The 72,089-nt window shown below is 37.4% G+C and overlaps 2 protein-coding genes across 4 annotated transcripts; one reads left to right on the forward strand and one right to left on the reverse strand.

The window, feature by feature from the left end:
- Positions 1 to 16,763: 16,763 nt before the first annotated feature.
- Positions 16,764 to 30,520, reverse strand: LYRM7 (LYR motif containing 7). 3 transcript variants are annotated; one of them, XM_026703950.2, is made up of 5 exons: positions 30,411 to 30,519; positions 26,546 to 26,618; positions 22,866 to 22,936; positions 18,451 to 18,532; positions 16,764 to 16,863 (listed from the first exon to the last, which is right to left on the reverse strand). In XM_026703950.2, exons 1-5 carry the CDS (start codon positions 30,423 to 30,425, stop codon positions 16,793 to 16,795), a joined length of 312 nt encoding a protein of 103 aa, XP_026559735.2. In that variant the 5' UTR covers positions 30,426 to 30,519; the 3' UTR covers positions 16,764 to 16,792. The 3 variants fall into 3 exon arrangements, with proteins under 3 accessions (XP_026559735.2, XP_026559736.1, XP_087783008.1); XM_026703951.2 differs by lacking the exon at positions 30,411 to 30,519 and adding an exon at positions 29,405 to 29,466; XM_087926882.1 differs by lacking the exon at positions 18,451 to 18,532 and having other exon boundaries at positions 30,411 to 30,520.
- Positions 30,521 to 31,349: 829 nt separating this feature from the next.
- Positions 31,350 to 35,116, forward strand: HINT1 (histidine triad nucleotide binding protein 1). The gene is made up of 3 exons (XM_026703948.2): positions 31,350 to 31,518; positions 32,855 to 32,959; positions 34,806 to 35,116. The coding sequence occupies exons 1-3, from the start codon at positions 31,408 to 31,410 to the stop codon at positions 34,968 to 34,970; spliced, it is 381 nt and encodes a 126-aa protein (XP_026559733.1). The 5' UTR covers positions 31,350 to 31,407; the 3' UTR covers positions 34,971 to 35,116.
- Positions 35,117 to 72,089: the final 36,973 nt, after the last annotated feature.

Below are 72,089 nucleotides of genomic sequence, written 5' to 3' on the forward strand. Positions count from 1 at the left end.
GTATTAAGAAATTCCAGTTGCAGTTAATTGGTTCTCGTGATTTATGAAGTGTAGAAGTGGGAAGAAAAAAGGGAGGAGAGAAGGTGGATTCAGTGAAACGCGTGAAAGTAATTTCACTTTGGGAAATTGCCTTTGACATACCAGATCTGTTTCTAAATAAATCAATTGAAGAGAAAATGTCTTGGAGTGATTGATATCATGGATACTTTCTGGATGCCTTATATAGAGCTTTTTCTGGATTGCATAAATGATGGAAATATATTGGAGTTTCGCGGCATTTTTCCAACTTGCTCATATTTCATACAACTTTATAACATTAATTTTTATATTCAATCCCTTCTGTTTTTTCATGATGATAAAAATAAAACTATAGAATTTTTTATTGGCATGACAAAAGCTAAAGTGTGCACATGCCTATAGTTTGCTAATTGAGGCATCTTGCTGAAATCAACTAGAATGGAAGAATGGACTTCAGCCGTGATTCAAATAATCACATAGTCTTGCACTTCAACTTCACACATTGTAGTAAAGTTGGGCTGCACATTGTTCCTTCAGTTAATAAATGCAGATAGAACCAGTCGTAGCATTAGACACAGGAAGATATCTACTTTATGTCCTATGTGCTAGTGAAGCACCAGACATCTTGGCTGTTCCTCTTGAATCCCCAGCTATTCCCTTTTGTTGGAGAGCAATGGGGTAAATGTCAGTTTTATGTTTGCAATTTCAGTTGTTCTTAAGTCTCTGGGGTCAATAAAAGATTCAATTGCCAATGTAGCTGATGTTTATAAGCAGATAGAAAGAAATATAAAGTCGTCACTGTAGAGTCATAGACTTTGAGCAGGCAAAAATTGGACAAATTGTAGTATGGCAGCTGACTAAACTGGAAAATGAACAGAAATTCATTTAAGAAGAAAAATATTCCTCTTCCCTCTTGTACTTGTGATAACTTGTCCCTTTAGAGTAGAGCTCAGGTTGCCTTCTCTAGCAGTATTTCAGTTCTCTGTTCTCCTGATGTCTCCTGATACTTTGATGAACTTGCTTTTTGATTCATTCCGTTTACTTCCTGCTTAACTCACACCTAGCAGTCAAGTGATGTAAAGGGTATCTCTCTCCTATTGAATGTAAAGCCTGTCATACCTAAAATTTAAGATAGTTATCTTCATATTGCAAAACGTTTAGACCCATAAGATGCTGTATTTTCACTGAAGAGCTTGTGCACACATTGTGTTCTGCCCCAGCTCCCCAAACGCTGTTGACTCTCCATCTGAGGGCCCAGGCTCTGGCTCTCTCTCTCTCTCTCTCTCTCTCTCTCTAACAGCTCTATTCCCTCTTTCCCCTTGGAGCTCTCAGGTTGCCTTAATGCTGACCCTAACTCCTATGCCTCCTCCTCATCTGATTCGGCTGTTGGAAGGGCTAACAGCCAACAGGCCACAACACATTGATGGTTTTGTAAGGAGAGAAGAGATGGTTTTTCATAATTTCTGAAGCACAATAACACCAGGAAGTCAGTGTTCCATCATACTTGCTCAATGACCCTTGAGTTTTCCCATTTTCCTCGATGCAAATTGCAAAGTAGGGAGGTTCGGTGAGGAACTGAAGTATAATTTTGGAATAAGTGTGGATTGCTTTTAGCTATCATGTGTAACTCATCAACATGTTGAAATAGATTTTTTTCTTCTTCACTGCAACAAAAGCAATTGAATGAAATGGAACTGGCAGATTGTTTTGTTTGCATGAAATTTTTCCAGATGAATTTAATTCCACAAAATATAGAAAGTTCTTATATACTGAGTTTGCAAAAAGAAAGAAAGAAAAGAAAGCAGCAACAAACATGTTGATTTGCTAAAATAACACAGTAATTAAGTACATATGACCTACACTGCATAAATGTACTCATACTTCTGTGTTTTCCTCCATGATCTAAACAACAACATAATAGGCCTGGAGGAAGTGATTTAAACTGAAAAATGTGGGGAGTAAAGATGTGGGGAGCAATTCCAACTCCACTTTACTCCATAGTTCTACTCAAATTAAAGACTACTGCACTTGTATATACTATTTTTTTTAAAAAAAAAAACAACTATTGGAATAGCAGCAGCCTGTGATGTCTCTTTTACCCATTTAGGCTGTCTTTTACCAAAATTGTCAGTGCAAATTCTGCTGTTTGATAGCTCTCTGCCATGTGCACATAAATTGGTTTCTGTGGCAGTCTATCATTTCATTCATCTAACAAAAAAGCATTCTGAATCACTGATTATATTCTACCAGTTTTGATCTCTTTAATTTTCTCTTTTTGCAATCCTTTTTTTAATAAGGCTGTAGATATTCAATATAGTCAGTTGGAACAGCCAACTCTTTGCCTAAATGTATTAATATATTAGAGACCAAAGGAAGTAGGTAAGAATTATCCAAATAATGCTTTCCAACATACTGTATTACTTTTATAAAATTAGGATGCTTGATAGGATACTGATCTAGAATTGCCAAAATATCAACATGCTAAAGTAATTTATACTCACATTCTGCCAATGTAATACTCTTAATGTCCATCCTACCATGGTGGCCAAGGCTCAAGGATGAAATTAAATAGCCAGGGTGAAAGTGGGCAACCCTAACAAGTGCCACATTGTAATTCAAGAGTCAGAAATTACACAGTTTGTTATAATTCTGGCACAGAGTTGCAAGTAATAAATCTCAATCGATTGAATAAAGTCCCATGAAAAGCCATATCTAATCATCACTTGCTCTAGGAATTTGATCCAAGTCAGATCAAAAGAGTTTCTTCATATAAAAATTCTTGTACTACAGAATCTATTCTATGCGTGGCTGTATAGAATATTTTAGTTAATAACTGTAAATTGTCTGATGCTTAATGACTTTTAATAAACCCCAACCGGGAAGAATAAATTATGTCTAATAAGATCTCCTGCAAGTATCTAAGCAGTATGGTAGTTAAGATTCTAGTATTCATATTAATTGATGAAATAAATCTATAACTAGCACAAAAGTTTGGATCTTTATCTGGTTTTAAAATCAGTCTTATAAGTGCCTCATAAAATGATGGCAATTTACCACTCTTAAAAGACTCATTATATGCCTCCAAAAGTATAAAACCCACCAAACCTGCAAATGTCTTATACTGTTCTATTGAAAAACCATCTGGGCTATGAGTGTTACCATTTCGTAACAATTGTGTAGAGTCCAATATTTCCTGAAAAGACAGAGGAGCTTTTAGTAAGCCAATGTAATTCTTTTGCACTCCTAAAATAATAAAGGGCACTTCTTCATGGGTCTTTGTACCATTTCAAAAGGAATCCACATTTGCATGATTTCACACAGTCTCTGTCAGCTGATCCAATTTATTTCTGGCGAGTACCTCAAATTGCATAAAAGGCAACCTGTTTATTTGTGATGCTGAAGTTCTGCAGAATTTATAGATAGACAATTTTCCATTTGTGGTGATCATCACCTCATACCTCCCAGGCATCAATAGTCTTTCTCTCTTCTTTTAAAAGTCAGGTGTCCTGCCTGCAGGATCTCTAAACTGTTTATCTTTTTTCAAACACCATAGCAATATGCAACTAAGATTTACAGGTATAAGAAAAATGCCTTATACAAAATGATAAAGCAAACACATTCACATGTAAACTGAAACCATAGGTACTGCAGTATTAGGAACTTATTTTATTATCCTATAATTTGAATCTTACTATGCAGGGATCCAAGTTAATCAGCAAGACATTTCTGAAATTTCTTATGAGCTAGCTGAAAATAAGTCTGATTAATTCAGTAGTATTATCAGCACGTTTGTAGTGTTCCAAGGACATCAAGAACAAAAATGATTATAGGCTAGATTTAATTGGAGAATCTGGGGAGAAATTTCCAGTTTGATTTCCAAGCATACCTGTTTATATATTAAGAAATTAAAGACGTGGGATTTTCATAAAGAAAGTGATAGTGTGGATTCTCACCTTTCCAAATATAATTAACATATAATTCATATAACAATGAATACAAGAGAAATCAGGCTAGGAATGGTTGTGATTCAAATATATCTAGGGAAACAGTATACAATGTCAGATTTCAACAAAGTTATCACAGTCATTTTATTTTAGGCTCCACTACCTGATCTGAATCCTGGGTCACTTGCAGCCAGAACCTTTGGATGGCGTTCTCATCCCTCTTACAGGGAAAAAAACCCATCACAGACATGTTAGTGCTTATTTTCTTATTATAGAATTGTGAGGAACATATCTGTACAATCAAAGCTTTTAGAAGAGAGATTAAGTCTGATCACACAAAGGATACTGACTCAAGGACTGTGACTTGCTGCTTCTGTTTGCAAGCAGTAAAAATCAGTCAGCTGCTTAAAAATCTTTAAAAAAGGAAGCTTCCTTCACATATCTCTATTTTTGAAGGTACACCCTCACAGCTTTGACCCTATTCTTTCCTTTTTGGTTGAAAGAACCTAACTCCTTACCATACACTTATTCTGCCATAGAATGAATAGAAAAATGGGTTGAGATTACTCTCAATATTACTATTCGATTTTTATCAAACATTTTAAAATATATCTCAAGGCAGCAAATATACTTCCTACTTATGCCTCCTATCTCCCCACAGCAATAACCCTGTGAGGTGGGTTGTGCTGTGAGAGAGAGAGTGACTGTCCCAAAGTCATCCAGCTGACTTTCATGGGTAGAGTAGGCCTAGAACTCACAGATTCCTCCTTTCTAGTTGATCATGTCCACTACAGTACACCAATCTGGCTCTCTGATTAGACAGGCTAGACAGTTAGTGTCAGTTTATAAACACAACATGTTCTGTGTGGTAGGGCTCAGTATTTTAACTCCAACCTCATATTTGGATATCATAGAACAGAGGTCTCCAAACTTGGCAACTTTAAGACTTGTGGACTTCAACTCCCAGAATTCTCCATCCAGCATAGTTGGCTGGAGAATTCTGGGAATTGAAGTCCACAAGTCTTAAAGTTGCCAGGTTTGGGGACCCCATCATAGAAATACAAGGAAAAAGCATTTAGAAGGAAAATCAGATTCAGTAGACAGATCTTGCCATCACCTCCCTTTCAATTAATGTTTTTCCCCTTTATTTTCAAAGTCCACATGGACACATGTAAGAAGTAATCAGTGGCAGAAAGACTGACAGACCTTCACCGACACAAATGATCTTAAATTCATGTCAGCAAAAGGAAATTGTATCTTTCCTTCATCATGTTTAGTTTGGGCATAAAAATGAAAAGGAAAAAGTTTCAGAGCACAGACAATGTTTCTCCAGAAAGTAATTTCCAGATATGTTAGGAGTAATGATTAAATCTTCGAGTAATACCCAACACATGAGGATGGTGCCAACTGGGGAAAAGCTGAACTATAGGAACTTTGAAAAGGATAGCCTCTTTATGTTGTGCCTTATCCTTCAGTACAATTTGTCATTATGTAAAAATATTTTCTCTGCCACATATAACCGTACAAAGCCACTTTAACAGTATGCTCATATGTTTTAGTAATATGCATGCATTCAGAATTGCTTTAGGAAAAATAAATCCACTTCTAGAAACATAGAGGTTAAATCATTTCTGCCAATTGCTGACCAAGCATTGTTGGTTTCAAGGACTCAAAACTAATCAGCTAATTGGATACGTGTCTGAAGTTTTCCAGCATTTGTCTCTTAGTACTGAAGGATATATTTTCCTTACCATTATAATAAAGAGTATAGATTAATTATGGCCCACCTCCAGCAATATCCTTTGCTGTTCAGAAAAATATATCTTTGATGTCTAGCTTTAATATAAATTGGCTCTTCCGGTATACTATACAGTCCAGTACTTAATCTGGGAGCAAGCTATCTGTAATCTTCTCAATATTTTAAAATTTCTATTCCCATTCTACTGAATGATGTCAGCTATTTTTGATTAGTTGGACTTGGAGTACAGCAGGATTTGAAAAGACATACCTATTTTATCCAACTGATACTGTATTTTAAGGTAGAGAAAGACTAGAGCTATTGTGTCTTTGAAAACAGGCGGCTATGATAGTTTTGGACCAAAAATGGATAACATTTTAGTCAGGGGCTAATGCAAGTAAAGCAGTATTGGTGACTTAGATCCTCCAAACTACATACAATCGTTCCCTGATTGCAAAAAGGCTACTGATCAACTCATATAATACTATATTACCTTTCTGGGTAACTCAGCAAGCAAAAATAGAAGTGGAAGAGGGAGAAAAGGTCTCACACACCTAGTAGTACAGATATAAGGGGCCAATTAGGTGACCAGTCCTTAATTTTATACCCTGCTAACCCTCACCAATTTTTTGTTGGTTTCTATATTTTATTTGTTTATTTAAGTTTTATGCCACCCATCTCCCCTATAAGTTGTCTCTGGTAGAGTCTAACAGTTAGTATACAAAAGAGCTACCTCTTGCCAGATGTTGTATATCATTCAGTCTATAAGGGAAAAGAAAGTGATACAATGTGCACATCTTTCTGGCAATTTGAAAGCATATTTATTAGATTAAGATAAGAAAACAGTTGGATATAGCAAGTATATACATTTCCTTTTAGCACTTTATTGTTCTCCTTTCCAAAATAACTTCCAATTTTTTGCTTTTAGAACTTTTCCCCAGTGTTCTTCCCAGAATTCTTCCAAGTAAATAAAAATATACTTATGTCTGCCTGCATGCACTCCATGCTTGATATTTTCTCACAGATTTTCAATAATATTCATGTTGGAGTATTGAGCAGCTATTCCAGAACATTTGTCTTTCTTTCCTTTTATGCCTGATCAAAAATATGTTTTTAGAATGTCATCTTGCTGAAATAGTCTACCTCTTTTCAGCTTCAGTTTCTTCATATCTTAACTAATAGGATGTGTTGATAATTAATGAAATCCATTCTTCCTTCCTCCTACATACAATATTTCTTGTACCATTTGCTGCCACACAAACCCAAACTCTAATGGATTCCTTCTGTACTTAACAGATGGCAAGTTTTCTTCTTTTTCAAATCCTTCACCTTCCCACCCACCCCACCCCACCCCCAAATATATATTTTAAAAGTGGTGGCCAAATTGTTCAGTTTTTGTTTCATCAGTACAAAGTGCTGTTCCAAAGTGTTTTGTGGGTTTTGTTTTGCATATTTTAAGCCATTTTTGTGATGAGACTAGACGTAATGTTTTTTGACAATTTTCTCTTGAAGATTGTTGATTTGTAAACTACACTGTACTATGAAATTGTGGACAGTCACACCAGTGTGAGTTTATTAAATTTACCACTTGATCAGTTGTAATATTGTTATTTCTATATTGCAGAGAATTTTCTTGGTCCTTGTGGTATTGCCTCAACAGTTCTATTTCTTAATAGTGTTTTTCACAGTTGAAACTTCTAGTGGAAGTGTTTAAAGATTTTTTTTTTAGCCTTCCTGTGTTTTGTAAGTGTGAATTATCTTCACTTATGAATGCTCGGGGACAAGGTGGCTCAGTGGCTATGATGCAGAGCTTGTCGACCAGAAAGGTCGGCAGTTTGGCGGTTCAAATCCCTAGCACTACCTAAGGAAGTGAGCTCCTGTTACTTGTCCCAGCTTCTGCCAACCTAGCAGTTTGAAAGCATGTAAAAATGCAAGTAGAAAAATAGGGACCACTTTGGTGGGAAGGTAACAGTGTTCCGTGCAGCTTCGGCATTTAGTCATGCAGGCCATATGACCACGGAGACGTCTTTGGACACCGCAGGCTCTTCAGCTTTGTAAAGGAGATGAGCATCGCCCCCTAAAGCCAGAAATGACTGGCATGTATGTGCGAGGGAAACCCTTACCTTTACCTTTATGAATGCTCAGGCAGCTGTTGGGAGGAACAGCACATGATTATTGAGTGTAGAGAGAAGGATCACTATCAGAAATGTTAGAAAGGTCAGCAAATGTGTTCACTTGTGGAAAAGTCTTCCTCTTGCTGGTTGTTAGCCAAACTTTTGAGGCCTTACAATTTGATAGTAAAAAAAATAAAGTAATAACGAATGGATATGAAGAATATCCAAACTTCAGTATTCCCCATATTCACAGTTTTATTATTTTAGTATACATGAATAAGTATGAACTCAAATTTGCACAAAGATATCTTGTTTAACTTTGTACTACATAGAAGAGTCAGTCAGTCTCTCTGTATTACTTGAAATACATACAGTAGTTTGACTGATTTCTGTATAATTTAATTTATAATACTCTCATTTAATTCAGGATCACAATGACATTTCATTAAAAAAAACCTCTTTTTTGATAATATATCTTTTGTATACATTTCCATTCTTCTGTCTTCCTATGTTCTCTTTCTATTGTTACCTCACAACCTTAAATTCTGAACATAGTAACATAGCAAGATCTCTTAAACAGGTTGCCTAGAAATCAGATACTATAATCTTTAATTTTTCCCTTCATTTCTTCCTTGGTTTATGGCTACAGGTGTACATTTAGATACATGGGAAATAAAGCAATGGTCAAGTAAAATTTGCTTAAAAGCCTTTGGCACTTTTAAATAAAATCAACCCTAAGCTTTAAAATTTTTACTGATATTCCCAGTTTGAATAAAAGAAATATTTTCAATCTTATGGATTCATCTGACTCATTTTATAACAAATTGGGCATTTTACCTTGCTTTCAACCAGCTCTCAAAATTCCTGAAAATTTAATAATTGGCTCTCTCAGAAGCTGGTATGAGCTGCTTTAGCATACCACTGTCCAAGGTGGAATTTGTACCAGGAGGCCCGATGTAGTTATTTAATTAATTACTTTTTAAACAGTTCCTCATGGATATAATGTGCATATATGTATCTAATTTTATTGAAAACTTTAAACAGAAGAATAAGACTAATACAAACTAAAATAGAGAAACATAAAAAGGAGAGATGAAAGAAAAAACTAAAAGTGCCAAAAGAAAAAGAATAGCAATAAAATACAAAAGAAAGGAAAAAGTTATAAATTGGCTTCCAATACAAGTACAATTATAAATTGACCTCTCTCTCCAAAGTTATATCATGTCTCTCTTCTTTCTATTATATATCCTATCTAATAATCAAAATCATGAATCACAAGGTCATTTTTATTCTATTTTATTAAAAATCCATACTGGGTTTCCAATCATCGATAAATATAGGTCATTTAAATCAGGGGTCTTCAACCTAAGCAACTTGAAGACTTGTGGACTTTAACTTTGCTGGCTGAGGAATTCTGGGAGTTGAAGTCCACAAGTCTTAAAGTTGCCAAGGTTGGAGTCACCTAATTTAAACTATGGCCATTTAAGCAACATTATAGTGGAGAGCTATGGAGAACTTTATTAGGTATCCACACACACCAAACATCAAATTGAAGAAACTGCTTTTTTAGGAACTATTATTTCCCAGAAGCTTGTTTTGTTCTTTTCAGCTTCATCCATTTCAGTCCACCCTAAGAGCAAGCCAACTATTCTTTCAAACCTGATTCACTGAGAATCAAAAGGTGGATGCATTCCCTAGATACAGGGAGCAATTATAACCTCTTCCATTTCCTTTAGTTGTTTTTCTCTGTGAGCTGGTTTTTCATGTCTCCATATCAGCCAACTTGGCTGGAATTCAGCTTCACCTCATACAAACCTTGGGAAAAGTGAGGAAAGGTCAGATGGCATGACAGATTATACAAACCTGAGTTATGTAGTTTACATCCTGAAGGCCTGATAGAAAGTCCTCTGTCAAAAGAAAAAACATACTTATTCAAAAAACAAAAATTTGCCTTGCCCAAGTTGACTTGTTACCTTCTAACTGAAGACTGATGAGTGAGATTAGCATATATTGACTAAATATTTGTTCTTCTTTATAGAACGATCTCTATCACATCTTATGAAACCCAGAGGCCAGTCTCATTCACAAAAGGAAAACATCTGGAGTTGGTCAGCGTGCAGGAAGTAAATACTTAAACATATTTATCTCTCTGAATGTTCTTAGTATTCTGTCAAACTAGACATTGAATACTTTTGTATCAGAAGAGTAAACTTGTTCTCTGAACTGATGGCTTCTTAAATATCATACAGCTCAACCACAAGAAGATTGCATGAATGGGCTTGAGAGGGTCTTCAGCATTTGTAGAAAACCTCTGGGGAGGGGGAATTCTCCATTTACCAATATTAGAAAAAAAATGTTTACTCATGAGAATTAGGTGGAAACTGATTGGAAGAAAAGAGAAAACAGAATATTTGGTCAGAATGGAGTATCTGGACAGAAAATATGGCAAGCTATAACCCAAACACTCAACATATGCAACATACTGTATTTTTGCTTCATTACACGTTTGTATTTAATAGACCAGAGTTTTGGGCCCTAAGAATACCTTTAAGTTTGAGGAAATAATTGCTAGGAAAACAAAGGCTAAAAACTGATCACAATGTAAGTGCACATGAGATAGTTGATGTTAATTTAAAAAAGAAAAACAAAAAGAATGGCAACAATCAAAGCTCCTCTCAGACATATCGAAACAAAGAGATACCCATTTCCCTTAAAGCTATACTTCTGTTTATCTCATTTTTAAGAATGGAATGGAATGGAATAGAATAGGAATAGAATAATAGGGCTGGAAGGTCTTCTAGTCCTATTCACTGCCCCTGGCAGCAGGTGTTATTTCATTCTGGACAAATGGTTGCAGGCGGTTTCACTGGTTGTTCTCACAGTCAGGAAAATTACTTAGTTCCAGGTTGAATCTCTCTTAACAAGCTTCCACCCACTGCTTCTTGTCCTACCCTCAAAAACTTTGGAGAATAAGTTGACCCCTCTTTGCTGTGGCAGTCCCTCATGTACTGGAAGACAGCTATCATATCACCCCCTAGCCCTTCTTTTTATTAGGCTAGACATACCTAACTCTCTCCATTTATACGATTTAGCTTCCAGATTCATTATCACCTTTGTCGCTCTTCGAGGGTCTCAGCATCATTTTTATATTGTGAATTAGAATTAGACATAGTATTTCAACTGCAGTCTCACTACTGTAGTATAAATTGGTACTATCATTTCTTGTGATCTTGATGCTATTCACAAATGAAGGCAATTGAGGCTATTCTTTTATTGATGCAGACTAGGATTGTATTGGGTTTTTGTTTCTGCAGCTGCAGCACATTGCAAGCTCATACTTAAGATAGGCAGCAAATAAATTTAATAATAAACAAATAATTAAATAATGCCTTTCAGAAGATTAGAACACACATATCCAGTTATACACTGTTGTTTCCATACTATAAAAACTGCTGAAAACAGCCACTATTGGAAAAAAAAAAGTTAGTGCCACATTTTCAGGTTGGTTTGATGGGCTATAAATGAATACTTGCCACCCTCACTATAAACTATAGGTATATCAACCACTACAATACTTCTTCTTTTTTTAAAAAAGGTTTATTTACTTCACTGTGACTTCCAGCATCTTGAAAAAAAGACAACAGTATGCATATAGATGTAGATATATCATACACATTCGTGAATATACCCAATGCATTGGGTGTGAACAATACACCTTGATACAGTCTAAAAAAACCATAGTCATATACCATTCATGGTTTTTGTAACATGTAGCCTTAATATAATTAGGTTCCATTATCAATGTTGATTCTGTGATATTATGGCATGGGTAAGTATGTAAAATCTGAATCAGGTTGGCTTTGCTTGGCCATAAAAAAACATTCTTTGGTGTTGTTGAAGTAGCTAGGCATGCATATATCACTTCGTGGTGGAGATAAAGGTATAGTGGCAGATGGTTTCACATTCTATTGCTGATTAACTGATCTAATAGAAAGTTCATCCTAATTAGTACATCTTTGACCTGCTCATACTTTCCAGGCCCAACTTACATCATAGGGTTATTGTTCTAGGAAATTTGGAGAAGGAAGCATTATGTTTGCCATCTTGAACTGTGCAAAATAAAGTAGGACATAAATAAAAAATAAGTCACAGCCCACCATAGCAAAGCAAATGTAAGGGTTTTTCTAATTCTAATCTTACATTTTGTAGCCTTGAAGTCCTTTCAATCTTCTTTTAGAATGGATGGAAACAGTTTTGTCATAAGTATTGGTATGAACAAAACATAAAATAGTGCTATGATATACATGAAGCATTGCAGACCTGTGGCCAATTCCTATACATCCGTACCTCTCCTCACTGGTATCTGCTCTGGATGAAAGGAGGGCTAGATGGTTGTGTGAATTTAGCCAAGAAATGGGATGGGGAGAGCAGGGCTATGTTTGGTAATGGAAAGGAAGAAAATGAAAAGAAAATGTGGAACTGGAAAAACAACCAAGAAAGAAGAAAGTGGTGGATAAAAGGGAGTCAGAAATATAGGGGCACAGAGAACATCTTGCCCAGAATATCTTAAAATGTTGCTGTGGGAAAGAAGTAGGTTAAGAAAAAATGTTCTGGGAATTGTGAGCAATACTTCATTTCTACTGATCTTGCCAAATCTGCTGTTGAGGACCAGACAACTGAAGAACACAAGAAACTATCTTCCATTTACACATTTCGAGTAAAAGGAAGTTTACATCAAATTACTCATATTCTGCAGTGTAGGAGGAAAGGACAGGAGAGGGGCAACCATCCTTTGGAAAAAAAGAGGAACATGATGACCATGCTTTATTTCGCATCCGTTGTTTTGGTCTTGCTTTCCTGTTCTCTTGAGCATTAGTGTTCTCATTCTCATTCATGTCATTTGTTTTGCTTTCATGCCAGAGCACTGTTATATTTGATTAACAGCCTGTTTTGAAGCGACAACTCCAGAAGATATGTACTGTTGCAGACTGGACTAGAGATCATTGGTTGCAGAGGTAAACTATCCTTTACATTTCCAACATCAACATGGAAATCTTGAGTTTGACAGACTCACGTTCGTGCCTGTCCATGTAGCTTTCTGTGAGAGTTAGGGGCAATCACAATTCCCAGTGCACAAGGATTGTTATGAGAATAAAAGTGGGGCAGGAATATATATTACCACAATGACTACCCTGCCTAGTACCTAATTGATGTTAAATAAATATCAAATATATTTTTACTGGGCAACTGTCAGGACAAAAAAAGAAAAATCCTTATAGCAGGGGGTCTCTGACCCCATTTGTGCCAACGGTGCTCAGCCACTGCTTGTAACCATCCCCTTTCCACCCCGCTGCGGTCCACAAAGCCAAAAAGGTTAGGGACCATTGCCTTATAAGTTCCTTTCTAGAAGTACAATCCCCATTATTTCTTTTCAAATATTTTTAGTTCAGACATATTTTTTTCCTGCTGCTTTTAACTATATGAGAACTGATCAGCTGGATCTGTTTTAGCATACAGCCAACATGGGACAAGTCAGAGACTGACAGCAGTTACTTGCCCCAGGCAATCTCTGGCAAGTGAAGGACAGAATTCCTTTTATCTCTTTCCTCACATTTGATGTACCACATCTGAATCTTGTGAATTGACCTGAGGGTACATATAGGCCAGTGAGGGGGGGAAAAGGTTGCTGTCTTATTAAATCTGCTCTGTGTCCTAAAATACAGTATATATTGAATTGTAGAATGATTTCTTGATTACTTTATTATACTTAGCATTTCTACCTGGAGCCACTGCAGGTGATTATTCCCTCCAGTGTAGGCTTTGTAGGAGATAATGTAAATAAAGCTACCATTAAGTTACTGCAGTAAAGCTACCTTGACAAGTATCACACCTGGATGAAGTATATGTGAACACAGCTTCTGATAGAAAGCAGTTCTACAGACAACACTGAATCAAATAGATTGAAAGTCTGAAGTATGTTATAAAGTTATGAAGTAAAACTTCATAAGAATATAATTCCTAAGCATAAAAAAAGGCAAGGCCAGTTTAGCATGATTCCAGCTTTGCAGAGATCTAAACTGACTACCTCTTCCTAGCATGAACCAAGTGAAGATAGTTTTAAGAATTCTGGGCTTTAGCTTTTCATTATATTTATCAAATTCCCAGATTGTCTTAGTGTAAATTGGTGTTTAAAATTTAAAATTAAAATTTCAAAGTACACTCAAGCATGATGTAATGATACCATCTGTAGAAAGATAAATCATATTGAAAAGGCAGGAACTAGAATAACCCTTCCCTCACATCTTTCAAATTAAAAAAATGAATGTTTTATAGCTGAAAAATATACACCCAATACTTTAAACACCACATTACATTATACCACAACAGCTGATAATAGGGTAGAAAACATAATGTCTGAGATGATTATACTATATGCCTAAATTGTATCCCAGGAGTCAGTTGTACTGAACACCTCCTACTATAAGAAACAAGGTTTGTAAAGAAAAACATTTTAACACATAAGGTATGTACAATACAAGTTTATAATAGGGATTTACTGTAGTCATAACTGATAGAAAAGTTTCCGTATTTAATTGCATTCATGATTATGCATTTCTGCATTTCTCATTCATTGTAACAGAGCTGCTTCCAAGCTAAACCTTAGGAAATATTTGGAAAAAGCTGTCTCATGCAAGGAAAGTCTGTTTTCCTGCAAAGGTTAGTTGGCCTTATTTTTAGTTTTCCAGTGTTAATATTTTTCCATTTTTGCACAGGAAGTGTAAAGAACTGCCAGTACTAGAAATTAAATTCCTTATGTACAGATCTAATATGATACACAGCCAATAATTAAAGTTACATCATTAAAGCTAACACCAATCTGGCATTTTCAGGAGCAACAGCACAAAAGAAATGAATCCCTGTAGAAGTCATATTTTAAAAGGTACTGAAAAATTTGGATGCAAAATTGAGCTAAGATTATAAATACTGTATCCTTACTTGGATATTGCCTTGAATTTAATCAGACCTAGATCTAAGAGGGTTTCACAATTATGGCTATAAGCTGTTACCATTAATTGAATCATAACTTACGATTTACTTTTATTCTAAACAGTATTTTATTTCATATGCATGTAATATATCTAATGTATATTTCAAGAAAAAATCATGTTTGTTTAAACAAACTATTGAAAACCAACCTTTTTGTTTTTATTTCTTTGTAAAATAAAGAGGTTTAATTGTAATTTACTTCCAATAGTTTGATCAATTAATTATACAATTTGCCTTTTAAATACTGCTTACCTCTCGATATAAAATGTACACAGGACATGCTTCTCCCAAGCTTGCTTCCATATAGATATGCAAGAGCACCATCTGCTGAACAAATCACTGTTTTTCACTAAATATTCTCTAACCTTCTTTAGGAATGGAAATAAAAATAAATAAAATCACAAGAACAAATGGAGTGGTACAAATTTACTAGTAAGCTTCTAAATATTAATTATAAACTAAATTGATCTACAAGCCAAGTAGGTGTTAAAATGCCTGCTGTATCTTTACCATAGAGAAATGGCATTTGAAATTACTAGCTATCCCCACTAATAATCTCATTTGATAAGATTGGACCAAAACAGCAGTAATACTACAGTATATCACTTTGCAGTAGTAATGGCTGGATAATGCTATGAGAATCATTTAAATCAGTGTTGATCAAGACATGAATCAGGATGTAAGTTAGTAACTCTGTGGTTGCAAATGGAGGAAATGAAGTCAATTTGATGTAATTAATGATAATTATTCTACAAATACAATATACATAATTTCAATAATTTTGGAATGAAAGCCACCATGCTAGATCAGTAATGAAGAAAGTTCTTCATAGAAAACTTTGTAATAATCTCTCAATTTTTTTCCATGAGGATTTTCTTTAGCCCTTTTGCTATATTTAAATCAACATGAATGGGAGTATTCCCATTCAATACTCCACTATTTGTATTTTTTTAAAAAAAGCAAAAAAATCATACTGTAAAGTCCTATTCATTAAACCTTTAGTCCATTACTGTTTTCCTGTAACAGTCTTAAAGTCAAGGGAACAAGCTATTTCTATAACTCATCCAAAAATATTCAATATACAAGCTAAAATTCAGGTTCAAAATTATACTGAAAACATAAAGAGGAAACAACTTACATATAGCACAATTTCAACACAGAAGTCAATCCTATAATTAACTTTACTAAAATTTAGGAAAAGTTAAGTGTAAGTCACTTGATGTCTATTGGCATATAAATAATATAAATTGTAGGTAGCATCAAAGTTTAAGGCTGCAATCTGCATACCTAGGATTAAGCCCAATGAATTCAATGTGAATTACTTCTGAGTGGAATGACTGGAATTATACCACTATAAACTAACACTTCTTTCCTCGAGTGTAAAGATTTAAAATGATACCCTTAAACTTAATCAAAATAATATGTATACTGCATAATGTTCGTTGAAAATTTAAAGAATTTATAATTTACATTAATTGTATGAAACTCTGTACCTTGTTTTCTGGAACCTTTAGAATTATGTTTTAAGATTTGAAAACATTTTTTTTTAAATTCTAAAATAGGTTATTACATATTTGGGGACCGATAGAAAAATATAAACTTGCAGTACATAGGAAGAATGAATCATATCTATTGTGTCTTTATGTCATTGTGATGGATCTTTTATTTGAAACCCTGACACATTGGAGAATTAAAAGTTATAAGAGTCTTATACTAATTTGTAATAGTAAAGACATTCTTTTAAACCAGAAAATAAATTTGAATACATTTCCTGAAACAACAAAAAGGTTTTTTTTTTTGCTTTTCATTTGAATACAAATAGTTGACATTTTTCATGTTGAAAATTTTATTTAGGTTAGTATTATAGGAAAGCGATTTTATTTTAACAGAAATTACACAACATTGTTAATTAATCAAAATTTTTATTATATTCATGTGTTTTGCTTCGGTGTGTCACAGTATGGGGCATTGTCTCGCAGCACATCATTTCTCGGTAAAAGCTCTGGAAGAAAAAGACATTATTATTAGATTTTCTGCACTATTGTTTAAACAAAGGCAACACTGTACTTCTAGTACTCTAGAAGTAATGGAGATTGTAGAATTAGAAGCAGTATTTTTGACAAATGGGAATTTGTAAAATTATAAACTAATTACCAATACATACAATATATTTAAATATTCTGCCTTTTGCAAAACCATTCAAAATTCTTTATCTGTTTGTCGTAGTCAGGTCATTGCAAAAGACTCTGTACTGTGATAAACCATTCATTCACCCAGCCAAGTATTATTTGTTTCAATTGGTGGTAAATTTCTAAGTTTAGGCAGGAATTATTTTAGCATTTGCCTGGGCTGCGAAATTAAGCAAAATTGGGCCATACTTGGTTCTTGGTTCTTGGATGGGACAGTAGCCATGAAAACCACAGCTGTAGGGCAGTCTAAGAAGCTAAATAAGTAAATAAATCCAGGCAGGCCATTTCTATGCTATTGTATAAATGTTATGTGATAATCAAGAGCTGAGCTCTAACTGAGATCATCCTTATCTCCCTTAAATGTGCAGAGACTGAATCTGTGACTTCCTGCCACAAAAAAAGGGTTTATTACTGAGCCACAAACACTTGTGAGTACTGTAGCTAATACAATGCTCAATTACTTCTTATTCTTCAGTTTTAAAAAAACCCCACAATGAATATTTAGTATAATGGAACAAATGTGGCATGGTGGTTAAGGTATCAAACTAAACTATGGAAATCTCAGTTTGTAGGCAACCTAAGAGGTGACTGAGAGGTTGACATATTGGCCTTGGTGTCAATAATGAAGTGGATAAATAAAGATGTTCATGCACTGTATAGCAGCCTTTAAAAAAGGCAAATGTCCATGCTATAGATCATTAAGAAAGAGATAAAAATGCCAACAGAAAATTATGGTACCTTCATATCTGAAATTCTAGTTAGGGTTTTGACACAAACTGAATCTGTACATATTTGGGATTAAAAGTGGTTTAACCCGTTTGAATTAGTGATAACATTTTATATTTTAAGTTGCAAAGATCTCACATTCCACAGGAAGTATAGGATAGAAAAATAGAGGAAACACATACGTTTTATTGAATGGGGGCTTTTCAGATACGTTAATTAATCAACTCTTAGAGACAACATTGCAAAACTACATTAATAGAAATATTTGTTAAGATATTTAATTATTCAAGGTAGAAACTTTCTATTAAAACAGATTCAGTTGGAATTTGGAAAACAGAACAAATTTGATAGCTAACTATAAGGCTTTCATAACTATACTGATATTTCGTCAATATTCCACTATTCGTTAAAGAATTACTTGAAATGAATATCAACCTGCTATAAACAGAATATATAGAAATCTATTGAATTTCTGTTTAATATATTAATTAAATCCAATTAAATTCTGAAAGATATTATGTAATTATCACATGTACCCCCCCCCCCCGTCACCTACCTGGTATTTATTTATACCTAATAAATCAAATACACTGTGCCAAGCTTTAGCTTTGAATATGTAGTACTCACTATTAAACTGATTAATAAAAGTTGCAAGGCAGAGAATCTTTACTTACTTATTTTGTTGGCATCCACATAAACACCTTGTAGGACACATGTTCTAAGTATAACTTCCACATCTGAAGCTAATTTTATAAGCTGGGTGGAATTGGGAAACAGAATTAATAATTATTCACCAATATATTTTTCATCCATGAAATGTTATTATAAATTCATTGTGAATTTCATAACTGAGATTTTCAAAGGATGCTTATCTTTGTTTTGACATTAACATATTTATATTACATATGCTTTAGTAGAATATGGATTTTTTTTTCCAGAACTAGCAAGACATATTCATCATGGGGTTAAGATTTAATAAAAAAACCCATGCATTTCCTTGCAGAACAGAGCAAAAATGAACTTTTCAATATATTTCCTTTGTAATAACTAAAGAATGCCTGGAACTATTAGTTTGCTTAATGATATTTTTTCCTCGTTGAAACAACATTTTTATTCTTCTAATATTAATATTAAATTTTCATGTTTGGCATCTTTCATTAATTCATACTGCACCTATTACTAGAAATCCTTACAATGCTATCACCCTGCTTCAAAGAAGTAGTCAGAGAGCTATCAACTGGATAACACTAAATTACACTTTATTAAAACATAAAACAGAAATATAATACTTGATGCACAGATTGTTTATTTTGGTTTCAGATCAGTTATAATTTTATCATTTCACCAGGTTCATGAATAATTTGACAGTCTATTCCTTCAAATCTAAACAATTATCTGCATGAATCGGCTTGTATAAATATCTGAGTTACTGATTAAAAGAATAGTAACCCATGAAAAAATATGCATATGTTTATTTTAGCTATCAGTTTTCAATGTTAAGATTTTGTGAAAGCTTCAGAAGTTCATTTTTTTTACAGTTGAGGGTTTAATATTGTGGAACACATGAACATTTGCTGAATTTGAGTGCAAAGTCATGTTCAAATTCTTCAGGCAAAAGAAATTAAATATCAATAATTCAAGGATAATTCCAATTTTAAGAGAGAAAATTACAGAATAATGGAATCTACTATACCAATTTCTGCGAAAAGACTCTATGTCAAAGATTGGTTCATTTAAAGTTGTCCATACACATATCCTGCATGCATATAAAAGAACGTTCCTGTTTTACAGGCAAATTATTATTCTTTTAAACAGATTCTTCAGAAGTGCTATTCTGTCTAATCTCCCTCTTTTCACCTGTCAGGTGAACTTTCATTTATAAATGGTGGCTTTTTAGGAAAAGAATTCAATGAATGGGAGAATGTTTCTGAAAAGGGACAACAAAAAGAGCTTATTCGCTAGTTCGGCACAGGTGACATAATATAATACTTATTAGCTCTTGCACTAAAAAAGTTTAAAATAAGAGTTATATCAGAGGGATGGGATAGTAACATATTCTGTTAAATACAAAGGAAACAAAACTGTAGGAAATTTAACTCTCTGCTTCAGGATCTTGATTGATTAATGGTCAGACAAAAGAAGCATCTAGATCTATTTAGCCATGCTTTAACAAGAAATAAGAAACCGGTATCATTAGAAACTAGCCAGCTCCTACAAAATCCTAAAACATTAAGGTTTAGCTCTCCCTATATGGCTCCTCCAAGTGCCAGCAGGAACTTCTCGTGGTGCCCTCCAAGCAGCATTCTTTAAAAACAAAAGGGATGGGGATTCTTGTTCAATGCTCTTTTGGAATTATATTCACCCTAAAGATAGAAATTTTTGCCAATGAGTGTGTAAACTGGAAAGTTTGGGGAGAGGCAAGAAAGGGTAGCAGGGATCATCTAATCAGTTGCCTTTGTAGTAGATTGTATGACCACACTACCAGAGCAGTCATGTTGTGGGAATGTTCATAGCATATATTCCAAATTCAAAAGTATCTACAAGTACTCCTCACTTACCAATTGCCTTGTTCAGCATCCCTCAGTCATGTGATTGTTATTGTGCTCAATAAGCCTTATCCTTTGCCTGACATGTGGTCCCTGTAGCTTGTATAGCGGTGAGATTGGAGAGGAAGGGTTTACAAGGGACTAAGCAGGCACATAGGGAGAATAAACCAGGTTATTTGTGTATGGCTCCCAGCCCAAACATGATTGGGGTGCCAGTGCCACCACTTTCCTTCCAATGTACACTGCTCAAAAAAATAAAGGGAACACAAAAATAAGACATCCTAGATCTGAATGAATGAAATATTCTCATTAAATATTTTGTTCATTACATAGTTGAATGTGCTGACAACAAAATCACACAAAAATTATCAATGGAAACCAAATTTAGCAACCCATGGAGGTCTGGATTTGGAGTTACACTCAAAATTAAAGTGGAAAAAAAACACTACAGGCCGATCCAACTTTGATGTAATGTCCTTAAAACAAGTCAAAATGAGGCTCAGTAGTGTGTGTGGCCTCCACGTGCCTGTATGACCTCCCTACGCCTGGGCTTGCTCCTGATGAGTGGCAGATGGCCTCTTGAGGGATCTCCTCCCACACTTGACTAAAGCATCCCCCAACTCCTGAACAGTCTGTGGTGCAACGTGGCATTGGTGGATAGAGCGAGACATGATGCCCCAGATGTGCTCAATTGGATTCAGGTCTGGGGAACGGGTGGGCCAGTCCATAGCATCAATGTCTTTGTCTTGCAGGAACTGCTGACACACTCCAGCCACATAAGCTCTAGCATTGTTGTGCATCAGGAGGAACCCAGGGCCAACCTCACCAGCATATGGTCTCACAAGGGGTCTGAGGATCTCAGCTCGGTACCTAATGGCAGTCAGGCTACCTCTGGCGAGCACATGGAGGGCTGTGCGGCCCCCTAAAGAAATGCCACCCCACACTATTACTGACCCACTGCCAAACCGGTCATGCTGGAGGATGTTGCAGGCAGCAGAATGTTCTCCATGGTGTCTCCAGACCTGTCACGCCTGTCACATGTGCTCAGTGTCAACCTGCTTTCATCTGTGAAGAGCACTGGGTGCCAGTGGCGAATTTGCCAATCTTGGTGTTCTCTGGCAAATGCCAAGCATCCTGCACGGGGTTGGGTTGCAAGCACAACCCCCACCTGTGGACGTCGGGCCCTCATACCACCCTCATGGAGTCTGTTTCTTACCATTTGAGCAGCCACATGCACATTTGTGCATGCAGGTCATTTCGCAGGGCTTTGGCAGTGCTCCTCCTGTCCCTCCTTGCACAAAGGCGGAGGTAGCGGTCCTGATGCTGGGTTGTTGCCTTCCTACAGTCTCCTCCACACCTCCTGATGTACTGGCCTGTCTCCTGGTAGCACTTCCATGCTCTGGACACTATGCTGACAGACACAGCAAACCTTCTTGCCACAGCTCGCATTGATGTGCCATCTTGGATGAGCTGCACTACCTGAACCACTTGCGTGGGTTCTAGACTCCATCTCATGCTACCACTAGAGTGAAAGCACCGCCAGCATTCAAAAGTGACCAACCATCAGCCAGAAAGCATAGGAACTGAGAACTGGTCTGTGGTCACCACCTGCAGAACCACTCCTTTATTGGGGATTTCTTGCTAACTGCCTATGCTTTCCACCTGTTGTCTATTCCATTTGCACAACAGCATGTGAAATTGATTGTCAATCAGTGTTGCTACCTAAGTGGACAGTTTGATTTCACAGAAGTGTGATTGACTTGGAGTTACATTGTGTTAAGTGTTCCCTTTATTTTTTTGAGCAGTGTATATTCCCCATTGTGTGTCTGCATAGTCTTTTATAATTCCTTCTTCTCCAATTTGTAAATACAAATATTAATCTCCTTCTTGCTAATTATTACAGCATTGGAGTGACCATTCCAGGCGGCAGGAAATGTAAGCACAATCTAAGTCATTTGATTTTCTATTTAGCAACCAATTTGCTTAACAACAACTTTCAGTCTTGCATAGTTGCTATATAAGGACTACCTGTATTAGCTTTAAATAAGGACTACCTGTATTAGCTTTAAAGGTTAGGAGGCTCCAGACTATTCTCTCTATTTCAAGCTACAATAAAAATGTTGCAAAGGATAGAATTCTAAGAAGAAAAATAGAGTAACTGTTATCTCTGCTCAACAACTGCTTGTTCCTAATTCATCTTTGATTATTGGTTTGCACTATCTTTCCTTTTGAATATGAAGCTGAAAAACGATCACCATAAAACAGTGTTAGCCACTGACTTTCAAGCTGTGGTTATCAATATAAATATTTAGATTGCACTTGTATTTTGTCAGTTTCACAGTATAATTTATCTTTTAGAAAACCTTTAAGAACGGTAATTTTACAGAGACATGGACAATTGTTTGCTAGTAATCTCTATCCTCATTCTGTTTCTAATCTGTATTGTATAGTTAATATATAGTTATATTTTGTAATAGTTAAGCTAACATAACCTGCAACGAAGGATTGTATTCAATAGCAGAAACCAATTTCTATGCAAATACCTCGGCTATTTTTTCAGGAGAAGTCTCATTTTTATTATTTTTGAATTCTTCATTTATCTTAAGTCTTGCAGCTAGATTTAAAAAAAGAGAACAGGCATTTAAAAATGTATTTATTCAGTTTTGTTACATACACAATAGATACTATAAAAACTGTTTCCACAGTATGTTAACAGAACCTTATATGATAATCAGGAGATATTTTAAAAGATGTAGTCTGTTTCCCCAACAGTTAAGTTGCAATATACAAAATTACAAAATGTCACCAAAAGTCCCAAATGCATGTTATATTTAAAAACTAACTATTCCTTTGCAACACTTTGAGGAAGTTGAACATAAAACAGTTAATACTATTTCAAGGAAGCTTACTTGATATATCAAAAAGCAGCATAATTATTATCTTGGATAAGATAAGGCCCCAGCAAGGAAATATTTATATGAACCTAAGCTCCTATTCTTCAAATGTGAACAGAATAAGGGGGTCCCTGGTACTCTCTAAACTTGATTGTTTTCTCAAAGATGTTTCATTGCCCAAATTAGATAACCTTATCAGTGCTAAAGGGAGTGAAGTTTGCTCTCATTTTATATTCTAGTGGCTTGTCCTGTCAGTGTTGATGGGAGTAGTCTTGGTGGTTCTTTGGTTGGGTTTCCTGTGGTTCTTTGCTGCTGTTTATTTGTGCTCATCTAAACAGTCCATTTGTTGAGATAGATAATATTACCCAGCTATACAAAATGCCATAGTTCTTTTTGAGACAGGATAAAACCTTTTGGAAGCCAGGGCATCCTGTGCTGCAGCTATATCAGCTGTGTTCTATTCCATTTCAGGATTACTTTCTAATCTTGACGACCCATTTAGTTCCTAGTTTAATTATAACCAATAAAATTAACCAAATTAGCCTCTCTCCAGATCACCTATTTTTAATGGGGCTTATTTCAGCTTTTTGTTTGACAAGGGCTGTGGAATATAAGCTCACAGGGCATGAATAGTAAAGCTAATCCACCCTGTTATTGTGTGACCTCATATTTAACCCACATAGTTCTTAATCAGTTTTCATATAGGCAGGTTCCAGAGACTACTTCTTGTACAAAGATTTTATCATGTTACTACGTTTCCCATGTGTTGTTTTCTTTTTTTATTAAGCTAGTCCTTCGATCTTTTTACTGTAATAAATTTTCATTCATGTTGATCTTTTTTTCTTATTTGTATTCAACTAATTTATCCCAATGCATGAATGCATACTCTCCTTTATTTAGAAAACAAAATAGCTTAATGTTGTACCTCGAATCTAGAGCAAAATAGCATATTAAACTCATGAAGCATAGGGCCTTGATGAGAGTTTTACATTATTCTAAATTTTCAGGGGAAATTTTAATGTATCCATAGCAAGGATGAGAAATCAAGGTTTAGAACATATAAATATGTTGAGTGACGAAAACACATTTTCATCTAGATTTATACATTTGAATGAAAAAAGTGAGCAACTTTGCTTTTCTCACTTCTTAATATGGAATTACCTGCATAAGTCTGGGTTTTTTTTCAGTCCCCTTTGAGGTTATAAGGAAGAAAAAGATTACATTCTTGTTCCAGCAGCTCTGCTGCAACTTTCTTTTAAAAGTTTAGAAAGGTCTAGTGCTCAACCCTTTCTCCAACAGCTTCTCGGTGGTGAAACTGATCAGTCATCTTTTTCTTTTTATATATATTTGATCTAAATGCATGTATGCCAGTTTGAGGTTAGCATGGGAGACTTTGCCTCTCTTCTGACTGAAGAAAACTTTTTTGAAGTTATAACGTAAGAATTGTAGATACATTTAGGCTTTGTATCTTTTAAGATAAAACATGAAAGAAAGACTGAATAGTGAAGCAACAATTACAACTACAATTCAACACTGGCAAGATTTTATAATGAAATAACAAGGGACTCAATGCATATACAGCACGTATATCTTTCAAAAAAACATAGAGGCTCAAATACAACTACATGCTAGAATTAATAATCATACCTTAAGACTATGTTTTTAAAAACTATGTTTTAAGTAGCCCTCTACTGGGGAAAGGATTGAGCATTTGTTCCTTTAGTTAAAAAAAAAAAGAATTCTTACCAGTGGTGGAATTCAATTTTTTTTACCTACCGGTTCTGTGGGCGTGGCTTATTTGGTGGGTATGGCTTGGTCATGTGACTGTGTGTGTGTGCTTGGTGGTCATGTGACTGGGTGGGCGTGGCCAACTCAATGTCACTCACATCAAGGGGTGCCTCATCTGGCCCCTCCCCTCCCAGCTCTCCCTTGTCACCCAGCCTCAACTTATCTATAGTTCTGTAAAAATGTTGTACACCTTTTTTGATTTTATTATCTGCATACTATAGATGTACTTTCATGGACCACTGAAAGGAGGAAATGGCTCACATGCTTTGCCCAAGAGTGTGATAGCTTTTAAGAGGCTGCCACAAAGAAAGGGGGACAATGTATTTTCCAAAGCACCAGAAGGATGGAAATTGAACAGAGAGAAGCAACCTAAAAGTAAGGAGAAACTTCCTGACAGTGAGAACAATTAACCAGTGGAATTGCTTGCCACCAGAAGTTCTGGGTGCTCCAACACTGGAAGTTTTTAACAAAAGACTGGACAGCCCTTTCTCTGAAATGGTATAGGGTTCCCCCCAAGGTCCCTTCTAAGTGTTATTCTGTTATTCTGACACCTTTCCCAGAATCTCTACTCAGAGTTTGGCATCCTCAGTTTTCTTGCCTGAGCTGGGGGTTGGACTAGAAGATCTCCAAGGTCCCTTTCAACTCTTGTTAAACACATGTGTATTTTATGCTCTGGACTATTAACATTGAATGCATGTAAACCCTGAAAAATATGTGGTAGCCCTGGGCAAAAGAAAGGCAGAAAAATCACTCTAGGTGTAGGGACAGTGTAAAATATTAACACGTGATAAATAATGGAACAATTAAAAATAATAGCACAGAGTTTTATCTCTCTCTCTCTTCCTATTTTTTTTCTTCCTTTCTCTACCTTCTTCTTTCTTTCTTTCTTTCTTTCTTTCTTTCTTTCTTTCTTTCTTTCTTTCTTTCTTTCTTTCTTTCTTTTTCTTTCTTTTTTTTTCTTTCTTTCTTTCTTTCTTCCTTTCTTTCTGATACACACACACACACACACACACACACACAGAGCACTTAACAGACAAGCATTTTGGAAGCAGCTCCTTTAAATTTCTGCAAGGCTTGACTGGATTCCCCCCTCCCTCCCCGCCCTCTGTCAATCCTTCTCTCTCCAGCACTTTAACTCACAAGGGGAAAACGATACTTGCAGCATCCATGGGGAATCCTTGGAGAAGTTTTTAAAAGACCTGCTTCCAAAATGCATTTCTTTTACGTTGCAAAAGTGCTCCGAGGCTCGATTCACACCCACCCCCTCTGTCAAACTGCACTCTTTCTTACTCCTGACACTTTATCCCACAAGGGGAAAGTGATACTTGCAGTGTCCATGCCTTTCTTCCTTTTTCCCTGGGGAGAAAGAGGACGTGGGGAATGGAAAGCTAGGAGAGCAATCGCCAAGTAAGTGACCTGGTGACTGGGTTGGGGGCGTGGCCAGCCAGGGATTGCCACTGGTTCGGCAACCCATGCCAAATAACCGCTACCGGTTCGCCTGAATAGGTGAGAACCAGTCGAATAGCACCTCTGATTCTTACCGTCTAAGCTTCTGGTGTCATCTTTGAACACAGTTTGCCTTGTCCTATGTAAAATCTTGAAAACTTTCAAGACCTGTAAATACAACAGAATGTTAAAAGTTTTACATTCTTATGTTAGAAAGAAAGCACCAGTTAAATTTGAAGTAAGAATATCAGGGAAACAAAATATAGAAATTCTCCAAGAAAAAACATTTGGTCATAGGGGAATGAAACGAAAGTGATTCCTAGAAATAGCAGTTACTGTAAATGCTGATATACAAACCACCCACATTCCTCCCTCTAACATAGATACTGGTATGTGCTCCTGATATGTGAAACTGGTATGTGAAACTCAGCATAAAAGACAATAATATGATAGGTATTATAATAATACATTCCTTGCCTGATTCTTAGATAGGCAAGCCTCTAGAAATGACAGAAAAGTTCTTAAGAAGACATTTCAAGATATTCCAGATATATGTATGACCCAATAATACTTTAAAATTTAAGAATGTTAGTTTTTAGTGTTAAAAGGCCAGATTAGCCTTGACCTTATTAGTCTTCTGGAAGGGTCTGAAGATTTGGCTTTGCCATCTTGATCTAGGATCTGGTAGTGGCAGTGTAGATCCTGCCAGATGGTTATATTGTTAGCACGCTGAATGCTTGTAGGTTATATCTTTTTATGTTTTTTCATAGTTTTTACTCTTTTATATTGTATTTAAGGTGTTCTTGTTATGATTTTGGATATTTTTTGTAATGTTTTTCTGTTTTAAGTTTCAGAGCTGCCACATATTTGAGTTGGGCAACATAAATACAGTTTGAGAGAGATGATAATGTTATCTAATCTTTTGATGCTAGAACTGTGAGAGAAAGGTATTATTTGAAGATAAACACTGTGTAATTAATACCTGCATAAGTCTGGGTTTTTTTTCAGTCCCCTTTGAGGTTAAAGGGAAGAAAAAGATTACATTCTTGTTCCAGCAGCTTCTGCTGCAACTTTCTTTTAAAGTTTAGAAAGGTCTAGTGCTCAACCCTTTCTCCAACAGCTTCTCCGTGGTGAAACTGGTCAGTCATCTTTTTCTTTTTATATATATTTGATCTAAGTGCATGTATGCAGTTTGAGGTTAGCATGGGAGACTTTGCCTCTCTTCTGACTGAAGAAAACTTTTTTGAAGTTATAATGTAAGAATTGTAGATACATTTAGGCTTTGTATCTTTTAAGATAAAACACAAAACAAATCAAACTAAGGGAAATTTAATACTTAAATTAAGCCAGTAGTGTAATTGCTTAAATAAGCGGTTACACTACTGGCTTAATTAAAATAAAGAAAGAGATATCAGTACTGGTATTGTTTTTAATATAGAGAAAGAGATATCAGTACTGGTATTGTTTTTAATATAGAGAAAGAGATATCAGTACTGGTATTGTTTTTAATATAGAGAAATCACATTATGAGCAGTAAGAATTCTTATAACACTTAGTTTTGCAAATCCCAGTTTTTAGCTTATAGAGAAATAGGTGAAAGAGGAATTTTTAAGAAAAGTTGCTGTTTCATAATTTTGACACAGAGAAAAGAAATATATAAACATTTTCTAACAGGTAAGCCAGGATACTAGCTTCTTTAATTTGACTAGTGAATGAGAAAAATTTCCACAAAATACTAAGTGATTTGGCAGAAAGACCAAAATACATGAATGCCACTCAAAATACTTAATTGGAATGAATACTATTTTATAGGAAGAAATAAAAATATCCTTATGAACTGAGATATCAAAGAAAAACAGAGTAAACACCACAGTAAAAATACATATTTACACCTTTTTGTACAAAACTTAAAAATTTTAAAACATGTACAATTAACAGGAATTACATAGATGTATCTTTCCAGTTCAAAAGAGGCATCACCTGATGTATTTCTGCTTGTCCTATATTGGCATCCTTCGGTCTCAAAAGACTATGGTATCGTGTTCTGAAAAGAGGTCCTAAAACAGCAACCAGTGTGGCTAAAAAGGCCAATTCGAGAGTGGCAATCCCTTCCACACTGAGGACAGATACAGTCTGTCCCCTGTCCAGCCCCCAGATTTCACTGGTTCCGGGATGGCCTTTTTGCCTCAGCCTGCCAAACGGGTGTCTCTTCGAATTGGAGAAGGCCATGCTGCATCTTTTGCCTCCAAGCTGAATAATTTCAAGGTTTCCCAGCCGTTAATGTCCATTCCCAAAGCCTTTAGATCTCTCTTGCAGATATCCTGTGTCTCCCTCTAGAGTGCTTTCCCTGCACTGATTCTCCATAAAGGAGGTCTTTCAGAAACCGCCCATTGTCCTATAACTATTAAGAATACAGGAGTTTTGGAGATGAGTTTTGGGAGTGAAGCAATAGACATTTCATCTAATTGAAACCCATTTAAATGTACCCATTTAAATGAGAACCAGTTTGGCACAGTGGTTTAGCCATTAGGCTAGAAACCAGGAAACTGAATTCTAGTTGAACTCAAGTATTAAACCAACTGGTGACAATGGGCCAGTCACTGTCTCTCAGCCTAAGGGAGAGAGTGACAAACCATTGGTTTAAATATTGTCAAGAAAATTACAGGGACTCCAGGCAGTTGCCAGGAATCAACCCTGACCTGAAGACACACATGCCATTTGAAGAGGAAAAAACAAATTAAGAGTGGCTTGTGAGAAATTTAGGGTTAACACTTTATACTGAACTGTAACATAGTGTATTAGATTCTGGCTTAGTGTGTCCTGTGAACCCAGATGTAGAGTAGTATACAATAGGGCTCTACAGCATTTTGGATGATGGGAAATTGTAGTCTAATACAGTACATCCAAAGTAAATTGTAAGAAAGCAATTCTAAATGAAAAAAACCACCACTTACTGTCATTTGAACATCACATCACATTGACTGGTCTCAACCTCCACGACAACTACAAATCAACTGTTGCAATATCACCCAATGATCCAATGATACCATACCTGCCAGGTAACACGTGTAAAGCTATGATTGGTCAACATAGTGAGGCAGGTAACAAAACAACCAACAACACGTGTAAAGCTATGATTGGTCAACATAGGTATTACCTTATATGGTCAGTATGCCTTATATGGTCAGTTTCCTTATATGGTCAAATATGCAAATACATAGCCTTATATGGTCAAATGTACCCAAAAGGAATGTTTCCTCACACACCCTAAACCCCACCCTAAACTTGCACAATAAAAGAGAGGGGCAAAGTTTGCTCTGGGCTTCCTCCCCCAAGAACATGCCTTTGTGTCCTTGTCTTCATTGCCTCTGCGAGAGAAGCCCGTCTGGGCAGTCAGTCCAGGCGTGGGCTACCAGCTGACTCCTCATCCCGGCACTGGGACCAGCAACTCATCAACTGGTGGCTACCAGCTGACTCCTCATCCCGGCACTGGGACCAGCAACTCATCAATCAACCTTTCAGGACCAGATTATCCAGCAGGTAAAAAAATTCAAGGAAACTTTCAAGGATTCATATATTGTGTGCATATTTTGAAAATCATAACACAATGTTGCAAGTTTCTGGGCAAGATCTGTTTTAATTTGAACATATTTTAATCTCATATTTTATCTTTTAAATTGTAGGTCACATAGTATGCCTATTTTAATTGTGATGCTTCTGATACGAATAAATAAACATAGGAACAATGTGGTCAGGCAGCGAAGTAAGAACGTCAAGAAAAAGGGAGACTACATTACACATTCATGTGTACCATATTTTGCATGCCCTCTAACTATAATACATTGTTATAAGGCTCAAATAATGTTCTCAGCCCAGCAACAAAATCTTAAACAAACAACGACCCTCTCTCGCCCCCAAACAGTATCTTGATTGCGAAGGTACACATGACCATCAACTAACCTCTTCCCTTCGCATCGCGGGAACCTCTGCTTTGAGGAGGAATCCCTATGACAGAGGTTTCCGGGAGGAACAAAGCCACGCCCATCCGTGCACGTTATTGGTTCTATGAGAATATTGCCTCCACGACAACGACAAATCAGTGGGTGTCCTGCATCCAAAATGGGAGGAGATAAAACATGACTCGAGAGCTATATGTATAGAGTAGCCTTAGGAGAGGAGTAAAAGGGGATATTTGCAGGAATCACAAGCACCAGCGTTCTGCTAACCAGAAGCCTCCAAACTTGGCAACTTTAAGACGAATTCTGGGAGTTGAAGTCCACACGTCTTAAAGTTGCCAAGTTTGGGGAGCCCTGTGCTAAGCTTATTTTGATCACCTCAGCAACTTTTAAGATGTAGGGACTTCAAATCCCAGAATTCCCCAGCCAAGCCAGCAGTTGGAAGCGGGCTGCTGGGGTATTTTGGGAGTTGAAGTCCATACATTTTAGAACTGCTAGAAGTTCAGAAACACTGCGCCCGGCACAAAAATTATGTTAACGGAGAAAAATTGTAATGTTTTCCTTTTATTCAAATTCACATGTCACGGACATAGTAGCATAGAGAAACATTATTAAAATAATAAAATTGTTTACTACAGAGGGTGAACAAATGACCGACAGGAAATTGCCACATTTATAAAGCCTATTAATGATTTATGAGGAACGCGGAACTCATTCAATATATTTTTCCCAGCAGGTTTTTTTTTAAAAAAACTTTATTGCCGCATCGTACGATTGCGCCTCTACCCTTTCCTATTCCTCGGGAAAAGACGAGAAGGCGGAATAAAATGACCGGCAAGGGAATCGACCGCTAAGACGGGTAGTTCTATCAGCATATTGCTTTGATAGGGCAGTCTTGCCGCTTGTTTGCCATCCTACGCTCGCTATTGGTCAATTCGAGGGGGTGGGGCCGCGCTCCAGAAGGCCCGTCGGAGGGGCGGGTGGCCGCTTCTCGTGCAGAGATGGCCGATGAGGTTTGCAGGGCTCAGGCTGCTCAGCCGGGCGGGGACACCATATTCGGAAAAATCATCCGTAAAGAGATCCCCGCCAAGATCATCTTCGAGGACGACAAGGTGGGGAAACGGGGGCGAGTCCGAACTTGCATGGCTGCGGGCATAAGTCTTATTAGCCAAGTCTATTTGCCTTTTTTGGCTGCAATGCCACGCTGGACCGGCATTCGAATGACTTCGAGCCGTGCTCCGTGGCCGCGTTGCCTCGGGATTGCGATCTCGTAACTTGTGGGTAGAGTGCCAAGCAAAGCGAGGTAGACTGTCTTTGCACCTGGAGGCTCTATTTTTCGTGCCTCTTTTCCCCCTCTTCCCCCCCCCCCAAAAAAAAAACGAGCAAGGAGGATATGTTACCTGCAACTAACGTCCATCCCTGAATCTTAAACGTTTTCTATCTTTAAGATTAAATTTCTTAAAATTCTTTAGCATAATCCTAACCATTGCAGCGTGTTCTCAATTACCGAGGTACATTCCAACCCTTGGTCCTGCCTGGTGGTTGTATAATTTTACATACAACTAACCATCGCAGGAATATTTTTTTCTCCTATGTCTTCATGATATTTTCGTTTCATACCAAATGAATAATAACTAGAACAGGGAATGCTATGTGCTTCTTTGCACTTCAGGAGGAAAGGTGCAATAGAAATGATGATTTGACTGTTCTCCAAAGTAATGACTGGTACAGATTTTGTGCACCTTTAGGATACTCTTGGACTGGGCCTGACCAAGGGAGAAAACATGTATATTTAAAGACAATGCAAAATTGTTCCACTGCTGTGCTGATGACAACATGAAGGAGACACCATGAGGACATACAGAAAAAATATATGCTACAACATATTCTTGCCAGAGTTAGATGCAAATAAAGAACTATTTATTACGATCAAATCCAGGGCCTGATTTTCACACTTCCCTCTGATTCCAGGGATCAAATAAAATAAAACCTGGTTTGCAGTTCCTAACCCTAACTACGAAAGAAGAGTCCCAGGCTGGAGAGGATTTCCTTTCTGATACTTCCCTCTTTATGGCTCCATTTTAACTACAATCTCTATTCACAGTTTTAAGTTTATGATTAGAAGCAGTGTATTCATTCTCAGTCAAAATGAATATTTTTAAGGATCCCAGTAGAGCTATATTTTTAAAAAGCTGAGATTGCAATTCAACAAATGCATCTCACAGTCCATTTCTCATAGTCTTCATGTCCATAATTCCTAATCAAGTTTTGCTTAAATTAATTGTATTTTAAAATACTATTGTGTTATAAAGAGGGCAGGCCAGTGTAGGGTAATATTTCATACAAATTATTCCAGTTATGAACTTGTTTTTGGGTTCACATGCTTACTTAAAATTTTCTATTCGTTTTATAAAAGCTATGACTAAAATGTTGTCTTTTTCTATTCAGTGCCTTGCATTTCATGATATTTCTCCACAAGCTCCAACTCATTTCCTAGTGATCCCCAAGAAGCATATTGCTCAGATATCTCAAGTGGAAGATACTGACGCGGAGGTAAGTATTGCAAAAAGACTTTCTGTTAAATAGCAGCCAGCTTTCCAATAATAAGGGGTTAACTTGGATCAAAATTTGAGAGATCTGAAGAAGGATAAGTAAAGTTTTGGTATGTTTGCTAAACAGCAAAATCTCAGAGTTGGTTCAATGATTAGTTTTTTATTTTTAGAATGGTAACTATTGTCATTTTAAATGTACACTAATCAGCATACATTAAAATGAGATTTTCTTGCATAAAGCTCTCAAAGGATAACCTCTTCCAATATACACTACATAAACATGACAAAAATTCTGCATATAGCTACATACACACACACATATGACTCAGAGAAACAACACAGTCTAGTTTGGAAGTGGGCTTCCTGTAATTTTAGATGTCCTTACCACTCTCTGTATGGACTTTCTATCTGAGGTGCTGCTACCACCAAAACAAAAAGTGATGCAGTTTGTTTAAACGCTCTCAATCATGCCTCTAAAAAGTGGCTAGGTCAGAAGGAGAAAGATGTTCTGTCTGATGCAGGACATGCAAACACTGGTCACTATGTATCACTAAGAATGATGTGTGGAGAAAACATTTCATATTGTTAGTTTTCTGCACTCCCAGATATTTAATACTGTTGACTACCTCTACAGCTGCAGTTTTGATAAGTGTGGAGTATAATTATGCTGGCTCTTTCTAAAATCTACAATGATCTACTTTGATTTAATGTGATTGTATTATACATGTAATATTAAACTACCTTTCAGTTTTCAAAAGTTTTTTTTTCAAAGCTTTAACAAATGTAATGGATTTATTTGAAAAGAATAAAAAACTGTCCCAGATTAGTTCCATGTTTGTCAACAAAAAGAGCTATTTTCTTAGTCTCTAGGGGTGGTGTGGGAGCAAGAATCTTATTATTAATAGCATGAGGAGAGGTAAATTGTCAAGGCTAGATGATTTTCCTGGAGAAGTCAGGCTTTTTTTTTTTTTTCATTTTTAAATATGGGTTTCTAGGATATTTAAATTGTTCATGAGAACCCAAAACTTGAATAGCAATTCTTTCTACAAGAAAATTAGTCAATTTCAGCATAGGGTCTGAATATATTGGAATAGAGTAAAATCTGGACAGTTCTTTTAGTTGTAGGAATTGTAGCTGGACATCATAGTCAAACTTCATTGCCTTGTGTAGTAGCTATCTGTGAAGACCAGTGCTATCACTTTAAGTTTCTACACAAGGTTTATTTTGATTGTGTACTATATTCTAAATAAGGTTCATTTACCTTGCATGTTATATTTAGTTATAAATATTTACAATCTTTGTAAATAATATTTATAGTACAATCACAGTTATGTATTGTTACATTTTCAATATATTCTTAAGGTAAGCAGTTCGTATACAGTAGCAGCAATGGCTAATAACAGATCCTTAATAGCATTTTACTTTCCCCAAGTTTCTCTCTGAGTGATTTTTAAACAGTTATTATAAAACCTCCAATAGAGTATAAGGGAATGCTCCCCTGAGAGCATAGCTCGTACCTTCTCTAAGCATTTTTATGCCAGGTTAAAAGAAGGAAGAACTGGGATTCACCCCTCCCCCCTTTTTTGCTATTATTTTTCTGAGCTAATCTTCAGTATAATAATAAGTAAAACTGCTGAAAGGAACACTTGAGAAATGGCTGAATATGCAAGCTGCTTTGGCCCTTTTATGTTGTAAGTTCCCCACTTTTGATGAGGTAAATAGTTACTGATGCCAAAGCTATACTGTATATGTACACTTTTGATACTGAATTTGATTTTGGTTTGGCAATTCGTTGGACTTTTGGGGGGGAGTGTCTTAAAGTGATGTGCTTTTCTTTTTTTTTCCAGCTTCTTGGCCATTTAATCATTGTGGGAAAGAAATGTGCAGCTCAATTAGGCCTGACTAGAGGATACCGAATGGTTGTGAATGACGGTCCAGATGGTGCTCAGTCAGTCTATCATGTGCATCTCCATGTTCTTGGGGGACGTCAGATGAGCTGGCCTCCAGGCTAAGACTCCGAATGAGAAGAAAAATGTTGTCCTTAGTCTGTTGAATAGAGTCCACACTTGTTCTGTCTATAATACCAATTAATTAATATTTGTGTGGAAGACAATTATACATTTTGTCCATAAATCAATAAAGTTTATGCTTAATTATTCTTTTTTTTTTCAATTTTATATTATGTAACAAATTAGTACAGTCTGAGACTCAGGGCTATATTCAGCTGCTAAAAACTGTGGATGCAGTCACTGGAAACTTCCCAAAAGCTGTTTCTAAGTTGTAATGTTACTCTGTTAGAAAAGAAGATTGCAAACACAAAAAAATAATGGACTTCAAATTAGGCATGGAGATTGAGAGTAAATAAAGAGATACCTTAAGCCCACTAATTAATTAGAAGCCTGACCTGGTAATCAAAATATTCCACTCCTCATCCCAGACCACACAGGACTTTTCTTATCTAGAGAGCTCAAGAAGAAATGTGTACAATTGTCTAAGAATCAGAGCTGAATTGCCTCTTTAAAAAGCACTTTTGTGTACAATTTTTGCAAGGTTTTTTTTTAATTTGTGAATTACTATACTAAACAAGCTTCAGTAAGTGTCAGACATGGCCTGACTTAGACACTGGTTAAATCTATTCAAATTTGTCTGATTCAATTCAGGATACCAATGAATGAGATGCACAGTATACATTGCTTGCTTGATCATAAATATGGAAGTCATGGAAAATAATTCATAGAAATGCAAATATCTGAAAGACACTAAAAAGGAAGCATGAGAAAGCTGTCTTTGTCTATGCAAAGCACTACATGTTGATCATGAGAAAATAGAGCAGAGGTGTCCACAGAATCTGGTGGTTGCATCAAAATGATGAAACAAAGATCATAATGTCACATTGCAAATTTTTCCCCTCATACAAATATGTACAATGGCATCACTCACATGCAAGGAGCGGAGCTTATATCACAGCACTTATTTCATCACAGCACTTATTTCATTTTGTTCTCACAAATTCCTATGCTACGAGATGTTCAGTAGAAGAAAAGGAAAATTCTGTTCTTAGATATCTAGGTTTATTTAGTTGTGAGAACTAGCTTGATGGTTAAAAGCATTTGTCTAGAAACTAAGAGAATATTAGCTCTTATCCTAGCCTAGCCATGAAGCCAGCTGCTGATTTTGGGGCAATGGCTCTTTCAGTCCTAAAATGAACAATCACAAGCTATTTCCAAAAACGTTACTAAGAAAATTAAAGGGACTTCTCCACCCAGTTGCCAGAAGTCAAGTCTGTCTTAAAGGCAGAAAAAAAATAAGTTGGCCAGGAAAAGATTAGTTGTGTCTATGTTTGGAGGAGGAAGGAAACTTTGTTAATAGAATAATACAGTAATAAGATATTAGACCAGCATGTGGAAAATGCATATCAAGTTCCCACATTCATTAGTTTTATCCATTACCACATATTTAACCCAGCCACCTTAAGATGTAACAGATGCTAAATGTAGTTAAGTATTTTTGAGACCCTTGGAGTTGTGCAAATCTACTGTTTTTGGCTGGCTTATAGCTTACAAACCTAGAAAATAGCTTGTCTTAATTTTGTAAAAAAATTCATAAAAAATAATAGTGTGACTTCAAATCTGTCTGAAAAAAAAATATGAAAATAAAAATTTTGGCAAAAACCATAGAAACAGGTTGCCTGTAATTCTGAACAAAAACAAATGTTATTAATGTTATAATGGCGGCATTATTCAAGTTACTTTGAAGGGGAAAAGTACATGTTTATTTTAAAAATGTATATTAATAGCTGACAAAGACTGGATAAAATCAGTGGAGCTAATCGTGAGGAAACCATATTTCCAATTCACATGAACTGCTTTTTAAAACTAAGAACATTTTGATTTGCTTGTTGTTCCCATACAGGAGTTGTGCTAAAGCACTACAATAGTTTTTTTATATTTATCCAATTTTATATACAATATATGTTTATAAAACAACAAAGCTTAATTTCCTTCTGGTATTGATTGGCAGGATTTATCAGCATGTCTGAGGCATCATGATTTCAGGATTGACCACAGGAGGGCAGAATAAGATTAATTTTTGTGGTTCTCTAATGGAATATCCTTGCTGTAGTTCTTGCAATTTGAGCAGAAACTGAAACTCGAATGAATAATCTTGAAAATAGGAGCAAACTGTAGCTGAAGAAACAGACTATACATTGCAACAAATCAGACAGAATTTTCACTGGAGGGTGGCAAAGACCATGAATAATCTATACTATGATATAATCTGTCATTAGATACACAAAAATGAGAAATTGCAGCTGTTAGTTCTTTTTTTAACATTTATTCTTTTATCACCAAAGATAAAATACAAAACAAAGAAAAAAGAAATTAAAAAAAGATTAACAAACATCCAGCAATAATAACACAAAGGAAAAAAAATACATGTGTACAAAAAGAAGAAAAAAGCCACTGATATCCACAGTCCAATTCTGAAAAACTGCCTAGAAAATTGCAGGTATTTGTCCAGGTAGTATCAAAGAAATAGACACAATTGAACACAAAGAAACACAAAAAACAAAAATAAAAGGTAAAATGCATTTATTTTATCTAACATGATTGGTTCAAAATCCGACTGCTTTGATAAAAAGTAAAGGAATAAAGGAAATCATAGCATACGTGCCTGCAGATATGGTTTTATTTTTTTATAAGCTAATCTATTATAGCATTTAGTAACTCGGTATTCACAAAGGTGGCATTTGCTGTTTAATGATATCAACCAGACTGCTGCAAGTATGGAAGATAAATGTATTAGCAATCACTTTGAATTAAGATGGCCAAAAGTGTAATATGGTCGCAAAAAGGGCAAATGTCATTTTAGGTTGCATTAATATAAGTTTTCAAAGAATGTACTAGAATGGGCTTTGTACAATGAAAGATAAACCAAGAAATGAATGCTTGTCTGAACTGAAAAAGGGCTTGTGGGGCTTCAGAATTTCATTGGAATTCTTTTTAATTGTGTGGTCAGAATAGCAAAATTAGGACAAATTCTATAGTAAAAATGGTCAAACTCCTTCCAAATCTGCACATGACTGAGGGATCAACAATACAGTTTTATAAATTAGCCTAGAGGCTGTAGTCATGAGGTATAGAGATAGAGAAGATCATCCTGATAGAGAGATGTAGAAGCTTTTATCGAGGCAAAAGGAGCTGAAGTACTTTTTAAGTCCAGAATAGCCAGATAACCTTCAGAAGCAGCTTAGGTAGACATCTCTACTTCACTGAAACAGCAGGAGGAAGAGGAGAAACAGCACAATCAGATTTGTACGTTTCGGTTAATACAGCCAATATCAATAAAAATACTTTTAGCCTTCTGGTGAAGTTGATTTCATGGTGTGGTCTCCAGTGGGGCTGACAGGAAAGTATTGAAGAACTGTTTGAACTTGATTGGCATGAAGGTTGGGAGCTTTAGAGAAAAGCAAACTGTTTAAAGAGATAATCAAAATATGGTCCAGAAAATAATGAAAAATGAAAGTGAATCTTTAGAAGTTACTTTTGCCAGCTGGAGGTCAAAAGATGTAGATTTTTTATTCTTTCTTCCAATATTTACAATCAAAAACTTTATTGCACTAACACTCCCTTCAAATTGTACACTCCAATTTGGTAAATGGGTGCTTTCTCCAACTGCTCTAAAAGTTCAGAAATAATTGTCTGAAGGTAGTAATCCCTAATAGTTACAGAATTCAGGAGCTAGTACTCATGGACTATATAAGAGTATTCTTGAAAAATAAGAGGAATACTGGCATAAGGGAGTTCAAACTTTTCTATAAGTTCTTATCATTCAATGTCTTTAGACAGGCCGAATTGTATTTGACATTAGGTAGTGACATTTTGTGTGAATCAATAAGATTGATTTTTCAGTCATAAAACTGACAGGATGGTTCTGTGATTCTTCCTTTGTAAACACATCAAGATAAAGGATTCCCTGTGCAGTTGTATCTGACTCTAAGGGCAGTGTTGTGTTCATCTCTGTTTCTAGGCTGAAGGAGCCAGCATTCTTCAAAGACAAGGTACAGCAAACGTTGTTACCTTCCCACTGAAGTGGTACCTATTTATCTACTTGCATTTGCATGCTTTCAAACTACTAGGTGGGCAGCAGCTGGGGCAGGAACGGTGCTTGGCTTTCGAACCTGGGATGTCAACTTTCCAGCTGACAAGCTCAACGTCTTTAACCAATGAGCCACTGTGCCCCGCAAACATATCAGAATTATCCATATACTCAACAGGCTAAGTTGGAGAGTGCACTTGCTGAATGAACAGAATGGACTCCTTGCAATCTATAAGCTTTGCATTTTGGGAAGTCAAAGATGATGTTATCATGGATCTAATGAATATGTGGATTGTGCATCTGTAGCTAATCTATTACCAGGACTTTTAAATACAATGTGAGTGTAATAAAATGGCAGGTTTCCTGATACTGGCCATGGTGAATTGTAAAATGCCTGAGCAGTCTGTGATGGGTCCTGGGTGGAAGTGCAAACCATCAATATTTCAACATGAACAAGAGGCTGAATGGGCAAAGCCTATTTTTGTGGATAATTTGCTGAACTCATCTGTGATGCCAAAATCTACCGTGGCTTAGAGTTGTATCCTATACCACACTGGCTTACTAGAGTAATAGGGACAACTAAATATTGTCAAAAAACCCCACTTGTCTGGCCCGTACTGGTTGTTCCAGTTTCTGAGCTTCAAGGACTGGGACTGTTTCATTAACTAACAAGTCATATATCTTCTATTCATGAAAAATTATTTTTTGTTCACAATGACATTTTGTTATGCCTTGGAATGGAAATGCCTTTAGCAGGGAATTCATGTGTGAAGTCAGGTTTCCCATATGTGCATTGATATAACTTTTCTCAGGCTCTGCTACTTTGCAACTGCCTAGGTTATAAAGTCTATCTTGTATGGGTAGGAGGATGAAGGGGAGAATAAAAAATCATGTTATCTTTGCTTTCTTCCCATACTCTGTTCTTCAAGTCTTCCATCAGTGCCCAGACAGTTGCTGATTAATGCTGTCACCTCTTTTGGATGCCCTGATGGATGAGCTCATCCTGCATTTCATCTAGTCGGTTAAGCCTCTTTCATTCTTGCCCATAGCATTATTCTTGTCCCCAACGTTAACCTTTTCATAAGTGATGGATTTCATAGCTGGCAGTCACTTGCTTGATCAGATCCTCAAAGGTAGCTCTCAGGTGTGCCACAAAAATTCATGTAGTTATTTAAACCTAAGCTATTTTGAATCAAAAAGGAGTTAATCAAGCTGTCAGACTTCTTCAACAGGATTTACAATAAATTACGGTAAACTATACTTCACAGTTTTAGATCAATTTTTCAGCCTGATTTGGCAGCAGGTTAATAGTCATGCTTCAGCTAGATTAAAATCTTTATTGTAGACAAGAATTCAGTCATATACAGCAGTTGATTGTCTACTTAGTGGAATGATATTCTTCAATATAGTTTCAAAGATTTACAGCCAAGGATTCTTCCTCCCATCCTTTCGTATATACGTATATCTGATATGATACTTGGTGGCCTTAAGCCCAATGATTGTTGTTTATGAGGCTGATACCTTTAGCAGTAGCTTTTTCTTTGTTTCAACTCTTATAACTTCAGTTCTGTGAAGAAATGGATATTATCTCTTGCTTAAGCGAATGAAGGACTATGCACTGAAAATGCTTCAGATAAAGTTGAAAAAAATCTAGAAGATTCTATAAACTGACCACTGATTTGGCTCAATTTATGATTTTCCTAAAACTCCAAGTAATTGTGAAAGTCTATGGAACTAGACTTGAAGATACAAAATCGGACTGAATTTCTTTTCGGTTTTTTACTTTTAAAATATTTTTTATTAAAAGGCGGTTTTACAAAGATGTTCAAAATAACTACAGAAACACAGAAGAAATAGAAAAAGGAAAAATGTTGTTAAAAGAGTAAATGAAAAAGTGAAGAATGGCTAAAAAGCAAAAAATAGAAAAGTATCTAAAGAAGTGATTTCTGAACATCTTTCCAGCTGTCACAAACGTAACAATACTGTGTCTACATCCCATCATGTTGCATTTCAACACTTCCCTTCTTCCATAGATAAAACTTTTAAATCAACAAACCCCAAAATTAGCAGTTGATTTTTTTTCATGTTCAGCAAAAAGTCCATAAAAGATTTCTAGTCTTTTATAAAGGTTCCCTCTTTAATCAAGTAAGCCAGGTTAGCCATTTCTGCAAATTCAGCCCTCTTCATAAACCTTCTTCCATTATAAGTCTTTCTGTAATTTTTCATCTTTGTGCATATAATAACCTCATTACAGTTAACATATATAAAATCAATCCCCATGAGCTTTTTTACTTGAGTGCCATAAAGTCTTAACAAGAAAAGGTTTGGTATTGTCTGAATGTTAATTTTTAAAACTGTCCGCATCATGATATAGATTTGTATAGGCATGTTTTTGCTTTTTCACAAGTCCACCAGGCATGGAAAAATTCCTCCCATCTTCTTCCTTCTTCCTTCTGCTTCACTTCCTTCAATATGTATCCAAGAAGTAAGTCTTTTCTATTCTGGGGGTGTTTGCAAGGGGTAGATAGACTGAAAAATCACGATGGCGGCTATAACTGCATGATTGGGACCATGTCCATGTGTGTTTTTTAGGCCCAGCAGGGAAAAAAAATAGCCAGAGCAATCGAATACATGCATTCAATTTTGCAGCTACTACAACTGGCCAAGCAGGGACAAAAATAGCCTAAAAATTATTGAAGCCTGATAAACAGGCCCCTTTGTCTGATAGCAGGAGTGCTGATCTACCACCAGTGCATCAGGAGTTGAGGGTGAAGCAGCACAAGGAAGTAACAATCAACAACTTAATACTTAGTCATCAACATCCTAATTAATATCTAAAAACTGAACAGAACACAGCATCATATAAATACAACACGTAGAATATCTCAATGCGCTTACTCCAGAGAGAGAGACATTCCCTGATGATGGGCTCCAGCATGAGCACAAAGTTTGGAAAATAAACCTTTGGTTCCAGTGATTGACTCAGATTGGATCCTGCATCTTGAATGTTTTGACTTCCCTGAAGAGGATTTTTCCCTGAGGCATTTGTTAATAAATGTAGCTTTACTTCAAATACAATGACTGTTTATTGGCAGACTTAAGGCCATTCTCTGATTCTCTGATGAGTGTTCTTATTTTTATAAGATCTCAATTGCTTAACGAGTCAGTCTTCTTTAAGTACTCTGCTTATGTATTCAGAAGTATTTCCATAACACAGGCACCTGTTAAATTCAAATACCCAGCACTGATGTTTTGCTTTATAAAATGTCACACGCACCCACAGCCCCCCCACACACAAAGTCAGATGCAGCAGGGGAGTGTAATAGTCATGTTGATGCATTATTGACCTCAAGTCTTTCTCAAAAGCTGCAGTGACATTTTGCTTCTTGACTAATAAGTTCCTAAAATCAGTTTTACAGCAGATTATTATTTTTCCACTAGTGCAATCTTTTGTCTATTTAAAACTGAGCATCTTAAAGTTCAATGGTATGAATTTCCAGATTTGTATCTTAAACTGAATAAATAATGAGATTTTTTTTTTTAAAAAAGTTTAAAATAATGCCATAATTTTGTTGGGATAGATCTGTTCACAATGCCAAATCAGATTCTAATATGAAACATTTAATATCCATTGTTAAGCTGATACATCTAGATATTTTACTTCCCTTTTTTATTGAACATTTTAATAAAAAGAAGAGAAAAACATAAAACAGACAAGAAAATTACAAGCTTCATAACATTAAGTAACTTAAGTACAAATTATCAAATGGTAAAGAGCACAGTACAAAATATAAATTAAAATAAAAAATATACTTACTTAGTCAATTAGAAATATATCCTTATTTAACAAATCATTCGTCACTTCGAGACATTTCTAAACTGGCTTAATTGCTCCCTCCTTTCCCTATTTTTTGCAATCCTTGACTCACCAGAACATCTGCATGTTTATATTTGAAACTGGGTGATGCGATTATTCAGGAATTATTTTGTGAAAATTGCTTAATAATTGCAATTTCCAATGAAAATTTATATCTAATGCTAAATATTAGCATTAACTTTGTACAGTTTTTCCAACTCTCTATTTTGTCAATATGTTAAGATGACTTTTTCCAGTTCACTGTTCTTCTGATGTGCTGGCTAATAATTCATAGAAAACAGTTGCCCAACACATTTGGAGGACACCAGATCCAGGTAGGTGGGCTAGACCTTTGACACTTAGAAATCTAGTTGGTGTGTAGAGATCTGTGATATTGTGGATTCAAAAGGGAAACCAGAGTTTGGAAGGACATTTATTTTATTTATTTATTTTGATTTGTCAATCGCTCACAAGATAATAGGTATAAGTATATACATAGTTAGGAATACATGAAATGGGTACATATAAGAAAAATAAAAGAAACAATAGGATAGGGATGGTAGGCACATTGGTGCGCTTATGCATGCCCCCTACAGACCTCTTAGGAAAGGGGTGAGATCAACAGTAGACAGTCTAAGGTTAAAGTTTTTGGGGCTTGGGGAAGAAACCACAGAGTCAGGTAGAGTATTCCAGACATTGACCACTCTGTTGCTGAAGTCGTATTTCCTGCAATCAAGTTTGGTGCAGTTAACATCATTGCATCATCTGCCTATAACCTTAGAAAACAACTGTGCCTTTTCCCAACTGCATCTTTGTATAGCTCCTTGCCTTCAGATCTGAAGTACTTGCATAGATTAGCAGTAAATCCAGCAGAAACCTTTTTATAATAGGCTTGCTCACTCCATTATCCATTTTATGTTAGTTATCTGATCTCAGCACCATTTTCTTTCCTGAAACCTGTCCATTTAGCTTTATTCTATTTTCATGACGCTATTCTTCTTTTGTTAAGATCTAAAGCAAATCATTGCTGATAGTGGAATGGGTAGAATGGTTTGGTAGTTTGACACATTATTTTTGTATTTCTCCCTTTGATGTGTATCACTTTACACATCAATTTTTTCTGTGTTGTCTTATTCTTCTTTAGTAACTACAGGAGTGCCTTTCATTACCTGGCACCTCAAACCTCTCTAAATGTTTCAGCCACATCTATATAAATATCTGAGAGAGATATGGATTGCCATTGCTTTCTTCCAAATTTTATTTCTGAAATCCTTTACTTAGGTGAGCTGATTTTCCTTCTGCTTGCAGAGTTTCACTCGACCATCACCCACACTGAAATACTTCTTAACATCTTGACTCTCCCCCTTATCAGCATGGATAATCCTATCAGGAGCTCCCACTGCTGTTTAAACTAGGAATCCTCCTACCATAATAATCCACTTATGTTTCTGAAGAAAATATCTGACTTAGTCTATGTTATCATATACAAAGAACTCTTGGAATATTTGATAGAAACTAAGGTAAGCAATAGGCACAGTTCAGTGTAGTGGTTAAAGCATGAGGCTAAAAACCAGGAGAGATTGTGAGTTCTAGTTCTGCCTTGGGCACAAAGCAGCTGAGTGACCTTTAGTGGCCAAATACTCACCCCCTCGAAAGGAGGCAATGCTAAATCATTTATGAAAAAGTGCCAGGAAAACTATGGGGACTGGGGCAGGCAGCAATAAAAAACTGATGAAACCCCACAAACATGCACAGAGAAAAGGAATGAATTAATCAAAGAAGAACATATGATATACCCACATATCACACCCATCACAAGACAAAAGACAGCACAGATTGCAAACATTAAACTTATACAAAATTTTGACTATAACGTCAATATGTGTAGAGACAAACTTGGATATGATAAATATATATTTGAACATGGTGGAAAAGACTGAAGAGCATTGCCTCACTTTATCTCTAAACTGAAATTGATTTAGGCAGTTTTTCAAGAAGATAACCTCTAAGGCTGCATGCTGCATTGTACTGGTGCCATCGCTCAGAACATGTTGTACTGGTGCCATCGCTCAGTGGCATGTTGAGCCATTGCTGCCACTCACAGCAGTAGGCAGTATGAATTCAAGGAGACCTAACCCTATGTGATGACCCAGGGCATGGCACAAAGGCAACACAGTCAAATAAGCAAGAAATGTCCCTTTAATACCTCCAACTTTGCCCCCAATGTCCAGTTACCTTTGGCTGGAGAAAAAACCCTCCCAAGAACAGTCTTTAAGTGGAGGAAATTCAGTCCTAAAACAAAGTACATACAAACCATAAATAAAAATCCATACAAACCATGCTGAAGTAATTAACTTGACAGGGCAAGAGAAGGAATTGCAGACTTGAGAGCCCAGCAAAAAACACACAGTTGGGAAGATGCCAGGAATCCAGATAAGCCTCAATGATATCAGATAATTTATGATTTGCTCCCAACAACTTAGCTGTGTGCAGCTTCTCTTTTTAAACACTGTTCACAGCTACAGCTAACAAAAGGAATCAGGGCCCTTTTCTCTCCCATAAGCCAGCAACTCATGTTGCTCCCTTTTCTGTTCCTCCCTGTGTGCCCTAGGTTGAAGAGGGGTGGGCCTGGGTCTTCTTCCAAATTCCCTCTCCCTTGCTCTACATCTCCCCTGTTCTGCCCAGCTGGCCTTTGCCCTTTCCCAGTTTCTTCCACAGCCAATGGAGCCACTCCCACTCCCTGTCAGCTGCTTGGCCTCCCTCTCCGAAACAGATTCTGACAGGGGCATGACACCCTAAACCTAAGTGGGTTTTTCCCCACTATGTGTTTATTCCATGTATTTTACCAGGAAACATAGATAGGGCACACTCGAAAAGTTAGCACCCTCCTAAGCTTACACATGGACTATGAATCTATTGGCGACATACACTTTTAAATGTGAATTCAAGGAGACCTAACACTAACCTTTAGTGGTTTTCTTCTCCTATGAGTTTTTCCATGTATTTTATCAGGAAACATAAGATAGGGCAGAGTTAAAAAGTTTATCTTACCAATGGGCTAGGAATCCATTGATGACATCCATTTTTCAGTGTAAATTCAAGGAGACCTAACCCTAACCCTAATTGATTTTTCCCCCTATGGGTTTTCCCTTTTTTTTTTTTTTTACCAGGAAACATAGATAAGCACATTTGAAAAGTTAGCACCCTCCTAAGCTTACCAATGGGCTATGAATCAATTGTCAACACTCATTTTTCAATGCAAATTCAAGGAGAAATAACCATAACCATAAGTAGGATTTATCCTCTATAGGTTTTTACGATGTGTTTTACCACAAAACATAGATAGAGAAAACTTGAAAAGTTACTGGCTTCCTAAGCTTGCCAACGGGCTATGAATACACCCATTTTTCAATCTGAATTCAGGAAGAACTAACCCTAACCCTAAGTGGGTTTTCAGTCCTATGGAATACATGGTTTTTCCCATGTATTTTACCAGGAAACACAAATGGGGCACACTCAAAAAGTTCTTGTCCTCCTAAGCTTACCAGTGGGTTATGAATTTGTTGGCAACGCTCATTTTTAAGTTGGAATTCAAGGAGAACAAACCCTAACCCTAAGTTAATTTTTACTCCTATGGTTTTTTGCCATGTATTTCACCAGGAAACATATATAGAGCACATTCGAAAGGGTAGCTCCCTCCTTATCTTACCAATGGGCAACGAATCCATTGGCAACATCAATTTTTCAATTTAAATTCAAGGAGACCTCATCCTAACACCTTAAGTTTGTAAAGCTATGGCATCCTAAGCTTAACAATGGACTACGAATCCATTGACAACTTCCATTTTGTAGTGCGACTTCAAGGAGACCTAAACCCTAACCCTAAGTGGGATTTTTCACTTATGGGTTTTCCCCCACATAATACACTGAGAAACATAGATAGACTACACTCAAAAAGTTTGCAGCCTCCTAAAGTTTGTGAAGGTCTACGAATCCCTTTGTTTAGCTAAGTAGGGTGGTAGTTTTTTTAGTGTGCCCTATCTATCTTTCCTGATAAATTACATGGGAAAATCCCTAAGGGGAAAAATCCCACTGAGGGTTAGGGTTAGAGCTCCTTGAATTTGCACTGTAGAATGGAAGTCACCAACAGATTCATAGCTTATTTGCTAGCTGAGGAGGGTGCTAGCTTTTTCAGTGTGCCCTATTTATGTTTCCTGGTACATTACATGGGAATTACCCATAGTGGAAAAAACCCACTTAGTTGTGACCTCCATTCTGCAGTGCAAACTGAAGGAGACCTAACCCTAACATTGTGGGATTTTTCACATATGGGTTTTTTCACATGTAATTTACTGAGAAACATAGATAGCCCCCACACAAAAAGTTCATGGCCTGCTAAAGTTTGCAAAGGGCTACGAATCCTTTTGTTTAGCTTATGTGTGTGGTAGCTTTTTGAGTGTGCCCTATCTATGTTTCCTGGTAAATTTCATGGGAATTGCCAATAGGGGAAAAGAATCCACTTAGGTTTATGCTTTGGTTTCCTTGAATTCAAAGTGAAGAATAGAAATCGCCACTGGATTCAAAGCCTATTTGTTAGCTTAGCAGAGTGCTAACTTTTCTTGTGTACTCTTTGGACACCTTAGGAAGCTGTGAGCTTTACGAGTTTGCGCTATCCTATGTTCAGGGCCTCCTAAGCTTTCCAGTGGGTGATGAATCCATTAGAATCCATTTTGCAGTGCGAATTCAAAGAGATCTAACCCCTAACCCATGGGTTAGGATTTTTTCCCATGCATTTTTCCCATGCACTTTACCCAGAAACATAGATAGGGCACACTTAACAGGTTCATGGCCCCCTAATGTTTCCAAATGGCTATGAATCCATTGGTGACCTTCATTTTGCAGAGCAAATTCAAGGAGACCTAACCCTAACCCTAAGTGGGATTTTTCCCCTATGGGATTTTCCCATATAATTTACCAGGAAACATAGATAGGGCACGCTTGAAAAGCTTGCATACTCCTAAGCTAACCAATAGGCCATGAATCCATTGGCATCTTCCATTCTGCAGTGCAAATTCAAGGGGAATTTGTAGCCCTTTGCAAACTTTAGCAGGCCATGAACTTTTTGAGTGTGGCCTATCTATGTTTCTCAGTACATTATGTGGGAAAACACCCATAAGTGAAAAATCTCACTTAGGGTTACGGTTAGGTCTCCTTGAATTTGCACTGCAAAATGGAGGTCACCAGCGGATCTGTAGCCCATTGGTTAGCTTAGGAAGGTGCTAACTTTTCCAGTGTGCCCTATCTATGTTTTCTGTTTAATTACATGGAAAATTCAATAGGGGAAAAATCCCAAGTGTTATTGGACACACAAGGAATTTTTGTACATAACTAGTGTACATAACAAGAAAAAATACATTCATCTATAATCATAAAATACATAATGCTCATAAATAAGCAGTCAAATCATACGAGAAAACAAATAAAACAATATATATCATAGAGATACAAGCAATAAGGTTACAGTGATATGTGGGAGTAGATAAGTAACAGGAAGGATGAGAATAATAATAGTAATACAGTCTTAGGAAATAGTTCAACGGTGTTGTGGGAATTAGTTGTTTAGTAGAGTGATGGTATTCAGGAAAAAAACTATCCTTGTTTCTAGTTCTGTTGTGCAGTCCCATATAGCATGATTTTGAGGGAAGAAGTTGAAACAATTTATGTCCAGAATGTGAGTGGGTCTGTAGATATATTCACATTCCTCTTTTTGACTCGTGAAGTATACAGGTCCTCAATGGAAGGCAGGTTGGTAGCAATTGTTTTTTCTGCAGTTCTAATTATCCGTTGAAGTTTGTGTCTGTTTTGTTTGGTTGCAGAGCCAAATTTACCTAACTAGAGAACATTATGTTACTTTTTGTGGTGGGATTCATTTTTTTTACTACCAATTCTGTGGGCATGGCTTGTGGGCATGGCAGGGGAAGGATACTGTAAATATCTCCAGTCAGAGGTGGTATTTGCCAATTCTCCAAACTACTCAAAATTTCCATTACTGGTTCTCCAGAACTGGTCAGAACCTGCTGAATACCACCTCTGGTTACCTAGCTGGGTAACGAAACGTCTGCAAGGAAAAGACTGAGAAAAGAATTTTTTGCACTCACGTGCCAGCACCCAGAAGGCCATATGTGTCCCCCACACACCCTTTATGCCTGCGCACATAATCCCCATCCACCTACATCACACTCTTACCTGCACTGTGCCTCACAGCTGATTTTCAGCCAGACTTCCGGTATTTTAGGAAAAACAGGAAGTGACAAAACAGAGCTAGTTTTTGGCCTGCAAAGCCTGCAGTAGCCTGTAAAAGCCTTCCTCAAGCTTTTGGGAGGCCAAAAATGGCCTCAAACTGGCCTAAAATCAGCTATAAGGTGCATGTATGCCCAGTGAGGTAAGTTTGCCTGCAGCTCGCATGCCAGCACAAATGGCTCTGCCTGCCACCTGTGGCACACGTGCCATAGGTTCGCCATCATGGTTCTAGGAGAAGGGAAACTCTGATTTCAAATCTCCACTGCCTTGTAGCTATATCTATTATTGGAAAAGGCTTCAGGAGTCAACCTTGAGCCAAAATCCAGAGCCGGAGTCCTGGAAGCAGTTCATGACTGTGTACAATCACATTCTGGTAACTCCTGTGATACACTGAAACTAATTGTATCATTTCTGCCATTCAATTAGACTATTTCAATGACATGGAGAGGGGGCATCTGCTGCTTAGGTAACAGTTTATCCTCCATATTAAATTACCCAAGCCTTGTGCTCTGGAGAGGACACTCCAGCTTTGCATACAGCATTGAAACAACACGGAAAGTGGCAGTTACCAGTTTCATAGCACAGTACCATAGTCTCTAGAGACTGAAGGATGCCAATTTACTGCTGATTTAGTTTGTCTTTACGTCAATCATAAAAGATGTCCCTACATTTGCACAAGAACTGTGCAAAGTATTTATTGCCTGAATGCTATGTCAGCCAGGAAACTCCTTTCTCCTAAGTTTAATATTGAAATGCAAAAAAGGCCCAGTGTCAGTGATAACTATTTTACATCTTAAGATACATTTTATACTTTCTGTCAGTTGCAAGGAACCAGAACAATTTCTTTTTTAAAAAATAAAGTTTTATTGAGTTTTAACAAAACAAATAAAACATCTTATTTGAGTACAGCATGGTTCCGGGTTATCACATTTCTATACAGACACAATTTCATATGCATATTCATCTTATGTATTCAACTTCACATCTTATTACTCTTTTTCCAACTTCTCTCTATTTCTCCCTTTACTTCTCTTAATTTTCTTTTATGGTTATCTCATTGTCTTCTTATTCAATTGTATTTCTTTTACCTAAATTTCTATATCTTTTTATTCATTGTACTTATACTTTCGTCTGTCTTGTTTACAATTTCATATGTTCTCTTCCAACATTCTTAAGAAGCAAAATTCCCCCTATGATTGCCAATCAAAGTGCAACACCTTTAAATCTTATTGTTATTATATGAAATCTCATCAAACATTGAATTTGTGCGTTCTAAAATTATAACCTTCAAATTTCTAATATCTTGGTACTTCCTCTTGAAAATGTAAAAAGAAAAATTCTAAAAACATAGCAAAAACTATATATATATATATATATATATATATATACACACATTAGTAAACAAAATAGTTATTCAAGTTATTAAATAGTTACTCAAATTCATTCTAGTACTGGTATGAACCTTGTAAATCTTTCAGGTTTCTTTTCAATATCTATCAATCTTTGAGAACAATTGAAATGTTTCCCTCCCTTCTTCATTATTACTTAACTGTTAATAAGCATACCATTGGATAATCATACAGTTTTATCTTATAAATTATTTACTATTAATAAGCAAAATAATTATTCAAATTCATTCTAATAACTGGTATAAATTTCCTTATAAATCTTTCACATTTCTTTTCAATATTTTATCCATCTTTAGAAACTATTGCACTTCCACTTGCCACTCTCTACTCCCCAGTTCCTCAAGAGTTTTGAAAAGCCCTATTAACATCTGCATTTCCATTAATCTTGAGTTGCTCAGCCTTCCCCACAACTGACTGATATGAGAATACAAGCCGTCATTCAGTCAGTACTGCATTTTCCACAGATTTCCCTTTCGTGATTTACAAAGAAACCCTAATGATTGCTATGAGGAACAGCTATCAAGCTGCCAAGCTATATTTGCTCCATTTTTTTTAATTGTAAAAAGAAAAAAAGTGTCTCAGCATGGAGTTATGGCAGCTGAACCTCTAGAGGAAACAGACAGTAGCATTCTTAAGCACAGCAGTGAAGAACTAGGTGTTGAAGGAATCTTAGCAATGGAAGAATGACCACTTAGCAAGCTTTGCTCAAACATTTTAGGTGGAAGCATTATATAAAGTCATGGAGATGACCTTGGGGAAATTAAGAGAAATAACAACTATGTAAACAAAAACGTATCTTAAGCCTGGGAATCAGCAAACCTGGAAAAGAAGTTTAGGCTGACTCTTTCTTAATTCACTATAGTATAAGAGGAGGAAAGGAGAGAAAAACTTGGTCAGGGTTTTTTGAGATTGTTACCATCACCAATAGAATCAATATAATTGGAATTGTGGAATCTGACCTGGTTTCTGACCTGGTTCACTGCAAAGGGTGGCAAAGATTGCTTGCACTGTGATTTCAGATGCCCCAATGGTAAAAGTCAATCAGCTGATCTGCTAGGCAAAGATAATGACAGGAGATCACTCTGGTTTAGAGAGGATTCTGAGTACAGTGCAAAGACTTTACTTAGTAGCATCCTGGTTATATTTGGATTTATTTGGTGGAATCTAAGGGAAAAAATATTAAGAATATGTGCAAACATATTCATCTATTTGTTCTGAAAGCATCATCTCAGTGCCTCCTTCTAGAGCACTTATCATGAAAGCAGAGAGATACAGTCTCAGTTGAAGCATCTGATCAACAGTGTCATGGACTTTCTGTGCGTGGTTTACATATTGCTGCTGCTGCAATCATTAGGTACTATTTTTTTCTTTACTTACATTATGCTTCAACATATTGACATGTAATGGATGGCCTTTGATGCCTCCTTTTTGAAAAAAGAAGTGGAAGATATTTTCCCCATTTTCAAGAGTATAAACTGAAAGACTGTAGGATATGCCACCCAATGTTTATTCTGCTGCATGTTTCAGCAGCTGAGCGGTGTGATGGTATGTCCTAGATTCAGATCCTAGAGCAATGCTTTTGCCAAATCCTAAATCTGTATCTCTTAAGTATAGGATTGCACTGCTAATACTGTACATAGCCTGGTTTTTACAAACTTGGAAATAGAAGAACTGCATATAAGGTTGCCATGCCATAGGTACAAATCAGTTTGCTTAAACAAGGAACAGTTTGACTTGTGTTGATGTTGCTATAGTTACTATGGAGCATAAAACATCCAGTACAACAAATAGTCTTAAAATACACTGACCCCTCCCTTCATTTTAATTCTGAGTACATCTAACAGCAGGTTTTAACATCCTGCTGAAAATTTTATCACACAAACTAAAATTTGAAACGATGCCTCTTACATGTAAAAGACTGAACATAATTGTAGTCCTGAGACTCGAAGCTAAGGTCAGGTCAAGGCTACATATTCTTTAGGCGATCCTACATTTCTCTTAAAATAGTACTTTAATGCATTATTTTATTTTTCCCCCACCTTGCTCTCTCACTGTTACTGCAGCGTACAGATTAGCAGCCAGCAGGAAATATTTTCTTCTTTAAAAAGAAGTCCAGAGTATGTCAAGGAATCACTGGAAATGTTCTGGGGGAAGGCATTATTCCTTTTTCTGTCTTGGTCATTTATTTCTTTTGAAAATAATTAGTAAATGATTCTTTAGTATAATTAGTTGGGTTATCAGTTTTGCTTGGTATTGGGGGAAATGAATTCTTTGAAATATAGAGATTTTTTTCTGTCTTTTGTGGGAATGAATTTTTGAGCTTGCTGAAAGCACTTTAGAAATCAATCCTGTTTCCATTCAGAAATAAGAGGAAATGAATTGAATTGAGGATTATTTATATACCCTTATAAAAATCTACATTTCAACTACTTTATCCAACTCTACACCTTTTGAATATGGTGGGCTATAACTCCCAAAGGTACGTCTGGCTGGAAATGATTGTTCAGTACATTTGGAGGACCTTAGGATGGGAAAGACTGAATTTCATATCAAAGTTGGGAGATGCTATTTATTTATTCTTAGATACCTAAGAAATTCAGTTCCTTGCCTGAGCTTGATTAGGGAAAAGAAAAATGAGAGTAGAACATTCTTCCCAGAGCAAAATCATTTAGAAAGGGATTTATGGCACCTCTGGACTTGCAGCGTAATATAGTAGCTGCAGTATGATAGTCCTGCAGTATAATAGTATTGGAGATCTCCATATTTATAAAATACAAACTAGCACTATGAAAGCCATATATTTTTATTAAGATAAGTGAACTTCAGTATGCCATGGTAACAGATAATCATAACCCTACAGCTATTGTATTTTCATTTACCACATAACCAGAAATGGAGTAGAACTGGTCAATAGCAGAAAGTTTGAGTAGTTTGGAGAACCGGCAAATACCACCTTTGACTGGAGATTTTTTAGTATCCTTCCCCTGCCATGCCCACCAAGCCCCGCCCACAAAACCAGTAGTAAAAAAAAATTGAATCCCACCATTACATAATATTTATAGATATAGTACTACAAATGTCTTCTCTCACACCTCACTTTTCAAATCCTGTGTAGCTTCAGATGTAACACACATTCCTCTCCAATTAGTCTTGATATTAAAAATGAGAGTTTTGGTGCAGTGTTGGCATGACATTACTGCTTTCTGCAGTCAACGTTCTAAAATATTAATTCATTTTCTATGTAACAAGTCAGTTTTTAGAATGAAAAGAATATTAAAATTCTTCATCAAACATTACATGGTCGAAGGGAAATGTCAATAAAGGATTTTCATCTGAAGGATTAATTTTACATTTAATCAGTGACTTCCATGCCAATCCTGAGACTTGGTATGCCAGCAAACAAAGAGAGCTTGGATTAATTCCTGAGCCCTCACACTGCGTAGACACATTCAAACACAAGCAGCCCAGGGATAGTGATGAATGATGATGTCATTCGATTGTGGGTGAATTTATATATGTATGCATATGAAAATAACCTGCAGAAATCTTTATGTGTATGTGTGTATATGTACATATGTGTGTTTATGAAATGTATGTGTTTTTAAGTGCATGAAATTTTAAATGCATTTTTGGATTCACAATTTCTTTTATTAAATAAAGTAATATTTAGTAATACAAAAATAAAATGCTGGTAAGGACTTGTTTTATTTCAGAACAATATGTGTCTAATACAAATCTGTACAGAACAGCATTGCAGTAGAGAGATTTCTCCTCCTTATTTTCTTCCTCATTCTCCACAGAAGCAAGCTAACCCACATCTAAAGTTGAAGAGGAAGACACATGACTGGTTTCATGTCTTATTTTAAAGTCAGCATGAAATTAATTAAATAAAAACATACAGCAAACAGAGTACTAGATTTAAGTGCACTCTTCACCTCCCTGCTAATGAAAAGTCTGCCGAAAGCCTGCTCTGGAAGATATCAGATATTTTCAAGGAACAGACTGTCGCTGAATTTGTAAATATCTACACATATCCTTCCAGACAATTTAAATGTTTGTTAAAAAAAAACTTGCAAAGCAGAGATGCTATTCAGCAGGTTCTGACCAGTTCTGGAGAACTGGTAGGGGAAATTTTTGAGTAGTTCAGAGAACTGGCAAATACCACCTCTGACTGGAGATTTTACAGTGTCCTTCCCCTGACATGCCCACCAAGCCACGCCCAAAGAACTGGTCGTAAAAAAATTTGAATCCCGCCACTGTTGCAAAGGTATCAAAACTTGTTTGAATCTTTAATACACAAAGTTCAATAGCTAGCATAGGGAAATGCATAATAGTGGTGTTGGGCTTCTGGCCATATATAAATTCATTTATATTTTAATGAATGTACATGGTTAATTTTTATTGTTTAAAGTACTCTTAATATCTGTAAACAATCTAGAATTTTTATAGATTTAGATGATAAAGTGCAGAAATATGTGTATATGTGTATGTTTATATGTGTGTGTGTGTGTGTATGTGATTTCCCTGTCCAGTGGTGTCCAATTCTAGGCAGCTGTGCTCATCTCCATTTCTTGGCCGAGGAAGCCAGCATTGTCCGAAGACATTTTCTGTGATCATGTGGCCAGCATGGCTATATGCGAAAAGTGCAGAGATTCTTCCCACTGAAGTGGTGCCTATTAATCTACTTACATTTTGCATGCTTTTGAACTGCTAACATGTGTTTATCTAATAGATCAGAGACAAAACACGAGATAAAAGAAGAAGAAATAAGAAAAGATACAATTACAAGAGGGTAATTTGTATATAGAAAGGCATGTATTCATATGTGTGTATGTATGTATGTATGTATGTATACACTTAACAGTTATAATAAAAATAGTTATATTTCACTGTCATCTGCAATATATCATCTGCAATATAATGATTGTAAACTGGTGTTACCTGATGCAAGTAACAACAGGTCATCAAGCCACTATATAATTGGGACCAATTTAATATGTGGATAAACTAATCCCTTAGCATTAATCAAAGCACAGAAAATCCTTGTGGTTCATTTGTCATTTGTCATTTCCATGTAATGGCTATGTACAGAGGTGGTATTCAGCAGGTTCTGACCAGTTTTAGAGAACCGGTAGTAGAAATTTTGAGTAGTTTAGAGAACCGGCAAATACCACCTCTGACTGGCTCCTAATGCCAAAGTCTCTAATGAGACTTTTCATACTGAGGTTAAACATTTCCCCATTATTTAGGCACAATGTGGGTCTCTAGAGCCTTTTTCCATTCAGCCTTTAAACTTTGGATATTATATTCATTTATTGATAACATTTAGTATGCATACAGACCTTTTATGAAACCTCCTCTTTAAGTGTTTCGATTTGGATTACCCATAACATCATTTTGCATTAAAAAATAACATTTTTTCCAGAATTATTATGCAACAGTTTTCAAATCAATATGAGAGTGGCAGGAGTTATTTCAAATCTATTATACTGGGAACTTCAAACAGTCCTGTTCACTATTTACAAATATTCTGAAAGAACCAAGGATGAAGAAATGAAGCTGTATCAGTTCACAAAGAGAAATAAAAAAGTTTCAAATATAGGTCTTGGCTCACGCTTTTTAAAATGAGGCTTAAAGCCAACAATTCTGCCTTTTCAGATATTTAATTTGATCTGAAGATCAATATTATCTTTATCGTTATAAATTTCATTACTAGTTTTTTCAAAAAAGATCCTGTCCTTGAACCACTTCTTTGATAAAGACTTTGAAAGAGGATTTAAAAGCTGGATTCCTACAGGTATAGTAACTATACTGTACAGTAACTTTTGGCCTATTAGCATACCTTATCTAGTGTCTGGATGAATTGTCAATTTATGCAAGCCCTGTATGCTTTTTCTTCTCTTTTCTCTCCTTATTTTACTCTTTCATTCTCCATAATCCCTTTTCTTTCTTTCTTTTTTATTCTTCTTTTTCTAAGTTAAATATCTTTATTATGGTCTTTTATCAACCTTTATACTATTGTAAAAAAAAGAGAAACAATTTAATACAACAATTGACTATCAAGCAAAAGAGAAAACAAAAAAAGTTTTAGTGCTATTGCTATTGCTATATAAGAGTTGGGCAACTGTTTACAACCAAAAACAGCTGCTGGGATGTCATTTTCCTCTATTGCTTATAAAATTTAGTTATTGGTTGTGAATCTTTTTGGGCATAGAAGTGGCATAATTTACCTGGGCTGCTTAACTTCCTAGAGGTCTGTAACACTATGCCCAAACATTTAAAATATTTAACTTGCTCTAATCCATGGACACAAATAGCCATTTGTGCCTTTGTCTTTTGTTGAAAAAACCCACAAAACTTTAGATTTATCATAGCAAAGCACTTTGATTTATATAATGCTTCACAGTGCTTTACAGCCCTCTCTAAGCATTTACAGAGTCAGCCTATTAGCCGCAACAATCAGGGTCCTCATTTTACTGGCCTCGGAAGGATGAAAGGCTGAGTCAAACTTGAACCAGTGAGAACTGAATTCCTGAACTGCTGACAGTCAGTAGCCAGCAGAATTAGCCTGAAATATTGCATTCTAACCACTGCACCACCATGGCTCATAATTGCTTATTAATTGTTCCTCATTATAGTAGTATGCCAAGGTTCTTAGTGCCCACTTCACGTCTCACTGAAGATAAGGAAGAGAAGAGCTGTATCATCAGTGTTTAGCAGAACTGGGAGATGTTTATTGGTTAATTTAGGAATATGGACATCAACTGTCTGAATGTTTTAAATGGAAAGTTAATATGTACAGTATATTAAAACACAACAATGCTAAAATACATCCTTGTTTCACCCACCTGACAGTCTGGATAAAGTCAGAAAGGTCCCCTTCCCAATTAAATCTCACTCTAAGCCTGTTTTCTATCATAAAGCTTATGAATTAGTAGCAAAAAGTCTTTTGCCTATAGAGCAGGGGTCTCCAACCTTGGCAACTTTAAGACTTGTGGACTTCAACTCCCAGAGTTCCTCAGCCAGCAAAGCTATAGAGGATCTTCTCAGAATGTCGCAGAGTCTAACTCTTGATATTATCAGAAGCTGGGTTGAAATTAATGAAGATTCTATGTAGATTCAAGTCAGAATGGTATATTTGTTGGTCCAATGTTGAAGCACTTAAGCAAATCTGCAGTGGCACAAACTTTTATGAGCTTCATATAAGCTGGAACTCATGATAGCTTTTGAATAAAACTTGTTAGTTGAAAAAAGTGCTTCTAGGCACTTCCTGATACAGAGAATTATAGTGTTTCTCCTAAATATGCATGCTTTCTGACTATGCCAGACCACTATTCCCATTAATCTGGTTACAGGTCCTGTCTCTATCCTTGCATGCTTGAAATACAAATGGGAATCATGCATCAAGGAATTGTGACAGGTTTGTGCAAACATGAACATTTTGAACTCTATTGTTGTTGGTATCTTTGCTTATATTGAAGCAGTATGTCAATGCATATTACATACTCATTAGTCTCCAGTGAGAATAAGCTTAAAAAAAAAATATCTCACATATTTTAAGTTATGAAGTTTTTGATTCCCCTCACACAATGGACAGAAGTTTTATTGTAAATGTAGGCTGATGACATGGCTATTATTTCCTTTACTGAGATTGGCCTTAGAAGATTAATGGCCAGACTATTCCCTTACTGTGAAAAGGGAAAACCTGAAGATAAATTATAATAAAAGGTAATAGTTTTGAGCAAAAGTAATATTAGACCCAGATGGGCAATTAATGTCCAACAAATGGAGGCCTTTTTAGAATGGGCATCACCTTTCTTAAGTCCTTTTTATGGAAAACACGCTAATCTACTGTCTTGGCAACTCCCCAGAATACAGGGGATGCTATTCTGATTTCTTTTTATTCTAAAGGAGAGCAATTGTTAGCCTCTGCACTTAAAATATTCCAAAATAAGGTAAACAGTCCAGATGCTGAGATTTGGGGGTTGGACTGGAAGGTCATTGCCCAAATGGAAGCAGTCCAAAACAAGTTTATAGAGAAGGCCTTGGTCTTCTCCTAGGGCACCCTCACTGCCTATTTAAGGATGCAGGTGGGGGGATACCTTCCATTGCAGTTAAATTACATCTTACATTGCTGAAATGCTATAAAAATGAGAAGACCATCAAGATTTCCATCTTGCCAACTCTGCTTTCTCCATCACACAGCTGAAAATTAATGGACTAAACACTTGTCACCCATTCTACAAATGAATTCCCTACCATCATTGGGAGAATTTATATCTTGGAAAAGAAAAAAATGTTAGAGATTGGTTTTTTGAAAGAGATGCTTATAAAGATGCCATTGTACTAGAAACATCCACATTTGCATGTTGGTGTAAGTATTACACCAAAGAGGCTTTTTAAACTCTGTGTTGAACATAAGCTCAGTACTTGTGCTGTTGGTAAATGGAGGACATGCTCCATTATGTTCTCCAGAGCACTATTTGCAATGAAATCAGAGGCAAGTTATTAATGGTAGATGAACTCAATGGTTCTGATTATGAAAAAATTAACTGTTCTCTTGCAGATGTGTTTTCAATTGCCAGCAACCATGTTGCTACTTTTGCTCTGCTGTTTTAGTTATAACTCTGGCTTTGCTTTGTAATAACCATTTTACATATACATCTAATATTTCCATTCCATTCCATAATTTCACATTTCTTTTGTTATTTTATTGTATTTTATGGCATTCCTATATTATGACTTGTGCTTACAACAATAAATTTATTTACTTACTGATTACAGATAATCCTTGATTTACAGCATTTGAAGTTACAATGGCATTGGAAAAAGTGAGATGACCATTTTTCACATTTATGACCATTGCTCATCCCCATGGTCATGTGATCAAAATTCAGACACTTGGAAATGGACTCATATTTATGATACTTGCAATGGTCTTTCTCAACCTTCTGACAAACAAAATCAATGGGGAAGCCAGATTTACTTAACAACATGCTATTAACAATTTCAGTGATTCACTTAACAACTGTAGCAAGAAAGGGTGTAAAATAGGGCAATATTCACTTAACTGGTCTCTCACTTAGCAACAGAAATTTGGGGTTCAATTATAGTCATAGAAACATAATTTTCTGCCTAAAAAACCTCCAAATCTTTACACTGAACATTGAATTTATTTGAATGTTCCAGTTAAATCCTAGTTCAAAAACAACTGGCATCCCATCACTGTTTATGATAGCATTTCTTGCACCTAAATTTATAGATACATCTATGTACTAGCAAATGCAATAGAAAACTTGTTGATTTATCTAGTACTTACACTTTCATCTGTCCAGCTGACAGTGGTACATTTCAGGCAAGGATTACATTTATTACTTATCTGAGCTATCAGTAATAATATGACAGTTCTCCCAGACATAGATTTTGTTATGTAGCCACCTTGTCACAACTATGGATTTTTATGGGGGTATCCTGACAATGTTATCTTCTAATTTTAAAGGCCTCTGTTGTTCCATCATTTTTCTACCAGAAGAGTATCTATTCCAAACAACAAAAAAACAAGAGCTTTTGGTCAATAGCATGAGGTGATGTTGTCTTCGTAAGCATCCTTACTTAAATGTCAGGTCACAGATATTAACTTTGTTCATTAAAAGAACATAATACAGATTTTAAAATAATCTTAGTTGATTATTAGACATTAAATTTTGATACAGGTCTGTCAGGACAACATAATTTTTTTCTAATATTCATTATATTTATTAACAAAAGGCATCCATCATCAAACATTCACATGAGGTGATCGTTTTTTTTTATTTAACATACCATTTAGTTTGGTATCACCCTTGATATCTGAATTGATAAAAGAGGAAGAGGAGAAGAAGGAGGAGGAGAATTTTTAGACCTACATTGCTACTTATTTGTATGTATAACCTGTTAGTTCTGTTTAATATTTATTTTAGTAAATATTGGAACTAACAGGATATACGTTCAAACACATATGATCTCTCTATAGGCAAATATTGGGGTAGGTGGAGAATTAGCATATCAGCTGCCTTGTATGGTTTATTTTATGTATGGATTAGCAGAGAAAAAGGTTGCAACAATAACCAGATAATAACCAAAACCTTAAAAAACCACCACAATGAGTCCCACATATCCACAGGTAGTCTTGGGAAAAATCTATAACAGGTAACATGCCACTTTCACATTCATTCCTACTGCTGATTCCCATTTTGCAGCCCCTCAAAAAGAGTTTGAAGCCAATCCATAGACATCTTCACTCCCATCTATCTTGACATACTGAAGAAAACATCATGGCAGATAAACTTCAAAGAAGAAGAAAGAGAGAAGCTAGGAGTTGGAGTGAAAATTGAGTTTCTGTCAGTGGGAGATTGGATCATTCCCAAGCTCTCCAGAGCCACAGTGCTTCCAATGAAAAGGGCAGGATTGCTATATTTCCAGATATGCCACAGCTGAACCCACAATAAACTGCCTCAGGTCACATAGAAATAATGAATTGGAAGGGTCTAGAGTGTACAACTAGAATATACTGAATGGAATTAACCAGAGATAATTGTGTGGTAGCTGCACCAATGGCATACTGATTTCTATCCTCCCCAGCCATTTTCCCCCCTCAAGTGAATCAATAATTCAAGTTAAACAGTAAAATGAGTAGACATATATGTGCCAATTTTCCAAAACCCAGCAGAATTATTGTCACATTGCCACTAACCCAAGCAATATTAGTTGGCATAACAAAAATGGCTGCCAGTTTTCCTTCACTAAACAGCAGGCAGCTCTGTTTCAATTTCTGCACAAGACAATAAAGGCCATGAAATTACAGCAGGCAATAAATTATGGCTGAATATAAGAGGTATCTCAACCAAAAGGCTTGAATGTCAGATGCTAACTGCACAACTAATAAACTACCTGACACACAAAGCTTCTTCTAAGGGAACTAGAAGACAACAATTTCAGTAGCTTGGAAAAAAAACCCTGGAAGTTATATACTTCTCATTCTATGTTTTAGTCAGACCGGATGTGGCTATAATAAACTGATCAGGTCATCCCAAGTAAGCTCTATCATGGGAGCTCTATCATGTGGCAAGCCTGCTGTTACTTTTTAATAAGCCAAGGTGAATAGAAGTTACTGAACTGCCAGAAAAAGAAAGAGGTGCCACATTGGTTTGAAAGGAAAATATGGTGGCTGAAATTCTCCACTTCAAGTTGGATTCCTTTATGCCGTCAGAATGAAAGAACACCTGTACTAGGTTGAACACCTGTACAATAAGCCCTGCGTTGGCTTATTGTAATGGCTCTGCAGTAAAATTCAAAAAAGATTTTAAAAAGTGGAGCGTTCTGGCTCATCTGTGTAAGTATGTGAGAGAGAATGAAACACTTGATCCTATAAGAAGAGTTGAACATCAGTCAACTGGCCAGCATCAGAGGCATGGTAAGTGAAGGAGGCCTGCAGTTCAGTTATGAAGGCCTGCACCTTCCTAGCCTTCCAAAGTTGCTTATAATCTGGCTTTCCCTCCATGTACTGTGGTAGGCTGAGATCAATGAGAGTTTTATGGTGGGATGCTTGTTAAAATTTATTATGATGCCAGCTTTCATTACTATCTGTGTTTTAAAAGATATATGCATATATTAATTGTACAATGATATCTTTTAACTGTTAGTTGGGAGCTGCACATAGTTTGATATAAGATAGAAAGCTATGGTAAAGGTAAATGTTCCCCTTGTACATACGTGCTAGTTGTTTCTGGCTCTAGGGCTCATCTCCATTACAAAGCTGAAGAGCCAGCCCTGTCTGAAGATGTCTCTGTGGTTATGAGGCCAGCATGACTAAACACTGAAGGTGCATGGAATGCTGTTACCATCAAAGTGGTCCCTATTTTTCTACTTGCATTTTTATATGCTTTCAAACTGCAGCTCCTGCCAACCTACCAGTTACCTAGACAAGTAACAGGCGCTCACTCCATTATGCAGTGCTAGGGATTCAAATCACCGAACTGCCAACCTTTCTGATTGACAAGCTCTGTGTCTTAGCCACTGAGTCACTGCATCCCTTAGGAAGCTATTTAAATGTTTTAAATAAATACAGGTAGTCCTTGACTTAGGATCACAATTCAGCCCAACATTTCTGTGGCTAAACAAGACAGTTGTTAAGTGAATTTTGCCCCATTTTATGACCTTTCTTGCTACAGTTGTTAAGTGAATCACTGCAGTTGTTAAGTTAGTAACACAATTGTTAGCGAATCTGGTTTCCTCATAGACTTTTCTTGTCAGAAGGTCACAAAAGGTGATCACATGACCCTCGGATGCTGCAACATCATAAATATGAATCAGTTGCCAAGGGTTGGAATTTTGATCACATGACCAGGGGGATGCTCCAAGGTGCATACTTTTTTCAGTTCCGTTGTAACTTTGAACTAAATGAACTGTTGTAGGTTGAAGACTATCTTTAAAGTGCAGATTCCACTTACTCTGATGTGTTTAAACTAATACAACTAGTCATGGGTCCCCTTTTGGAGAATACTATTGCCATTCCTCAGATCAGTTTTCATACAGTGAATGGAAAGCTTTCATTCTAATAACACTTTGTAGGAAATAAGTCTCATTTTATACAATGAGACCACTGTGTAATGTGCACAGTCCTCTGCCAGAACTAGGCTCTTCAATTAAAAGGGTGAAGAAACAGTAGATGGAAAACATTTTTCCTCGGCTGAGAGCCTGGAAAACTGCATCTAAGTCAGGTTAGATTATTTTGAAGTTGATGGACAATTAATTTTCCGAGTATTAAAAAAATTCTGTGTGCCACTGAGGTAATATCCACTGAATTTTTATATGATGGAAAATATCATATTTTCCATTTTGGTCCACTCCACATGTTGGCTCTGAATTCTGGGAAACTGAGTTCTATCGTAAAGAGAGGGGGGCAGTTTTCAATGCAGAACAGCTGTCAAAGCTCATATCTAGTCTTCTTTGACAAGCTGGTTGCCAGCTTGTCTGAAGAAAATGGAGAAGAAAAACATAGGCATGATCTGAAGAGCTTCAGCTCTGCCTGTGGTAATGGACTGAACACTCAAATCAGGATTGCTGCCAAAATATGCTCCCTGGATAAGCTGGCTATTGGTTGGTTTAAGCAAAGTGAAGAGTGTGCTGTCCAGACAGTATGTAGTTAATGGGGAATTGGTATAGTTAGTTAGGAATTGGGAGCTGTCCCCTTAAGGGAATGCATCATGGTAAATGTAGTTAAGGTATCCTGGGAAATGTAGTCCATGTCATGTGGCCACATCTGTAATCCTGATTGGTCACTAAACTGACCCTTGGTGGGTTGGGGGAGGTTCCCTCACTCTTGCCTGGAACCCAGCAGCATGCTGCTACCTCAACCCCTTGCTCCTTCATTTTGGGGATGAAAGATTACCATCCTTTTACACCAGAAAGTCAGCTATGCAAAGAGTTGGACATTGAGATGAATCTCAATGTAACCTTGAGTTATATGGAGGATGCCTGATGAACCAATAAAAAGACTTTGTATGGATGCTTTGTGGAGTTAGTCTGTCTGCTTTATTATCAGATAGTGATTGTAAGGTCCAGAACAGAGAGGAAAGCTCAGAACTTGATCCAACAGGGCTATAACTCATCACTGTAGCAATCAGAATTGACCCTCACTCTTCCTATACAAGTTCTACTAGGGTAGCCTGCTGGTCTGGGCACAGCAGGAAAGAACTCTGATAAAAAATCTTGCTTTTGGTCTATTCTTACTTTTGCCTAGAGAGCAAGAAGCAGCAGAACAGGAGAAAACAGAGCCCAGAGCTGAGCATAGGAGAAGGGCAAAGGAAAATAGTCATTGCAAAAGAAAAAGGGTGAGATACCAGAGCCATCTGTGTCTCTACCCTGGGCACTGTTCACAAGCATCTTAAGAGCTCTTTTCTCTCTCATCCCAACTCTTTGTTATAATGCTACAACTCTGGCATTTTTAGCTGTAACCTTAGGACGTGACTTAGACTATATACTACAACATTCAGACACACTAAACGCACCATTAATAAAACAAACAAACAAACAAACAAACAAACAAAATCAAGGCAATGAACAGCAGCCCACCTAGAGAATCAGATAAGTGGCCAGCTCCCACACTAGCCTACTCTTCCTCCTTCCTCCTTCGCTTTCTAGTGAAAGCATCCTTGTAATTTGTGAACCTTGACAGATACTTTGTTAGGCTGTCTGTGGTCATATGCTTTCTGCCATCCATCCATAAAGTTATTTTTTTTTAAAAAAACAGAGATGTACCTGGGGAAGGAGGAGGCAAAAAAGGGAAATTGTTCAGCTTGTTCTGCGGTTCCAATAGGACCCCTAAAGAGTTCCAATTTAAACCTATACATTCAGTGAATTGCTTTGAGGCAGCATTCACTGAATTAAATTAAAATTAAAATTAGGATTTTTTTTTTTTAGAATTAGAATTCTTTATTGGCCAAGTGTGATTGGACACCCAAGGAATTTGTCTTGATGCAAATGCTCTCAATATACATAAAAGAAAAGATACATTTGTCAAGAATCAAGAATCATAAGGTACAACACTTAATGATAGTCATAGGGTACCACTATTAGAAATCAGAAGTATGCTTATTTCTATCAGCATTAAATTTAATATTATCCCATATTGCCACAAATGTTAGACTCTGTTGTTTGAAATGACACAACATTATACCAAAAGAACAGATTCAGTCTTTATGAAAGTTTTGAAGCACGACTGTTTAGACCTTTTTCTTATAGGATATAGCCTAGCATTCCTATTCAAACGGTGGGATTTTATTTATTTACTTATTTGTTTGTTTGTTTATTTGTTTATTTATTTATTTAACAAATGCTGCCAAACCTATACACAGTGACAATATACAATCTTTCTAAACATTTGTGCACCCCTGTTCCCTTTTCCAAATGATTAATCACTTGGGATTATCATAATAGTAAAATAATGGAACGGGAAATGTGGTGCTGGTAGTACTAGCTGCACTTTATTTGCACCCTCCTTTTACAAAAAAATAATCATAGCAGTTTATAGAAAATAAACATAGTACAAAATGTGATTGAAACACACAAAATAAACTCATACCCTTTAAAATCAGTTTCAGTTTGAGCCATTAGCAGAAAGTCAAATAAAGTCAGGATTATGAGTGGTGTCAGGATGAGCCATCTCTCTCTCTTGGGAATATTGTTCTGTATTGCAACTGCTGCAATAGAAAAGATGAACTTCAAAAGAAGAGCAAAGGTGATCCGATGCTAGTTGATAGAATATGATTCTATCAGGCCTTTAGGCTTTCTTTTAGAAACAAATGTGAATAAGATTTAGAAAATATTCTGGTCACAATCTATATAAGACACTGAAGGTTAGAAACAGCAGAAGGATTTAAATTTGAAAGCAGACTGAACTAGTAATGGAAAGTCTCTCTCCTTAGAACTCATGGCTGCTTTCTGTCTGCATCCACACAACGTATTTAATTTGCTATTGAATTGACCCCATTTTCTGAGTTTAGAACATAATATTGAATCATAGATTAGGAGCATTTATACAATATATTAAACTGTGAACCAACTAGCTAGTATTAATACGAACCAAGTTTAACGTATTGTGCAAATGCATTTACTAGACCTTCATTGGCCTGATCAAGCATGCTCTATAAACGTGTTCATTGTTTTTGCACTATCTTCAAGAACAGTCCAATATAAAGGCCAACACATCCATTTATGAGAAAGAACCATCACATGAAAGCATGGCATCCCACTGAGCAACAGCACAACTGGCAAGTTATCAGGGGTGATTCCAATAGTGAAGGAACACATTTATATATCCTTATGTAAGATAAGGATTGTCAATATTGTAATGTAGTCGTTGGGATGACACACGAGGCAGACACGGAGCTGAAGGCTAACACAATTTATTTAAACATAGCAGGTTGACGAGGCTGCCCTGGTTGGGCAGGCAGCCGAGAGCTGCCCTGGCTGGGCAGGCAGTCCGGGAGCGATAGCTGCCTCGGCTCGGCAGGTGGTCCGGGAGGCGTTAGCTGCCTCGGCTCGGCAGACAGTCCGGGAGGCGATGGCTGCCTCGGCTGGGCAGGCAGTCCGGGTGACGTTAGCTGCCTCGGCTCGGCAGGCAGTCCGGAAGGTCTGTAGCCGCCCGGCTGGGCGGGCGGTCCAGAGGGGCGATAGCTACCTTGGCTGGGCGGGCAGCCCAGATGGTGAGAACTGCCCGGCCGGGCGGGCAGCCCGGGGCGAGAGCTCTGCGGCGCTGCCCGTTGGTCGCGCTCCGCCGCCGGCGTGCTTGGCTGGCTCTGCCCGACAGCCGGCTTTATAGCCGACTGTCAAACAGAGCCAGCCAATGGGAACGACTGGAGTTCCGCTCAAACAGCAGACCTGGTTGGGAAACCCCAACCAGTTCAAAAGACATAACGGAAACTGTCAGGGACACAACACCCCTTCCCCCTTAGCTAGGGACATGGCAGCCCAGGCTGGGGCTGTGGTTGGGCAGGGACACAACACCCCTTCCCCCTTAGCTAGGGACATGGCAGCCCAGGCTGGGGCTGTGGTTGGGCAGGGACACAACACCCCTTCCCCTTAGCTTGGGACATGGCAGCCCAGACTGGGGGCTGTGGTTAGGCGGGACACGACACCCCTTCCCTCTAGCTAGGGATATGGTAGCCCTGGCTGGGGACTGTGGTTGGGCAGGGACCACCCCTTCCCCCTGGCCAGGGACAAGGTAGACCTGTAATCAGACCTGCAATGGGCTTGCAAATAGACCTCCAGTCCTAGAAATCCCAGCTGGGGTAGAGTCCTTTGCCGGCAGACCGGGTCCGGCTGAGAGTGCTCAGTGTCTCGAGGTTGATCGGGGCCTTCAGGGAACATTCGGCGTTGGCTCGGTGACCGGGACCAGCATGGTGTTCACGTCGTCGTCGAGTAGATCTGGCCCTGCAGAACTCTCGTCGACGTTGGCGGGGTGACCGGGGCCTTCAGGGAACTCTTGGCGGGTTGACCAGGCTCTCGGTGTTTGACAGGTAGACCGGGCCCTCTGGGTTTGACAGGTAGCTGTTGTCAACGGTTGCTAAGTACGTCGGGCTCTCTGGATTCAACTGGTAGCTGGCCCGTCTCGGCCTTCAGCGGCTAAGATCGGCTCTCAGGGTAGGCCGGCTCGTCTCTGCCTTCAGCAGGTAGATCGGCTCCTCGCGGTTGACAGGTGAACCGGCTCGTTTGGCGCCTTTGGAAATGGCGGCAGTAGTGCCTGTGGGCGGCGTTCGTCTCCTCAGCGAGGAGGCTAGAACCGCACTCTCAGTAGTGCCAGTGGCAGCGCCCGGCAGGGGCGTTTTCTCCTCAGCAAACAGAGGTTCTTGAGCGTCGTGCTCTCAGTCGCGCCGGCGGCAGTGCCCGGCGGGGCGTGTTTCTTCCTCAGCAAATGGAGGCTCTGGCGTTGTGCTCTCGATGGCGCCAGCGCAATGCCTGGCGGGGGTTTCTTCCTCAGCAAGCGGAGGCTCTGAGCTTTGCGCTCTTGGTAGCGCCAGCTGCAATGCCTGGCAGGGGGTTTTCTTCCTCAGCAAACGGAGGCTCTGAGCTTTGCGCTCTTGGTAGCGCCAGCAGCAATGCCTGGCGGGGGGTTTCTTCCTCAGCAAGCGGAGGCTCTGAGCTTTGCGCTCTCGGTAGCGCCAGCAGCAATGCCTGGCGGGGGGTTTCTTCCCCAGCAACAGAGGCTTGAGCTTCGCGCTCTCAGTAGCGCCGGCGCAGCGCCCGGCGGGGGGCGTTTTCTCCTCAGCAGACGGAGGTCCAGAGCTTCGTGCTCTCAGCAGTGTCAGTCACCATCAGCAGTTGTGACTTTCGAAAATCGCGCTCTGAAGAAGCGTTTTTTTGCGCTGCGCCTGTCAGGCAGAGTCAGCCTCTTCGGCTGAGGAGGCTTCTTTGAAGTCGCGCTCTTTTGTGATTGTGGCGGCTGAGGCTCTCAGCGCCCGTAACTTCGCTCTAGTGACTTCAGCTAGTGACAGCCATTTGAACTTCGCGCCTTTTTGCGCGCAGCGGCGCTGCGGCTTCAGCGCCCGATCTTCAGCTCCAACGCAGCGGTTTGGGCTCAAACTCTCTGTGAGCGAGGCGAATGCCTGTAGCTTCAGCTTTTTGGCTGTCGCGCTCCTCGTGAGCGCTGGCGATAGCGGTTTCAACGATTTCGCTGTCGGTGGTTAGCTCTGTTGATTCAGTCCGGTCGCCTCTCCTTCGTGTGATCCCATCCTCGTCGCCAGTGTAATGTAGTCGTTGGGATGACACGAGGCAGACACAGAGCTGAAGGCTAACACAATTTATTTAAACATAGCAGGTTGGCGAGGCTGCCCTGGTTGGGCAGGCAGGCGAGAGCTGCCCTGGCTGGGCAGGCAGTCCGGGAGCGATAGCTGCCTCGGCTCGGCAGGTGGTCGGGGGCGTTAGCTGCCTCGGCTCGGCAGACAGTCCGGGGCGATGGCTGCCTCGGCTGGGCAGGCAGTCGGGTGGCGTTAGCTGCCTCGGCTCGGCAGGCAGTCCGGAAGGTCTGTAGCCGCCCGGCTGGGCGGGCGGTCAGAGGGCGATAGCTACCTTGGCTGGGCGGGCAGCCCAGATGGTGAGAACTGCCCGGCCGGGCGGGCAGCCCGAGGCGAGCTCTTGCGGCGCTGCCCGTTGGTCCGCGCTCCGCCCGCCCACCGCTGGCTGGCTCTGCCCGACAGCGGCTTTTATAGCCGACTGTCAAACAGAAGCCAGCCAATGAAGACGACTGGAGTTCAGCTCAAACAACAGACCTGGTTGGGAAACCCCAACCAGTTCAAAAACATATATGAGAAACTGTCAGGGACACAACAAATATATGAACTGAAAAAAATGACCATGTCAAAAATGACCATGTAAGGAGACACCCCTCCAATGTATATTAAAATGGTACAGTAAATATGCTTTGGTAAAAAGACATCCCTCTGGGTCTGAAAAATGGGGGTGTGACAAGGCAATTGCCCCTTTTAATGAATATTGCCCAGATTTCACAGAGGTAAAAAGGGCAGGGGTTTGATCAAGCAGTCACGTCTATTATTTTGATATAATTGATATAATTACACCCTGGATAAGCCAGAGATGGATCACGTGAGAGTTTTTTGTGTCAGTTACAGTGGTACATTACTGAGGCATTATGCTACTTTCACTGCTCCATGCTACTGATTGGTAGGTGCATTTCCATGTTTGACATCATAGAAGGAGTAGCTGCTATAAAGTCTTTAAATGCTGAAGTGGCCTTGACAAGATCCAATGCACTGTGAAGACACTGAGATTCTCCTTGCTGAGGTGAAGTTGCTTTGATGAGGTGTCTTATAGCCCAATTCCCAAATTCTAAAAGCCAGAAGAGTTTTCTATCATTTGTGGTAGCTGGAGCAAGTAAAATAAAGCAATTCGGCCATTTTATTTTACCATTAGAATTGATGAAGTCACTGTTAAGAAGGGAAACTTTAAAATAATGGATTCCTTTAAGGATCTGGACTATTACAATACCACATTTTACCAGGTATGTGGTAAATATTGCTGTGACTAAGTGACTACTTATCATTGATCAATAAAAAAAGCTAATTAGTATACTGCCTTTTTGCTTTGTCTCAAAGAGACTTGGTATTAATCATTTTTAATGAACAATGAATAAATAGTAATTTGGCTGTAAACCATTAGCTTGGAATCCCCATCATTAACAGAAGGTTATACTAACTTATCGGGTCAAAACGATTTTGTCCTTTCTTCTTTTTGTTGTCCCATGAAAGGAACAGAATAATTATCAGTCTTAATTTGTACATCTTAGATTCTTACTAATAATATTTCTGTTCTTCCATATTCTCCATTGTCTTCTTTTTAAAAATAATTTTAGACCCAATTTTAGCTCTGATTGCTAAAGAGGAAGATATTTTTTCTCCTTGATCTTCCTAGCCCTCTACTCTTTCCCAGCATTCTTTTATGGACCAAGACATGGAATATTGGAAGACAATGAGGACTTTTCTAATTTTTAAAAACACACTTTCCCCCACATGTACGCCAATTTGTATTTGCATTGTAGTTGACTCTGCTAAATATAATTTTAAAGTGGTCTGGCAAAATGAATTATATTCTGTCTTTTCTGTAACAACCTTGACATTCTTAAGTACACAATGAGCCAACCTCATTCTGTGTAGCACAGACAATGCTTCTCACTCCAGCCCTGCTATTTTCATGTCTACTTTCTATGCAAATGGATGAGCAGCAACTATAGGCTTCACATTTTCTTTAGATTGTATTCATTTGTTTAAAAGATTTCTATGGCTACTCATGTTAGACTCTGGACAGCTCACAAAAATAATAAAATTATAAACCATGAAAACCATAATATCAAAACCTAAAAACTATAGATTGGCTTGTCTATTAGTTCACATGTACTTCTTTCTTTCCTGCAGAATTGCTACTCAATAGGTAAAGATCTGTTTTATGGATGGAAACCTATGGAACATACTTGAAAGTGGGTGTCAAGCCATAAAACATTCCTGACCTGCTGTTGAGTTGCCATAGGCAGAGGGATGGGGAATCGAGCCTTGCAGCTGCATCAAGGAACTTGCATTTCAGTCAAAACAAAGCACATTCCAGCCATCAACATCAAGGTCATCTCCACAGAAATCCACAGTGGCTGGAGGGAGTGTCTTCTACAACTCATAAAATTGCTTTGTTGAGGAATGTGACTGAAGGCACACCTTGTGGGGAGGGGGAAACAGGGTCAGAGCCAAAACACGAATTAAGTGAGGTCAGAGTTGGCTTCATTTGGTCCGTGCCAACATGATAAATAACTGGATTTCTTTTGAAGCTTGGCCTGAGGCTCATGATTTAATTAGGGCATGTCGGAACCCTGACAGCGAGTTTAGCAAATCTGTTGCTAGTGATGGAAACTACCATAGAGATTGTCATCCCAGTTCTATTATATGCCAATGTAACTGGAAGTCTTCAAGGTCCTGCAAACTGTACCATATATATTCAGATGCTTCATGTAGTGAGGTGAGCTTGTGCAGCCTTTTGAAGCATGGTGAAGTCCTCATGAATCCCAGTCCAGTTAATTCTGTCAACTGTTAGATTCCATCTAACTATAGAATTTAATTATATTCCCAGTTTGAAATCTACACCTTGCACAATGGAATTAACGTAAGCAGTAAATATATGCAGTATGCTGACATACCCAAGCTTTTCTTCATCTCTCTTAGATAGGAAAACAAAGCATAAAAAGTAATGGTCCTCTACAGCCTGAATGTTGATGGGTAACAAAATGAAGGGATGTTACAAGTTACACTAATTATCTGCTTTACATTTTTGCTGAATCTTACTTACTTCTTTGTAGCTGAGCCACCTCCCAATATTAAAGCACAACTTTCAATTCAGAATTTCAGCTCCAAATCCTTGCTTAAGAAAGTAGT

The sequence above is a fragment of the Pseudonaja textilis genome, chromosome 2, assembly GCF_049901715.1.
Source record: "Pseudonaja textilis isolate UNSWEBS1 chromosome 2, rPseTex1.2, whole genome shotgun sequence".
Lineage (NCBI taxonomy): Eukaryota > Metazoa > Chordata > Lepidosauria > Squamata > Elapidae > Pseudonaja > Pseudonaja textilis.

Coding starts and splice junctions, on each gene's coding strand:
- HINT1 (XM_026703948.2), top strand. CDS start 31,408: ATGGCCGATGAGGTTTGCAGGGCTCAGGCTGCTCAGCCGGGCGGGGAC. Junction 31,519..32,854: donor TCATCTTCGAGGACGACAAG/GTGGGGAAACGG, acceptor TTTTCTATTCAG/TGCCTTGCATTTCATGATAT. Junction 32,960..34,805: donor TGGAAGATACTGACGCGGAG/GTAAGTATTGCA, acceptor TTTTTTTTCCAG/CTTCTTGGCCATTTAATCAT.
- LYRM7 (XM_026703950.2), bottom strand. Junction 22,937..26,545: donor TGACACCAGAAGCTTAGACG/GTAAGAATCAGA, acceptor TTTTAAATCTAG/CTGCAAGACTTAAGATAAAT. Junction 18,533..22,865: donor CTCCTGAAAAAATAGCCGAG/GTATTTGCATAG, acceptor AATTCCACCCAG/CTTATAAAATTAGCTTCAGA.